At 44.1% G+C, this 72089-nt stretch overlaps 27 non-coding genes across 27 annotated transcripts; all 27 read left to right on the forward strand.

Moving 5' to 3' along the window:
- The first annotated feature begins 3660 nt into the window (after nt 1-3660).
- Nucleotides 3661-3733, forward strand: trnak-cuu (transfer RNA lysine (anticodon CUU)). The gene has a single exon. It is a non-coding gene; the product is annotated as a tRNA-Lys (tRNA).
- A 7778-nt stretch (nt 3734-11511) lies between these two features.
- Nucleotides 11512-11584, forward strand: trnak-cuu (transfer RNA lysine (anticodon CUU)). Its single transcript has one exon. It is a non-coding gene; the product is annotated as a tRNA-Lys (tRNA).
- An 18881-nt stretch (nt 11585-30465) lies between these two features.
- Nucleotides 30466-30538, forward strand: trnak-cuu (transfer RNA lysine (anticodon CUU)). Its single transcript has one exon. It is a non-coding gene; the product is annotated as a tRNA-Lys (tRNA).
- Nucleotides 30539-34729: 4191 nt separating this feature from the next.
- Nucleotides 34730-34802, forward strand: trnak-cuu (transfer RNA lysine (anticodon CUU)). The gene has a single exon. It is a non-coding gene; the product is annotated as a tRNA-Lys (tRNA).
- Nucleotides 34803-35742: 940 nt separating this feature from the next.
- On the forward strand, nt 35743-35815 carry trnak-cuu (transfer RNA lysine (anticodon CUU)). Its single transcript has one exon. It is a non-coding gene; the product is annotated as a tRNA-Lys (tRNA).
- Nucleotides 35816-48740: 12925 nt separating this feature from the next.
- trnak-cuu (transfer RNA lysine (anticodon CUU)) lies at nt 48741-48813 on the forward strand. Its single transcript has one exon. It is a non-coding gene; the product is annotated as a tRNA-Lys (tRNA).
- Nucleotides 48814-57180: 8367 nt separating this feature from the next.
- trnak-cuu (transfer RNA lysine (anticodon CUU)) lies at nt 57181-57253 on the forward strand. Its single transcript has one exon. It is a non-coding gene; the product is annotated as a tRNA-Lys (tRNA).
- Nucleotides 57254-59154: 1901 nt separating this feature from the next.
- trnak-cuu (transfer RNA lysine (anticodon CUU)) lies at nt 59155-59227 on the forward strand. The gene has a single exon. It is a non-coding gene; the product is annotated as a tRNA-Lys (tRNA).
- Nucleotides 59228-59645: 418 nt separating this feature from the next.
- trnak-cuu (transfer RNA lysine (anticodon CUU)) lies at nt 59646-59718 on the forward strand. The gene has a single exon. It is a non-coding gene; the product is annotated as a tRNA-Lys (tRNA).
- Nucleotides 59719-61126: 1408 nt separating this feature from the next.
- Nucleotides 61127-61199, forward strand: trnak-cuu (transfer RNA lysine (anticodon CUU)). The gene has a single exon. It is a non-coding gene; the product is annotated as a tRNA-Lys (tRNA).
- A 418-nt stretch (nt 61200-61617) lies between these two features.
- On the forward strand, nt 61618-61690 carry trnak-cuu (transfer RNA lysine (anticodon CUU)). Its single transcript has one exon. It is a non-coding gene; the product is annotated as a tRNA-Lys (tRNA).
- A 419-nt stretch (nt 61691-62109) lies between these two features.
- On the forward strand, nt 62110-62182 carry trnak-cuu (transfer RNA lysine (anticodon CUU)). Its single transcript has one exon. It is a non-coding gene; the product is annotated as a tRNA-Lys (tRNA).
- Nucleotides 62183-62607: 425 nt separating this feature from the next.
- Nucleotides 62608-62680, forward strand: trnak-cuu (transfer RNA lysine (anticodon CUU)). Its single transcript has one exon. It is a non-coding gene; the product is annotated as a tRNA-Lys (tRNA).
- Nucleotides 62681-64089: 1409 nt separating this feature from the next.
- trnak-cuu (transfer RNA lysine (anticodon CUU)) lies at nt 64090-64162 on the forward strand. The gene has a single exon. It is a non-coding gene; the product is annotated as a tRNA-Lys (tRNA).
- A 419-nt stretch (nt 64163-64581) lies between these two features.
- trnak-cuu (transfer RNA lysine (anticodon CUU)) lies at nt 64582-64654 on the forward strand. Its single transcript has one exon. It is a non-coding gene; the product is annotated as a tRNA-Lys (tRNA).
- Nucleotides 64655-65073: 419 nt separating this feature from the next.
- trnak-cuu (transfer RNA lysine (anticodon CUU)) lies at nt 65074-65146 on the forward strand. Its single transcript has one exon. It is a non-coding gene; the product is annotated as a tRNA-Lys (tRNA).
- A 1161-nt stretch (nt 65147-66307) lies between these two features.
- trnak-cuu (transfer RNA lysine (anticodon CUU)) lies at nt 66308-66380 on the forward strand. Its single transcript has one exon. It is a non-coding gene; the product is annotated as a tRNA-Lys (tRNA).
- Nucleotides 66381-66805: 425 nt separating this feature from the next.
- Nucleotides 66806-66878, forward strand: trnak-cuu (transfer RNA lysine (anticodon CUU)). Its single transcript has one exon. It is a non-coding gene; the product is annotated as a tRNA-Lys (tRNA).
- A 425-nt stretch (nt 66879-67303) lies between these two features.
- On the forward strand, nt 67304-67376 carry trnak-cuu (transfer RNA lysine (anticodon CUU)). Its single transcript has one exon. It is a non-coding gene; the product is annotated as a tRNA-Lys (tRNA).
- Nucleotides 67377-67795: 419 nt separating this feature from the next.
- On the forward strand, nt 67796-67868 carry trnak-cuu (transfer RNA lysine (anticodon CUU)). Its single transcript has one exon. It is a non-coding gene; the product is annotated as a tRNA-Lys (tRNA).
- A 425-nt stretch (nt 67869-68293) lies between these two features.
- trnak-cuu (transfer RNA lysine (anticodon CUU)) lies at nt 68294-68366 on the forward strand. Its single transcript has one exon. It is a non-coding gene; the product is annotated as a tRNA-Lys (tRNA).
- A 419-nt stretch (nt 68367-68785) lies between these two features.
- On the forward strand, nt 68786-68858 carry trnak-cuu (transfer RNA lysine (anticodon CUU)). The gene has a single exon. It is a non-coding gene; the product is annotated as a tRNA-Lys (tRNA).
- A 425-nt stretch (nt 68859-69283) lies between these two features.
- Nucleotides 69284-69356, forward strand: trnak-cuu (transfer RNA lysine (anticodon CUU)). Its single transcript has one exon. It is a non-coding gene; the product is annotated as a tRNA-Lys (tRNA).
- Nucleotides 69357-69775: 419 nt separating this feature from the next.
- On the forward strand, nt 69776-69848 carry trnak-cuu (transfer RNA lysine (anticodon CUU)). The gene has a single exon. It is a non-coding gene; the product is annotated as a tRNA-Lys (tRNA).
- Nucleotides 69849-70765: 917 nt separating this feature from the next.
- On the forward strand, nt 70766-70838 carry trnak-cuu (transfer RNA lysine (anticodon CUU)). Its single transcript has one exon. It is a non-coding gene; the product is annotated as a tRNA-Lys (tRNA).
- A 419-nt stretch (nt 70839-71257) lies between these two features.
- trnak-cuu (transfer RNA lysine (anticodon CUU)) lies at nt 71258-71330 on the forward strand. The gene has a single exon. It is a non-coding gene; the product is annotated as a tRNA-Lys (tRNA).
- A 425-nt stretch (nt 71331-71755) lies between these two features.
- trnak-cuu (transfer RNA lysine (anticodon CUU)) lies at nt 71756-71828 on the forward strand. Its single transcript has one exon. It is a non-coding gene; the product is annotated as a tRNA-Lys (tRNA).
- The last annotated feature ends 261 nt before the right edge of the window (nt 71829-72089 follow it).

The raw sequence follows: 72089 nt of genomic DNA on the forward strand, positions 1-72089 counted from the left end.
AGGATCCATCAACAACACTCTCACTGATCACCATATTTTGCAGAAACTGGGCTGTACGATATTCGAACCAACTCAAAATCACCATTGAGGTAACTGGCTAGCTCAGTCGGCAGAGCATGAGACTCTTAATCTCAGGGTCGTGGGTTCGAGCTCCACGTTAGGTGATTATTTTCTCTGCCGAAGCACCAACTCACTTCGCAAACATTCTGTAGCTTGGAATTACGAGCAGGCTTGCATAGCTGGTGATCCAGAAGGCTGTGAATTTGTATTCTATCTCTTCCTGCACTCTGACCTGTCATCTCAATGACATACCTATTACCAATGAATTGTACTCCTAAATGGATTGAATAAATTATCATTTTCCGGACAAGAAATAGACAGGCAGAGGCTTCAAGAAGAATACTTGCTCCTGGTGGGCCTTGAACTCATAACCTTCGCATCTAATTCAAATCAAATCAAATCAAATCAAATTTATTTATATATCCCTTCGTACATCAGCTGATATCTCAAAGTGCTGTACAGAAACCCAGCCTAAAACCCCAAACAGCAAGCAATGCAGGTGTAGAAGCACGGTGGCTAGGAAAAACTCCCTAGAAAGGCCAAAACCTAGGAAGAAACCTAGAGAGGAACCAGGCTATGTGGGGTGGCCAGTCCTCTTCTGGCTGTGCCGGGTGGAGATTATAACAAAACATGGTCAAGATGTTCAAATGTTCATAGATGACCAGCATGGTCGAATAATAATAAGGCAGAATAGTTGAAACTGGAGCAGCAGCACAGTCAGGTGGACTGGGGACAGCAAGGAGTCATCATGTCAGGTATTCCTGGGGCATGGTCCTAGGGCTCAGGTCAGTTGAAACTGGAGCAGCAGCACAGCCAAGTGGACTGGGGACAGCAAGGAGTCATCATGTCAGGTAGTCCTGGGGCATAGTCCTAGGGCTCAGGTCCTCCGAGAGAGAGAAAGAGAGAAGGAGAGAATTAGAGAACGCACACTTAGATTCACACAGGACACCGAATAGGACAGGAGAAGTACTCCAGATATAACAAACTGACCCTAGCCCCCCGACACATAAACTACTGCAGCATAAATACTGGAGGCTGAGACAGGAGGGGTCAGGAGACACTGTGGCCCACTCCGAGGACACCCCCGGACAGGGCCAAACAGGAAGGATATAATTGCTGTATACTGCTGTATAAGTACAACACGCTAACAGATTGCACCACAGGATCCATCAACAACACGCACTGATCACCATATTTTACAGAAACTGGGATGTACGATATTCGAACCAACTCAAAATCACCATTGAGGTACCTGGCTAGCTCAGTCGGTAGAGCATGAGACTCTTAATCTCAGGGTCGTGGGTTCGAGCCCCACGTTAGGTGATTATTTTCTCTGCCGAAACACCAACTCACTTCGCAAACAACCATACGCTTGGAATTTCGAGCAAGCTTGCCACACTGCATAGCTGGTGATACCGAAGGCTATGAATTTGTATTGTATCTCTGCCTGCACTCTGACCTGTCATCTCAATGACATACCTATTACCGATGAATTGTACTCCTAAATGGATTGAATAAATTATCATTTTCCGGACAAGAAATAGACAGGCAGAGGCTTCAAGAACAATACTTGCTCCTGGTGGGGCTTGAACTCATAACCTTATCATCTAATTGCTGTATACTGCTGTATAAGTACAACACGCTAACAGATTGCACCACACGATCCATCAACAACACTCTCACTGATCACCATATTTTGCAGAAACTGGGCTGTACGATATTCGTACCAAGTCAAAAATACTATTGCGGTACCTGGCTAGCTCAGTCGGTAGAGCATGAGACTCTTAATCTTAGGGTCGTGGGTTCGAGCTCCACATTAGGTGATTATTTTCTCTGCCGAAGCACCAACTCACTTCGCAAACAGCCATCCGCTTGGAATTTCGAGCAGTCTTGCAAGCCTGCATAGCTGGTGATACATAAGGCTATGAATTTGTATTCTATCCCTGCCTGCACTCTGACCTGTCATCTCAATGACATACCTATTACCGATGAATTGTACTCCTAAATGGATTGAATAAATTTTCATTTTCCGGGAAAGAAATAGACAAGCAGAGGCTTCCAGAACAATTCTTGCTCCTGGTGGGGCTTGAACTCATAACCTTATCATCTAATTGCTGTATACTGCTGTATAAGTACAACACGCTAACAGATTGCACCACAGGATCCATCAACAACACTCTCACTGATCACCATATTTTGCAGAAACTGGGCTGTACGATATTCGTACCAAGTCAAAAATACTAGTGAGGTACCTGGCTTGCTCAATCGGTAGAGCATGAGACTCTTAATCTCAGGTTCGTGGGTTCGAGCCCCACGTTAGGTGATTATTTTCTCTGCCGAAGCACCAACTCACTTCGCAAACAACCATCCGCTTGGAATTTCGAGCAAGCTTGCCACACTGCATAGCTGGTGATACAGAAGGCTATGAATTTGTATTCTATCTCTGCCTACACTCTGACCTGTCATCTCAATGACATACCTATTACAGGTGAATTGTACTCCTAAATGGATTGAATAAATTATCATTTTCCGGAAAAGAAATAGACAGGCAGAGGCTTCAAGAACAATACTTGCTCCTGGTGGAGCTTGAACTCATAACCTTATCATCTAATTGCTGTATACTGCTGTATAAGTACAACACGCTAACAGATTGCACCACAGGATCCATCAACAACACTCTCACTGATCACCATATTTTGCAGAAACTGGGCTGTACGATATTCGTACCAAGTCAAAAATACTATTGAGGTACCTGGCTAGCTCAGTCGGCAGAGCATGAGACTCTTAATCTCAGGGTCGTGGGTTCGAGCCCCACGTTAGGTGATTATTTTCTCTGCCGAAACACCAACTCACTTCGCAAACAACCATCCGCTTGGAATTTCGAGCAAGCTTGCCACACTGCATAGCTGGTGATACAGAAGGCTATGAATGTGTATTCTATCTCTGCCTGCACTCTGACCGTCATCTCAATGACATACCTATTACCGGTGAATTGTACTCCTAAATGGATTGAATAAATTATCCTTTTCCGGACAAGAAATAGACAGGCAGAAGCTTCAAGAACAATACTTGCTCCTGGTGGGGCTTGAACTCATAACCTTATCATCTAATTGCTGTATACTGCTGTATAAGTACAACACGCTAACAGATTGCACCACAGGATCCATCAACAACACTCTCACTGATCACCATATTTTGCAGAAACTGGGATGTAAGATATTCGAACCAACTCAAAATCACCATCGAGGTACCTGGCTAGCTCAGTCGGTAGAGCATGAGACTCTTAATCTCAGGGTCGTGGTTTCGAGCCCCACGTTGGACTTTCGAGCAAGCTTGCCACACTGCATAGCTGATTATACAGAAGGCTATGCATTTGTATTCTAACTCTGCCTGCACTCTGACCTGTCATCTGAATGACATACCTATTACCGATGAATTGTACTCCTAAATGGATTGAATAAATGATCATTTTCCGGACAAGAAATAGACAGGCAGAGGCTTCAAGAACAATACTTGCTCCTGGTGGGGCTTGAACTCATAACCTTATCATCGTACCAAGTCAAAACCTTATTCGTACCAAGTCAAAAATACTATTGAGGTACCTGGCTAGCTCAGTTGGTAGAGCATGAGACTCTTAATCTCAGGGTCGTGGGTTCGAGCCCCACGTTAGGTGATTATTTTCTCTGCCGAAGCACCAACTCACTTCGCAAACAGCCATCCGCTTGGAATTTCGAGCAGGCTTGCCACACTGCATAGCTGGTGATACAGAAGGCTATGAATTTGTATTCTATCTCTGCCTGCACTCCGACCTGTCATCTCAATGACATACCTATTACCGATGAATTGTACTCCTAAATGGATTGAATAAATTATCATTTTCCGGACAAGAAATAGACAGGCAGAGGCTTCAAGAAGCATACTTGCTCCTGGTGGGCCTTGAACTCATAACCTTCGCATCTAATTGCTGTATACTGCTGTATAAGTACAACACGCTAACAGATTGCACCGCAGGATCCATCAACAACACGCACTGATCACCATATTTTGCAGAAACTGGGCTGTACGATATTCGTACCAAGTCAAAAATACTATTCACGTACCTGGCTAGCTCAGTCGGTAGAGCATGAGACTCTTAATCTCAGGGTCGTGGGTTCGAGCCCCACGTTAGGTGATTATTTTCTCTGCCGAAGCACCAACTCACTTCGCAAACAACCATCCGCTTGGAATTTCGAGCAAGCTTGCCACACTGCATAGCTGGTGATACAGAAGGCTATGAATTTGTATTCTATCCCTGCCTGCACTCTGACCTGTCATCTCAATGACATACCTATTACCGATGAATTGTACTCCTAAATGGATTGAATAAATTATCATTTTCCGGACAAGAAATAGACAGGCAGAGGCTTCAAGAACAATACTTGCTCCTGGTGGAGCTTGAACTCATAACCTTATCATCTAATTGCTGTATACTGCTGTATAAGTACAACACGCTAACAGATTGCACCACAGGATCCATCAACAACACTCTCACTGATCACCATATTTTGCAGAAACTGGGCTGTACGATATTCGTACCAAGTCAAAAATACTATTGAGGTACCTGGCTAGCTCAGTCGGCAGAGCATGAGACTCTTAATCTCAGGGTCGTGGGTTCGAGCCCCACGTTAGGTGATTATTTTCTCTGCCGAAACACCAACTCACTTCGCAAACAACCATCCGCTTGGAATTTCGAGCAAGCTTGCCACACTGCATAGCTGGTGATACAGAAGGCTATGAATGTGTATTCTATCTCTGCCTGCACTCTGACCGTCATCTCAATGACATACCTATTACCGGTGAATTGTACTCCTAAATGGATTGAATAAATTATCCTTTTCCGGACAAGAAATAGACAGGCAGAAGCTTCAAGAACAATACTTGCTCCTGGTGGGGCTTGAACTCATAACCTTATCATCTAATTGCTGTATACTGCTGTATAAGTACAACACGCTAACAGATTGCACCACAGGATCCATCAACAACACTCTCACTGATCACCATATTTTGCAGAAACTGGGATGTAAGATATTCGAACCAACTCAAAATCACCATCGAGGTACCTGGCTAGCTCAGTCGGTAGAGCATGAGACTCTTAATCTCAGGGTCGTGGTTTCGAGCCCCACGTTGGACTTTCGAGCAAGCTTGCCACACTGCATAGCTGATGATACAGAAGGCTATGCATTTGTATTCTAACTCTGCCTGCACTCTGACCTGTCATCTGAATGACATACCTATTACCGATGAATTGTACTCCTAAATGGATTGAATAAATGATCATTTTCCGGACAAGAAATAGACAGGCAGAGGCTTCAAGAACAATACTTGCTCCTGGTGGGGCTTGAACTCATAACCTTATCATCGTACCAAGTCAAAACCTTATTCGTACCAAGTCAAAAATACTATTGAGGTACCTGGCTAGCTCAGTCGGTAGAGCATGAGACTCTTAATCTCAGGGTCGTGGGTTCGAGCCCCACGTTAGGTGACTATTTTCCCTGCCGAAGCACCAACTCACTTCACAAACAGCCATCCGCTTGGAATTTCGAGCAGGCTTGCCAGCCTGCATGGCTGGTGATACATAGAAGGCTATGAATTTGTATTCTATCTCTGCCTGCACTCTGACCTGTCATCACAATGACATACCTATTACCAATGAATTTTACTCCTAAATGGATTGAATAAATTATCATTTTCCGGACAAGAAATAGACAGGCAGAGGCTTCAAGAACAATACTTGCTCCTGGTGGGGCTTGAACTCATAACCTTATCATCTAATTGCTGTATACTGCTGTATAAGTACAACACACTAACAGATTGCACCACAGGATCCATCAACAACACGCACTGATCACCATATTTTGCTAAAACTGGGATGTAAGATATTCGAACCAACTCAAAATCACCATCGAGGTACCTGGCTAGCTCAGTCGGTAGAGCATGAGACTCTTAATCTCAGGGTCGTGGTTTCGAGCCCAACGTTGGACTTTCGAGCAAGCTTGCCACACTGCATAGCTGATGATACAGAAGGCTATGAATTTGTGTACTATCTCTGCCTGCACTCTGACCTGTCATCTCAATGACATACCTATTACCAATGAATTGTACTCCTAAATGGATTGAATAAATTATAATTTTCCGGACAAGAAATAGACAGGCAGAGGCTTCAAGAAGAATACTTGCTCCTGGTGGGCCTTGAACTCATAACCTTCGCATCTAATTGCTGTATACTGCTGTATAAGTACAACACGCTAACAGATTGCACCACAGGATCCATCAACAACACGCACTGATCACCATATTTTGCAGAAACTGGGATGTAAGATATTCGAACTAACTCAAAATCACCATCGAAGTACCTGGCTAGCTCAGTCGGTAGAGCATGAGACTCTTAATCTCAGGGTCGTGGGTTCGAGCCCCACGTTAGGTGATTATTTTCTCTGCCGGAGCACTTCGCAAACAACCATCCGCTTGGAATTTCGAGCAAGCTTGCCACACTGCATAGCTGGTGATACAGAAGGCTATGAATTTGTATTCTATCTCTGCCTGCACTCTGACCTGTCATCTCAATTACATACCTATTACAGATGAATTGTACTCCTAAATGGATTGAATAAATTATCATTTTCCGGACAAGAAATAGACAGGCAGAGGCTTCAAGAACAATACTTGCTCCTGGTGGGGCTTGAACTCATAACCTTGTCATCTAATTGCTGTATACTGCTGTATAAGTACAACACGCTAACAGATTGCACCACAGGATCCATCAACAACACTCTCACTGATCACCATATTTTGCAGAAACTGGGCTGTACGATATTCGTACCAAGTCAAAAATACTATTCACGTACCTGGCTAGCTCAGTCGGTAGAGCATGAGACTCTTAATCTCAGGGTCGTGGGTTCGAGCCCCACGTTAGGTGATTATTTTCTCTGCCGAAGCACCAACTCACTTCGCAAACAACCATCCGCTTGGAATTTCGAGCAAGCTTGCCACACTGCATAGCTGGTGATACAGAAGGCTATGAATTTGTATTCTATCCCTGCCTGCACTCTGACCTGTCATCTCAATGACATACCTATTACCGATGAATTGTACTCCTAAATGGATTGAATAAATTATCATTTTCCGGACAAGAAATAGACAGGCAGAGGCTTCAAGAACAATACTTGCTCCTGGTGGAGCTTGAACTCATAACCTTATCATCTAATTGCTGTATACTGCTGTATAAGTACAACACGCTAACAGATTGCACCACAGGATCCATCAACAACACTCTCACTGATCACCATATTTTGCAGAAACTGGGCTGTACGATATTCGTACCAAGTCAAAAATACTATTGAGGTACCTGGCTAGCTCAGTCGGCAGAGCATGAGACTCTTAATCTCAGGGTCGTGGGTTCGAGCCCCACGTTAGGTGATTATTTTCTCTGCCGAAGCACCAACTCACTTCGCAAACAGCCATCCGCTTGGAATTTCGAGCAGGCTTGCCACACTGCATAGCTGGTGATACAGAAGGCTATGAATTTGTATTCTATCTCTGCCTGCACTCCGACCTGTCATCTCAATGACATACCTATTACCGATGAATTGTACTCCTAAATGGATTGAATAAATTATCATTTTCCGGACAAGAAATAGACAGGCAGAGGCTTCAAGAACAATACTTGCTCCTGGTGGAGCTTGAACTCATAACCTTATCATCTAATTGCTGTATACTGCTGTATAAGTACAACACGCTAACAGATTGCACCACAGGATCCATCAACAACACTCTCACTGATCACCATATTTTGCAGAAACTGGGCTGTACGATATTCGAACCAACTCAAAATCACCATTGAGGTAACTGGCTAGCTCAGTCGGCAGAGCATGAGACTCTTAATCTCAGGGTCGTGGGTTCGAGCTCCACGTTAGGTGATTATTTTCTCTGCCGAAGCACCAACTCACTACGCAAACATTCTGTAGCTTGGAATTACGAGCAGGCTTGCATAGCTGGTGATCCAGAAGGCTGTGAATTTGTATTCTATCTCTTCCTGCACTCTGACCTGTCATCTCAATGACATACCTATTACCAATGAATTGTACTCCTAAATGGATTGAATAAATTATCATTTTCCGGACAAGAAATAGACAGGCAGAGGCTTCAAGAAGAATACTTGCTCCTGGTGGGCCTTGAACTCATAACCTTCGCATCTAATTCAAATCAAATCAAATCAAATCAAATTTATTTATATATCCCTTCGTACATCAGCTGATATCTCAAAGTGCTGTACAGAAACCCAGCCTAAAACCCCAAACAGCAAGCAATGCAGGTGTAGAAGCACGGTGGCTAGGAAAAACTCCCTAGAAAGGCCAAAACCTAGGAAGAAACCTAGAGAGGAACCAGGCTATGTGGGGTGGCCAGTCCTCTTCTGGCTGTGCCGGGTGGAGATTATAACAAAACATGGTCAAGATGTTCAAATGTTCATAGATGACCAGCATGGTCGAATAATAATAAGGCAGAATAGTTGAAACTGGAGCAGCAGCACAGTCAGGTGGACTGGGGACAGCAAGGAGTCATCATGTCAGGTATTCCTGGGGCATGGTCCTAGGGCTCAGGTCAGTTGAAACTGGAGCAGCAGCACAGCCAGGTGGACTGGGGACAGCAAGGAGTCATCATGTCAGGTAGTCCTGGGGCATAGTCCTAGGGCTCAGGTCCTCCGAGAGAGAGAAAGAGAGAAGGAGAGAATTAGAGAACGCACACTTAGATTCACACAGGACACCGAATAGGACAGGAGAAGTACTCCAGATATAACAAACTGACCCTAGCCCCCCGACACATAAACTACTGCAGCATAAATACTGGAGGCTGAGACAGGAGGGGTCAGGAGACACTGTGGCCCACTCCGAGGACACCCCCGGACAGGGCCAAACAGGAAGGATATAATTGCTGTATACTGCTGTATAAGTACAACACGCTAACAGATTGCACCACAGGATCCATCAACAACACGCACTGATCACCATATTTTACAGAAACTGGGATGTACGATATTCGAACCAACTCAAAATCACCATTGAGGTACCTGGCTAGCTCAGTCGGTAGAGCATGAGACTCTTAATCTCAGGGTCGTGGGTTCGAGCCCCACGTTAGGTGATTATTTTCTCTGCCGAAACACCAACTCACTTCGCAAACAACCATACGCTTGGAATTTCGAGCAAGCTTGCCACACTGCATAGCTGGTGATACCGAAGGCTATGAATTTGTATTGTATCTCTGCCTGCACTCTGACCTGTCATCTCAATGACATACCTATTACCGATGAATTGTACTCCTAAATGGATTGAATAAATTATCATTTTCCGGACAAGAAATAGACAGGCAGAGGCTTCAAGAACAATACTTGCTCCTGGTGGGGCTTGAACTCATAACCTTATCATCTAATTGCTGTATACTGCTGTATAAGTACAACACGCTAACAGATTGCACCACACGATCCATCAACAACACTCTCACTGATCACCATATTTTGCAGAAACTGGGCTGTACGATATTCGTACCAAGTCAAAAATACTATTGCGGTACCTGGCTAGCTCAGTCGGTAGAGCATGAGACTCTTAATCTTAGGGTCGTGGGTTCGAGCTCCACATTAGGTGATTATTTTCTCTGCCGAAGCACCAACTCACTTCGCAAACAGCCATCCGCTTGGAATTTCGAGCAGTCTTGCAAGCCTGCATAGCTGGTGATACATAAGGCTATGAATTTGTATTCTATCCCTGCCTGCACTCTGACCTGTCATCTCAATGACATACCTATTACCGATGAATTGTACTCCTAAATGGATTGAATAAATTTTCATTTTCCGGGAAAGAAATAGACAAGCAGAGGCTTCCAGAACAATTCTTGCTCCTGGTGGGGCTTGAACTCATAACCTTATCATCTAATTGCTGTATACTGCTGTATAAGTACAACACGCTAACAGATTGCACCACAGGATCCATCAACAACACTCTCACTGATCACCATATTTTGCAGAAACTGGGCTGTACGATATTCGTACCAAGTCAAAAATACTAGTGAGGTACCTGGCTTGCTCAATCGGTAGAGCATGAGACTCTTAATCTCAGGTTCGTGGGTTCGAGCCCCACGTTAGGTGATTATTTTCTCTGCCGAAGCACCAACTCACTTCGCAAACAACCATCCGCTTGGAATTTCGAGCAAGCTTGCCACACTGCATAGCTGGTGATACAGAAGGCTATGAATTTGTATTCTATCTCTGCCTACACTCTGACCTGTCATCTCAATGACATACCTATTACAGGTGAATTGTACTCCTAAATGGATTGAATAAATTATCATTTTCCGGAAAAGAAATAGACAGGCAGAGGCTTCAAGAACAATACTTGCTCCTGGTGGAGCTTGAACTCATAACCTTATCATCTAATTGCTGTATACTGCTGTATAAGTACAACACGCTAACAGATTGCACCACAGGATCCATCAACAACACTCTCACTGATCACCATATTTTGCAGAAACTGGGCTGTACGATATTCGTACCAAGTCAAAAATACTATTGAGGTACCTGGCTAGCTCAGTCGGCAGAGCATGAGACTCTTAATCTCAGGGTCGTGGGTTCGAGCCCCACGTTAGGTGATTATTTTCTCTGCCGAAACACCAACTCACTTCGCAAACAACCATCCGCTTGGAATTTCGAGCAAGCTTGCCACACTGCATAGCTGTTGATACAGAAGGCTATGAATGTGTATTCTATCTCTGCCTGCACTCTGACCGTCATCTCAATGACATACCTATTACCGGTGAATTGTACTCCTAAATGGATTGAATAAATTATCCTTTTCCGGACAAGAAATAGACAGGCAGAAGCTTCAAGAACAATACTTGCTCCTGGTGGGGCTTGAACTCATAACCTTATCATCTAATTGCTGTATACTGCTGTATAAGTACAACACGCTAACAGATTGCACCACAGGATCCATCAACAACACTCTCACTGATCACCATATTTTGCAGAAACTGGGATGTAAGATATTCGAACCAACTCAAAATCACCATCGAGGTACCTGGCTAGCTCAGTCGGTAGAGCATGAGACTCTTAATCTCAGGGTCGTGGTTTCGAGCCCCACGTTGGACTTTCGAGCAAGCTTGCCACACTGCATAGCTGATGATACAGAAGGCTATGCATTTGTATTCTAACTCTGCCTGCACTCTGACCTGTCATCTGAATGACATACCTATTACCGATGAATTGTACTCCTAAATGGATTGAATAAATGATCATTTTCCGGACAAGAAATAGACAGGCAGAGGCTTCAAGAACAATACTTGCTCCTGGTGGGGCTTGAACTCATAACCTTATCATCGTACCAAGTCAAAACCTTATTCGTACCAAGTCAAAAATACTATTGAGGTACCTGGCTAGCTCAGTTGGTAGAGCATGAGACTCTTAATCTCAGGGTCGTGGGTTCGAGCCCCACGTTAGGTGATTATTTTCTCTGCCGAAGCACCAACTCACTTCGCAAACAGCCATCCGCTTGGAATTTCGAGCAGGCTTGCCACACTGCATAGCTGGTGATACAGAAGGCTATGAATTTGTATTCTATCTCTGCCTGCACTCCGACCTGTCATCTCAATGACATACCTATTACCGATGAATTGTACTCCTAAATGGATTGAATAAATTATCATTTTCCGGACAAGAAATAGACAGGCAGAGGCTTCAAGAAGCATACTTGCTCCTGGTGGGCCTTGAACTCATAACCTTCGCATCTAATTGCTGTATACTGCTGTATAAGTACAACACGCTAACAGATTGCACCGCAGGATCCATCAACAACACGCACTGATCACCATATTTTGCAGAAACTGGGCTGTACGATATTCGTACCAAGTCAAAAATACTATTCACGTACCTGGCTAGCTCAGTCGGTAGAGCATGAGACTCTTAATCTCAGGGTCGTGGGTTCGAGCCCCACGTTAGGTGATTATTTTCTCTGCCGAAGCACCAACTCACTTCGCAAACAACCATCCGCTTGGAATTTCGAGCAAGCTTGCCACACTGCATAGCTGGTGATACAGAAGGCTATGAATTTGTATTCTATCCCTGCCTGCACTCTGACCTGTCATCTCAATGACATACCTATTACCGATGAATTGTACTCCTAAATGGATTGAATAAATTATCATTTTCCGGACAAGAAATAGACAGGCAGAGGCTTCAAGAACAATACTTGCTCCTGGTGGAGCTTGAACTCATAACCTTATCATCTAATTGCTGTATACTGCTGTATAAGTACAACACGCTAACAGATTGCACCACAGGATCCATCAACAACACTCTCACTGATCACCATATTTTGCAGAAACTGGGCTGTACGATATTCGTACCAAGTCAAAAATACTATTGAGGTACCTGGCTAGCTCAGTCGGCAGAGCATGAGACTCTTAATCTCAGGGTTGTGGGTTCGAGCCCCACGTTAGGTGATTATTTTCTCTGCCGAAACACCAACTCACTTCGCAAACAACCATCCGCTTGGAATTTCGAGCAAGCTTGCCACACTGCATAGCTGGTGATACAGAAGGCTATGAATGTGTATTCTATCTCTGCCTGCACTCTGACCGTCATCTCAATGACATACCTATTACCGGTGAATTGTACTCCTAAATGGATTGAATAAATTATCCTTTTCCGGACAAGAAATAGACAGGCAGAAGCTTCAAGAACAATACTTGCTCCTGGTGGGGCTTGAACTCATAACCTTATCATCTAATTGCTGTATACTGCTGTATAAGTACAACACGCTAACAGATTGCACCACAGGATCCATCAACAACACTCTCACTGATCACCATATTTTGCAGAAACTGGGATGTAAGATATTCGAACCAACTCAAAATCACCATCGAGGTACCTGGCTAGCTCAGTCGGTAGAGCATGAGACTCTTAATCTCAGGGTCGTGGTTTCGAGCCCCACGTTGGACTTTCGAGCAAGCTTGCCACACTGCATAGCTGATGATACAGAAGGCTATGCATTTGTATTCTAACTCTGCCTGCACTCTGACCTGTCATCTGAATGACATACCTATTACCGATGAATTGTACTCCTAAATGGATTGAATAAATGATCATTTTCCGGACAAGAAATAGACAGGCAAAGGCTTCAAGAACAATACTTGCTCCTGGTGGGGCTTGAACTCATAACCTTATCATCGTACCAAGTCAAAACCTTATTCGTACCAAGTCAAAAATACTATTGAGGTACCTGGCTAGCTCAGTCGGTAGAGCATGAGACTCTTAATCTCAGGGTCGTGGGTTCGAGCCCCACGTTAGGTGACTATTTTCCCTGCCGAAGCACCAACTCACTTCACAAACAGCCATCCGCTTGGAATTTCGAGCAGGCTTGCCAGCCTGCATGGCTGGTGATACATAGAAGGCTATGAATTTGTATTCTATCTCTGCCTGCACTCTGACCTGTCATCACAATGACATACCTATTACCAATGAATTTTACTCCTAAATGGATTGAATAAATTATCATTTTCCGGACAAGAAATAGACAGGCAGAGGCTTCAAGAACAATACTTGCTCCTGGTGGGGCTTGAACTCATAACCTTATCATCTAATTGCTGTATACTGCTGTATAAGTACAACACACTAACAGATTGCACCACAGGATCCATCAACAACACCTACTGATCACCATATTTTGCTAAAACTGGGATGTAAGATATTCGAACCAACTCAAAATCACCATCGAGGTACCTGGCTAGCTCAGTCGGTAGAGCATGAGACTCTTAATCTCAGGGTCGTGGTTTCGAGCCCAACGTTGGACTTTCGAGCAAGCTTGCCACACTGCATAGCTGATGATACAGAAGGCTATGAATTTGTGTACTATCTCTGCCTGCACTCTGACCTGTCATCTCAATGACATACCTATTACCAATGAATTGTACTCCTAAATGGATTGAATAAATTATAATTTTCCGGACAAGAAATAGACAGGCAGAGGCTTCAAGAAGAATACTTGCTCCTGGTGGGCCTTGAACTCATAACCTTCGCATCTAATTGCTGTATACTGCTGTATAAGTACAACACGCTAACAGATTGCACCACAGGATCCATCAACAACACGCACTGATCACCATATTTTGCAGAAACTGGGATGTAAGATATTCGAACTAACTCAAAATCACCATCGAAGTACCTGGCTAGCTCAGTCGGTAGAGCATGAGACTCTTAATCTCAGGGTCGTGGGTTCGAGCCCCACGTTAGGTGATTATTTTCTCTGCCGGAGCACTTCGCAAACAACCATCCGCTTGGAATTTCGAGCAAGCTTGCCACACTGCATAGCTGGTGATACAGAAGGCTATGAATTTGTATTCTATCTCTGCCTGCACTCTGACCTGTCATCTCAATTACATACCTATTACAGATGAATTGTACTCCTAAATGGATTGAATAAATTATCATTTTCCGGACAAGAAATAGACAGGCAGAGGCTTCAAGAACAATACTTGCTCCTGGTGGGGCTTGAACTCATAACCTTGTCATCTAATTGCTGTATACTGCTGTATAAGTACAACACGCTAACAGATTGCACCACAGGATCCATCAACAACACTCTCACTGATCACCATATTTTGCAGAAACTGGGCTGTACGATATTCGTACCAAGTCAAAAATACTATTCACGTACCTGGCTAGCTCAGTCGGTAGAGCATGAGACTCTTAATCTCAGGGTCGTGGGTTCGAGCCCCACGTTAGGTGATTATTTTCTCTGCCGAAGCACCAACTCACTTCGCAAACAACCATCCGCTTGGAATTTCGAGCAAGCTTGCCACACTGCATAGCTGGTGATACAGAAGGCTATGAATTTGTATTCTATCCCTGCCTGCACTCTGACCTGTCATCTCAATGACATACCTATTACCGATGAATTGTACTCCTAAATGGATTGAATAAATTATCATTTTCCGGACAAGAAATAGACAGGCAGAGGCTTCAAGAACAATACTTGCTCCTGGTGGAGCTTGAACTCATAACCTTATCATCTAATTGCTGTATACTGCTGTATAAGTACAACACGCTAACAGATTGCACCACAGGATCCATCAACAACACTCTCACTGATCACCATATTTTGCAGAAACTGGGCTGTACGATATTCGTACCAAGTCAAAAATACTATTGAGGTACCTGGCTAGCTCAGTCGGCAGAGCATGAGACTCTTAATCTCAGGGTCGTGGGTTCGAGCCCCACGTTAGGTGATTATTTTCTCTGCCGAAGCACCAACTCACTTCGCAAACAGCCATCCGCTTGGAATTTCGAGCAGGCTTGCCACACTGCATAGCTGGTGATACAGAAGGCTATGAATTTGTATTCTATCTCTGCCTGCACTCCGACCTGTCATCTCAATGACATACCTATTACCGATGAATTGTACTCCTAAATGGATTGAATAAATTATCATTTTCCGGACAAGAAATAGACAGGCAGAGGCTTCAAGAAGCATACTTGCTCCTGGTGGGCCTTGAACTCATAACCTTCGCATCTAATTGCTGTATACTGCTGTATAAGTACAACACGCTAACAGATTGCACCGCAGGATCCATCAACAACACGCACTGATCACCATATTTTGCAGAAACTGGGCTGTACGATATTCGTACCAAGTCAAAAATACTATTCACGTACCTGGCTAGCTCAGTCGGTAGAGCATGAGACTCTTAATCTCAGGGTCGTGGGTTCGAGCCCCACGTTAGGTGATTATTTTCTCTGCCGAAGCACCAACTCACTTCGCAAACAACCATCCGCTTGGAATTTCGAGCAAGCTTGCCACACTGCATAGCTGGTGATACAGAAGGCTATGAATTTGTATTCTATCCCTGCCTGCACTCTGACCTGTCATCTCAATGACATACCTATTACCGATGAATTGTACTCCTAAATGGATTGAATAAATTATCATTTTCCGGACAAGAAATAGACAGGCAGAGGCTTCAAGAACAATACTTGCTCCTGGTGGAGCTTGAACTCATAACCTTATCATCTAATTGCTGTATACTGCTGTATAAGTACAACACGCTAACAGATTGCACCACAGGATCCATCAACAACACTCTCACTGATCACCATATTTTGCAGAAACTGGGCTGTACGATATTCGTACCAAGTCAAAAATACTATTGAGGTACCTGGCTAGCTCAGTCGGCAGAGCATGAGACTCTTAATCTCAGGGTCGTGGGTTCGAGCCCCACGTTAGGTGATTATTTTCTCTGCCGAAACACCAACTCACTTCGCAAACAACCATCCGCTTGGAATTTCGAGCAAGCTTGCCACACTGCATAGCTGGTGATACAGAAGGCTATGAATGTGTATTCTATCTCTGCCTGCACTCTGACCGTCATCTCAATGACATACCTATTACCGGTGAATTGTACTCCTAAATGGATTGAATAAATTATCCTTTTCCGGACAAGAAATAGACAGGCAGAAGCTTCAAGAACAATACTTGCTCCTGGTGGGGCTTGAACTCATAACCTTATCATCTAATTGCTGTATACTGCTGTATAAGTACAACACGCTAACAGATTGCACCACAGGATCCATCAACAACACTCTCACTGATCACCATATTTTGCAGAAACTGGGATGTAAGATATTCGAACCAACTCAAAATCACCATCGAGGTACCTGGCTAGCTCAGTCGGTAGAGCATGAGACTCTTAATCTCAGGGTCGTGGTTTCGAGCCCCACGTTGGACTTTCGAGCAAGCTTGCCACACTGCATAGCTGATGATACAGAAGGCTATGCATTTGTATTCTAACTCTGCCTGCACTCTGACCTGTCATCTGAATGACATACCTATTACCGATGAATTGTACTCCTAAATGGATTGAATAAATGATCATTTTCCGGACAAGAAATAGACAGGCAGAGGCTTCAAGAACAATACTTGCTCCTGGTGGGGCTTGAACTCATAACCTTATCATCGTACCAAGTCAAAACCTTATTCGTACCAAGTCAAAAATACTATTGATGTACCTGGCTAGCTCAGTCGGTAGAGCATGAGACTCTTAATCTCAGGGTCGTGGGTTCGAGCCCCACGTTAGGTGACTATTTTCCCTGCCGAAGCACCAACTCACTTCACAAACAGCCATCCGCTTGGAATTTCGAGCAGGCTTGCCAGCCTGCATGGCTGGTGATACATAGAAGGCTATGAATTTGTATTCTATCTCTGCCTGCACTCTGACCTGTCATCACAATGACATACCTATTACCAATGAATTTTACTCCTAAATGGATTGAATAAATTATCATTTTCCGGACAAGAAATAGACAGGCAGAGGCTTCAAGAACAATACTTGCTCCTGGTGGGGCTTGAACTCATAACCTTATCATCTAATTGCTGTATACTGCTGTATAAGTACAACACGCTAACAGATTGCACCACAGGATCCATCAACAACACGCACTGATCACCATATTTTGCTAAAACTGGGATGTAAGATATTCGAACCAACTCAAAATCACCATCGAGGTACCTGGCTAGCTCAGTCGGTAGAGCATGAGACTCTTAATCTCAGGGTCGTGGTTTCGAGCCCCACGTTGGACTTTCGAGCAAGCTTGCCACACTGCATAGCTGATGATACAGAAGGCTATGAATTTGTGTTCTATCTCTGCCTGCACTCTGACCTGTCATCTCAATGACATACCTATTACCAATGAATTGTACTCCTAAATGGATTGAATAAATTATAATTTTCCGGACAAGAAATAGACAGGCAGAGGCTTCAAGAAGAATACTTGCTCCTGGTGGGCCTTGAACTCATAACCTTCGCATCTAATTGCTGTATACTGCTGTATAAGTACAACACGCTAACAGATTGCACCACAGGATCCATCAACAACACGCACTGATCACCATATTTTGCAGAAACTGGGATGTAAGATATTCGAACTAACTCAAAATCACCATCGAAGTACCTGGCTAGCTCAGTCGGTAGAGCATGAGACTCTTAATCTCAGGGTCGTGGGTTCGAGCCCCACGTTAGGTGATTATTTTCTCTGCCGGAGCACTTCGCAAACAACCATCCGCTTGGAATTTCGAGCAAGCTTGCCACACTGCATAGCTGGTGATACAGAAGGCTATGAATTTGTATTCTATCTCTGCCTGCACTCTGACCTGTCATCTCAATTACATACCTATTACAGATGAATTGTACTCCTAAATGGATTGAATAAATTATCATTTTCCGGACAAGAAATAGACAGGCAGAGGCTTCAAGAACAATACTTGCTCCTGGTGGGGCTTGAACTCATAACCTTGTCATCTAATTGCTGTATACTGCTGTATAAGTACAACACGCTAACAGATTGCACCGCAGGATCCATCAACAACACGCACTGATCACCATATTTTGCAGAAACTGGGCTGTACGATATTCGTACCAAGTCAAAAATACTATTCACGTACCTGGCTAGCTCAGTCGGTAGAGCATGAGACTCTTAATCTCAGGGTCGTGGGTTCGAGCCCCACGTTAGGTGATTATTTTCTCTGCCGAAGCACCAACTCACTTCGCAAACAGCCATCCGCTTGGAATTTCGAGCAGGCTTGCCACACTGCATAGCTGGTGATACAGAAGGCTATGAATTTGTATTCTATCTCTGCCTGCACTCCGACCTGTCATCTCAATGACATACCTATTACCGATGAATTGTACTCCTAAATGGATTGAATAAATTATCATTTTCCGGACAAGAAATAGACAGGCAGAGGCTTCAAGAAGCATACTTGCTCCTGGTGGGCCTTGAACTCATAACCTTCGCATCTAATTGCTGTATACTGCTGTATAAGTACAACACGCTAACAGATTGCACCGCAGGATCCATCAACAACACGCACTGATCACCATATTTTGCAGAAACTGGGCTGTACGATATTCGTACCAAGTCAAAAATACTATTCACGTACCTGGCTAGCTCAGTCGGTAGAGCATGAGACTCTTAATCTCAGGGTCGTGGGTTCGAGCCCCACGTTAGGTGACTATTTTCCCTGCCGAAGCACCAACTCACTTCACAAACAGCCATCCGCTTGGAATTTCGAGCAGGCTTGCCAGCCTGCATGGCTGGTGATACATAGAAGGCTATGAATTTGTATTCTATCTCTGCCTGCACTCTGACCTGTCATCACAATGACATACCTATTACCAATGAATTTTACTCCTAAATGGATTGAATAAATTATCATTTTCCGGACAAGAAATAGACAGGCAGAGGCTTCAAGAACAATACTTGCTCCTGGTGGGGCTTGAACTCATAACCTTATCATCTAATTGCTGTATACTGCTGTATAAGTACAACACGCTAACAGATTGCACCACAGGATCCATCAACAACACGCACTGATCACCATATTTTGCTAAAACTGGGATGTAAGATATTCGAACCAACTCAAAATCACCATCGAGGTACCTGGCTAGCTCAGTCGGTAGAGCATGAGACTCTTAAACTCAGGGTCGTGGTTTCGAGCCCCACGTTGGACTTTCGAGCAAGCTTGCCACACTGCATAGCTGATGATACAGAAGGCTATGAATTTGTGTTCTATCTCTGCCTGCACTCTGACCTGTCATCTCAATGACATACCTATTACCAATGAATTGTACTCCTAAATGGATTGAATAAATTATAATTTTCCGGACAAGAAATAGACAGGCAGAGGCTTCAAGAAGAATACTTGCTCCTGGTGGGCCTTGAACTCATAACCTTCGCATCTAATTGCTGTATACTGCTGTATAAGTACAACACGCTAACAGATTGCACCACAGGATCCATCAACAACACGCACTGATCACCATATTTTGCAGAAACTGGGATGTAAGATATTCGAACTAACTCAAAATCACCATCGAAGTACCTGGCTAGCTCAGTCGGTAGAGCATGAGACTCTTAATCTCAGGGTCGTGGGTTCGAGCCCCACGTTAGGTGATTATTTTCTCTGCCGGAGCACTTCGCAAACAACCATCCGCTTGGAATTTCGAGCAAGCTTGCCACACTGCATAGCTGGTGATACAGAAGGCTATGAATTTGTATTCTATCTCTGCCTGCACTCTGACCTGTCATCTCAATTACATACCTATTACAGATGAATTGTACTCCTAAATGGATTGAATAAATTATGATTTTCCGGACAAGAAATAGACAGGCAGAGGCTTCAAGAACAATACTTGCTCCTGGTGGGGCTTGAACTCATAACCTTGTCATCTAATTGCTGTATACTGCTGTATAAGTACAACACGCTAACAGATTGCACCACAGGATCCATCAACAACACTCTCACTGATCACCATATTTTGCAGAAACTGGGCTGTACGATATTCGTACCAAGTCAAAAATACTACTGAGGTACCTGGCTAGCTCAGTCGGTAGAGCATGAGACTCTTAATCTCAGGGTCGTGGGTTCGAGCCCCACGTTAGGTGATTATTTTCTCTGCCGAAGCACCAACTCACTTCGCAAACAGCCATCCGCTTGGAATTTCGAGCAGGCTTGCCACACTGCATAGCTGGTGATACAGAAGGCTATGAATTTGTATTCTATCTCTGCCTGCACTCCGACCTGTCATCTCAATGACATACCTATTACCGATGAATTGTACTCCTAAATGGATTGAATAAATTATCATTTTCCGGACAAGAAATAGACAGGCAGAGGCTTCAAGAAGCATACTTGCTCCTGGTGGGCCTTGAACTCATAACCTTCGCATCTAATTGCTGTATACTGCTGTATAAGTACAACACGCTAACAGATTGCACCGCAGGATCCATCAACAACACGCACTGATCACCATATTTTGCAGAAACTGGGCTGTACGATATTCGTACCAAGTCAAAAATACTATTCACGTACCTGGCTAGCTCAGTCGGTAGAGCATGAGACTCTTAATCTCAGGGTCGTGGGTTCGAGCCCCACGTTAGGTGATTATTTTCTCTGCCGAAGCACCAACTCACTTCGCAAACAACCATCCGCTTGGAATTTCGAGCAAGCTTGCCACACTGCATAGCTGGTGATACAGAAGACTATGAATTTGTATTCTATCTCTGCCTACACTCTGACCTGTCATCTCAATGACATACCTATTACCGGTGAATTGTACTCCTAAATGGATTGAATAAATTATCATTTTCCGGACAAGAAATAGACAGGCAGAGGCTTCAAGAACAATACTTGCTCCTGGTGGAGCTTGAACTCATAACCTTATCATCTAATTGCTGTATACTGCTGTATAAGTACAACACGCTAACAGATTGCACCACAGGATCCATCAACAACACTCTCACTGATCACCATATTTTGCAGAAACTGGGCTGTACGATATTCGAACCAACTCAAAATCACCATTGAGGTAACTGGCTAGCTCAGTCGGCAGAGCATGAGACTCTTAATCTCAGGGTCGTGGGTTCGAGCTCCACGTTAGGTGATTATTTTCTCTGCCGAAGCACCAACTCACTTCGCAAACATTCTGTAGCTTGGAATTACGAGCAGGCTTGCATAGCTGGTGATCCAGAAGGCTGTGAATTTGTATTCTATCTCTTCCTGCACTCTGACCTGTCATCTCAATGACATACCTATTACCAATGAATTGTACTCCTAAATGGATTGAATAAATTATCATTTTCCGGACAAGAAATAGACAGGCAGAGGCTTCAAGAAGAATACTTGCTCCTGGTGGGCCTTGAACTCATAACCTTCGCATCTAATTCAAATCAAATCAAATCAAATCAAATTTATTTATATATCCCTTCGTACATCAGCTGATATCTCAAAGTGCTGTACAGAAACCCAGCCTAAAACCCCAAACAGCAAGCAATGCAGGTGTAGAAGCACGGTGGCTAGGAAAAACTCCCTAGAAAGGCCAAAACCTAGGAAGAAACCTAGAGAGGAACCAGGCTATGTGGGGTGGCCAGTCCTCTTCTGGCTGTGCCGGGTGGAGATTATAACAAAACATGGTCAAGATGTTCAAATGTTCATAGATGACCAGCATGGTCGAATAATAATAAGGCAGAATAGTTGAAACTGGAGCAGCAGCACAGTCAGGTGGACTGGGGACAGCAAGGAGTCATCATGTCAGGTATTCCTGGGGCATGGTCCTAGGGCTCAGGTCAGTTGAAACTGGAGCAGCAGCACAGCCAGGTGGACTGGGGACAGCAAGGAGTCATCATGTCAGGTAGTCCTGGGGCATAGTCCTAGGGCTCAGGTCCTCCGAGAGAGAGAAAGAGAGAAGGAGAGAATTAGAGAACGCACACTTAGATTCACACAGGACACCGAATAGGACAGGAGAAGTACTCCAGATATAACAAACTGACCCTAGCCCCCCGACACATAAACTACTGCAGCATAAATACTGGAGGCTGAGACAGGAGGGGTCAGGAGACACTGTGGCCCACTCCGAGGACACCCCCGGACAGGGCCAAACAGGAAGGATATAATTGCTGTATACTGCTGTATAAGTACAACACGCTAACAGATTGCACCACAGGATCCATCAACAACACGCACTGATCACCATATTTTACAGAAACTGGGATGTACGATATTCGAACCAACTCAAAATCACCATTGAGGTACCTGGCTAGCTCAGTCGGTAGAGCATGAGACTCTTAATCTCAGGGTCGTGGGTTCGAGCCCCACGTTAGGTGATTATTTTCTCTGCCGAAACACCAACTCACTTCGCAAACAACCATACGCTTGGAATTTCGAGCAAGCTTGCCACACTGCATAGCTGGTGATACCGAAGGCTATGAATTTGTATTGTATCTCAGCCTGCACTCTGACCTGTCATCTCAATGACATACCTATTACCGATGAATTGTACTCCTAAATGGATTGAATAAATTAGCATTTTCCGGACAAGAAATAGACAGGCAGAGGCTTCAAGAACAATACTTGCTCCTGGTGGGGCTTGAACTCATAACCTTATCATCTAATTGCTGTATACTGCTGTATAAGTACAACACGCTAACAGATTGCACCACACGATCCATCAACAACACTCTCACTGATCACCATATTTTGCAGAAACTGGGCTGTACGATATTCGTACCAAGTCAAAAATACTATTGCGGTACCTGGCTAGCTCAGTCGGTAGAGCATGAGACTCTTAATCTTAGGGTCGTGGGTTCGAGCTCCACATTAGGTGATTATTTTCTCTGCCGAAGCACCAACTGACTTCGCAAACAGCCATCCGCTTGGAATTTCGAGCAGTCTTGCAAGCCTGCATAGCTGGTGATACAGAAGGCTATGAATTTGTATTCTATCCCTGCCTGCACTCTGACCTGTCATCTCAATGACATACCTATTACCGATGAATTGTACTCCTAAATGGATTGAATAAATTATCATTTTCCGGGAAAGAAATAGACAAGCAGAGGCTTCCAGAACAATACTTGCTCCTGGTGGGGCTTGAACTCATAACCTTATCATCTAATTGCTGTATACTGCTGTATAAGTACAACACGCTAACAGATTGCACCACAGGATCCATCAACAACACTCTCACTGATCACCATATTTTGCAGAAACTGGGATGTAAGATATTCGAACCAACTCAAAATCACCATCGAGGTACCTGGCTAGCTCAGTCGGTAGAGCATGAGACTCTTAATCTCAGGGTCGTGGTTTCGAGCCCCACGTTGGACTTTCGAGCAAGCTTGCCACACTGCATAGCTGATGATACAGAAGGCTATGCATTTGTATTCTAACTCTGCCTGCACTCTGACCTGTCATCTGAATGACATACCTATTACCGATGAATTGTACTCCTCAATGGATTGAATAAATGATCATTTTCCGGACAAGAAATAGACAGGCAGAGGCTTCAAGAACAATACTTGCTCCTGGTGGGGCTTGAACTCATAACCTTATCATCGTACCAAGTCAAAACCTTATTCGTACCAAGTCAAAAATACTATTGAGGTACCTGGCTAGCTCAGTCGGTAGAGCATGAGACTCTTAATCTCAGGGTCGTGGGTTCGAGCCCCACGTTAGGTGACTATTTTCCCTGCCGAAGCACCAACTCACTTCACAAACAGCCATCCGCTTGGAATTTCGAGCAGGCTTGCCAGCCTGCATGGCTGGTGATACATAGAAGGCTATGAATTTGTATTCTATCTCTGCCTGCACTCTGACCTGTCATCACAATGACATACCTATTACCAATGAATTTTACTCCTAAATGGATTGAATAAATTATCATTTTCCGGACAAGAAATAGACAGGCAGAGGCTTCAAGAACAATACTTGCTCCTGGTGGGGCTTGAACTCATAACCTTATCATCTAATTGCTGTATACTGCTGTATAAGTACAACACGCTAACAGATTGCACCACAGGATCCATCAACAACACGCACTGATCACCATATTTTGCTAAAACTGGGATGTAAGATATTCGAACCAACTCAAAATCACCATCGAGGTACCTGGCTAGCTCAGTCGGTAGAGCATGAGACTCTTAATCTCAGGGTCGTGGTTTCGAGCCCCACGTTGGACTTTCGAGCAAGCTTGCCACACTGCATAGCTGATGATACAGAAGGCTATGAATTTGTGTTCTATCTCTGCCTGCACTCTGACCTGTCATCTCAATGACATACCTATTACCAATGAATTGTACTCCTAAATGGATTGAATAAATTATAATTTTCCGGACAAGAAATAGACAGGCAGAGGCTTCAAGAAGAATACTTGCTCCTGGTGGGCCTTGAACTCATAACCTTCGCATCTAATTGCTGTATACTGCTGTATAAGTACAACACGCTAACAGATTGCACCACAGGATCCATCAACAACACGCACTGATCACCATATTTTGCAGAAACTGGGATGTAAGATATTCGAACTAACTCAAAATCACCATCGAAGTACCTGGCTAGCTCAGTCGGTAGAGCATGAGACTCTTAATCTCAGGGTCGTGGGTTCGAGCCCCACGTTAGGTGATTATTTTCTCTGCCGGAGCACTTCGCAAACAACCATCCGCTTGGAATTTCGAGCAAGCTTGCCACACTGCATATCTGGTGATACAGAAGGCTATGAATTTGTATTCTATCTCTGCCTGCACTCTGACCTGTCATCTCAATGGATTGAATAAATTATCATTTTCCGGACAAGAAATAGACAGGCAGAGGCTTCAAGAAGAATACTTGCTCCTGGTGGGCCTTGAACTCATAACCTTCGCATTTAATTGCTGTATACTGCTGTATAAGTACAACACGCTAACAGATTGCACCACAGGATCCATCAACAACACGCACTGATCACCATATTTTGCAGAAACTGGGATGTACGATATTCGAACCAACTCAAAATCACCATTGAGGCACCTGGCTAGCTCAGTCGGTAGAGCATGAGACTCTTAATCTCAGGGTCGTGGGTTCGAGCCCCACGTTAGGTGATTTTTTTCTCTGCCAAAGCACCAACTCACTTCGCAAACAACCATCCGCTTGGAATTTCGAGCAAGCTTGCCACACTGCATAGCTGGTGATACAGAAGGCTATGAATTTGTATTCTATCTCTGCCTGCACTCTGACCTGTCATCTCAATGACATACCTATTACAGATGAATTGTACTCCTAAATGGATTGAATAAATTATCATTTTCCGGACAAGAAATAGACAGGCAGAGGCTTCAAGAACAATACTTGCTCCTGGTGGGGCTTGAACTCATAACCTTATCATCTAATTGCTGTTTACTGCTGTATAAGTACAACACGCTAACAGATTGCACCACAGGATCCATCAACAACACTCTCACTGATCACCATATTTTGCAGAAACTGGGCTGTACGATATTCGTACCAAGTCAAAACTACTTTTGAGGTACCTGGCTAGCTCAGTCGTTAGAGCATGAGACTCTTAATCTCATGGTCGTGGGTTCGAGCCCCACGTTAGGTGACTTTTTTCCCTGCCGAAGCACCAACTCACTTCACAAACAGCCATCCGCTTGGAATTTCGAGCAGGCTTGCCAGCCTGCATGGCTGGTGATACATAGAAGGCTATGAATTTGTATTCTATCTCTGCCTGCACTCTGACCTGTCATCACAATGACATACCTATTACCAATGAATTTTACTCCTAAATGGATTGAATAAATTATCATTTTCCGGACAAGAAATAGACAGGCAGAGGCTTCAAGAACAATACTTGCTCCTGGTGGGGCTTGAACTCATAACCTTATCATCTAATTGCTGTATACTGCTGTATAAGTACAACACGCTAACAGATTGCACCACAGGATCCATCAACAACACGCACTGATCACCATATTTTGCTAAAACTGGGATGTAAGATATTCGAACCAACTCAAAATCACCATCGAGGTACCTGGCTAGCTCAGTCGGTAGAGCATGAGACTCTTAATCTCAGGGTCGTGGTTTCGAGCCCCACGTTGGACTTTCGAGCAAGCTTGCCACACTGCATAGCTGATGATACAGAAGGCTATGAATTTGTGTTCTATCTCTGCCTGCACTCTGACCTGTCATCTCAATGACATACCTATTACCAATGAATTGTACTCCTAAATGGATTGAATAAATTATAATTTTCCGGACAAGAAATAGACAGGCAGAGGCTTCAAGAAGAATACTTGCTCCTGGTGGGCCTTGAACTCATAACCTTCGCATCTAATTGCTGTATACTGCTGTATAAGTACAACACGCTAACAGATTGCACCACAGGATCCATCAACAACACGCACTGATCACCATATTTTGCAGAAACTGGGATGTAAGATATTCGAACTAACTCAAAATCACCATCGAAGTACCTGGCTAGCTCAGTCGGTAGAGCATGAGACTCTTAATCTCAGGGTCGTGGGTTCGAGCCCCACGTTAGGTGATTATTTTCTCTGCCGGAGCACTTCGCAAACAACCATCCGCTTGGAATTTCGAGCAAGCTTGCCACACTGCATATCTGGTGATACAGAAGGCTATGAATTTGTATTCTATCTCTGCCTGCACTCTGACCTGTCATCTCAATGGATTGAATAAATTATCATTTTCCGGACAAGAAATAGACAGGCAGAGGCTTCAAGAAGAATACTTGCTCCTGGTGGGCCTTGAACTCATAACCTTCGCATTTAATTGCTGTATACTGCTGTATAAGTACAACACGCTAACAGATTGCACCACAGGATCCATCAACAACACGCACTGATCACCATATTTTGCAGAAACTGGGATGTACGATATTCGAACCAACTCAAAATCACCATTGAGGCACCTGGCTAGCTCAGTCGGTAGAGCATGAGACTCTTAATCTCAGGGTCGTGGGTTCGAGCCCCACGTTAGGTGATTTTTTTCTCTGCCAAAGCACCAACTCACTTCGCAAACAACCATCCGCTTGGAATTTCGAGCAAGCTTGCCACACTGCATAGCTGGTGATACAGAAGGCTATGAATTTGTATTCTATCTCTGCCTGCACTCTGACCTGTCATCTCAATGACATACCTATTACAGATGAATTGTACTCCTAAATGGATTGAATAAATTATCATTTTCCGGACAAGAAATAGACAGGCAGAGGCTTCAAGAACAATACTTGCTCCTGGTGGGGCTTGAACTCATAACCTTATCATCTAATTGCTGTTTACTGCTGTATAAGTACAACACGCTAACAGATTGCACCACAGGATCCATCAACAACACTCTCACTGATCACCATATTTTGCAGAAACTGGGCTGTACGATATTCGTACCAAGTCAAAACTACTTTTGAGGTACCTGGCTAGCTCAGTCGTTAGAGCATGAGACTCTTAATCTCATGGTCGTGGGTTCGAGCCCCACGTTAGGTGACTATTTTCTCTGCCGAAGCACCAACTCACTTCGCAAACAGCCATCCGCTTGGAATTTCGAGCAGGCTTACCAGCCTGCATAGCTGGTGATACATAGAAGATACATAGAAGGCTATGAATTTGTATTCTATCTCTGCCTGCACTCTGACCTGTCATCACAATGACATACCTATTACCAATGAATTGTACTCCTAAATGGATTGAATAAATTATCATTTTCCGGACAAGAAATAGACAGGCAGAGGCTTCAAGAAGAATACTTGCTCCTGGTGGGCCTTGAACTCATAACCTTCGCATCTAATTGCTGTATACTGCTGTATAAGTACAACACGCTAACAGATTGCACCACAGGATCCATCAACAACACGCACTGATCACCATATTTTGCAGAAACTGGGATGTAAGATATTCGAACCAACTCAAAATCACCATCGAGGTACCTGGCTAGCTCAGTCGGTAGAGCATGAGACTCTTAATCTCAGGGTCGTGGTTTCGAGCCCCACGTTGGAATTTCGAGCAAGCTTGCCACACTGCATAGCTGGTGATACAGAAGGCTATGAATTTGTATTCTATCTCTGCCTGCACTCTGACCTGTCATCTCAATGACATACCTATTACCAATGAATTGTACTCCTAAATGGATTGAATAAATTATAATTTTCCGGACAAGAAATAGACAGGCAGAGGCTTCAAGAAGAATACTTGCTCCTGGTGGGCCTTGAACTCATAACCTTCGCAAATAATTGCTGGATACTGCTGTATAAGTACGCCATATTTTGCAGAAACTGGGATGTAAGATATTCGAACCAACTCAAAATCACCATCGAGGTACCTGGCTAGCTCAGTCGGTAGAGCATGAGACTCTTAATCTCAGGGTCGTGGTTTCGAGCCCCACGTTGGAATTTCGAGCAAGCTTGCCACACTGCATAGCTGGTGATACAGAAGCCTATGAATTTGTATTCTATCTCTGCCTGCACTCTGACCTGTCATCTCAATGACATACCTATTACCAATGAATTGTACTCCTAAATGGATTGAATAAATTATCATTTTCCGGACAAGAAATAGACAGGCAGAGGCTTCAAGATTAAGAGCATGAGACACTTAATCTCAGGGTCGTGGGTTCGAGCCCCACGTTAGGTGAGTATTTTCTCTGCCGAAGTACCATCACTTCGCAAACAGCCATCCGCTTGGAATTTCGAGCAGGCTTCCCAGCCTGTATAGCTGGTGATACAGAAGGCTATGAATTTGTGTTCTATCTCTGCCTGCACTCTGACCTGTCATCTCAATGACATACCTATTACCAATGAATTGTACTCCTAAATGGATTGAATAAATTATCATTTTCCGGACAAGAAATAGACAGGCAGAGGCTTCAAGAAGAATACTTGCTCCTGGTGGGCCTTGAACTCATAACCTTCGCAAATAATTGCTGGATACTGCTGTATAAGTACAACACGCTAACAGATTGCACCTCAGGATCCATCAACAACACTCTCACTGATCACCATATTTTGCAGAAACTGGGCTGTACGATATTCGTACCAAGTCAAAAATACTACTGAGGTACCTGGTAGCTCAGTCGGTAGAGCATGAGACTCTTAATCTCAGGGTCGTGGGTTCGAGCCCCACGTTAGGTGACTATTTTCTCTGCCGAAGCACCATCACTTCTCAAACAGCCATCCGCTTGGAATTTCGAGCAGGCTTCCCAGCCTGCATAGCTGGTGATACAGAAGGCTATGAATTTGTGTTCTATCTCTGCCTGCACTCTGACCTGTCATCTCAATGACATACCTATTACCAATGAATTGTACTCCTAAATGGATTGAATAAATTATCATTTTCCGGACAAGAAATAGACAGGCAGAGGCTTCAAGAAGAATACTTGCTCCTGGTGGGCCTTGAACTCATAACCTTCGCATTTAATTGCTGTATACTGCTGTATAAGTACAACACGCTAACAGATTGCACCACAGGATCCATCAACAACACGCACTGATCACCATATTTTGCAGAAACTGGGATGTACGATATTCGTACCAGGTCAAAAATACTATTGAGGTACCTGGCTAGCTCAGTTGGTAGAGCATGAGACTCTTAATCTCAGGGTCGTGGTTCGAGCCCCACGTTAGGTGACTATTTTCTCTGCCGAAGCACCAACTCACTTCGCAAACAGCCATCCGCTTGGAATTTCGAGCAAGCTTGCCACACTGCATATCTGGTGATACAGAAGGCTATGAATTTGTATTCTATCTCTGCCTGCACTCTGACCTGTCATCTCAATGGATTGAATAAATTATCATTTTCCGGACAAGAAATAGACAGGCAGAGGCTTCAAGAAGAATACTTGCTCCTGGTGGGCCTTGAACTCATAACCTTCGCATTTAATTGCTGTATACTCCTGTATAAGTACAACACGCTAACAGATTGCACCACAGGATCCATCAACAACACGCACTGATCACCATATTTTGCAGAAACTGGGATGTACGATATTCGAACCAACTCAAAATCACCATTGAGGTACCTGGCTAGCTCAGTCGGTAGAGCATGAGACTCTTAATCTCAGGGTCGTGGGTTCGAACCCCACGTTAGGTGACTTTTTTCTCTGCCAAAGCACCAACTCACTTCGCAAACAACCATCCGCTTGGAATTTCGAGCAAGCTTGCCACACTGCATAGCTGGTGATACAGAAGGCTATGAATTTGTATTCTATCTCTGCCTGCACTCTGACCTGTCATCTCAATGACATACCTATTACAGATGAATTGTACTCCTAAATGGATTGAATAAATTATCATTTTCCGGACAAGAAATAGACAGGCAGAGGCTTCAAGAACAATACTTGCTCCTGGTGGGGCTTGAACTCATAACCTTATCATCTAATTTCTGTTTACTGCTGTATAAGTACAACACGCTAACAGATTGCACCACAGGATCCATCAACAACACTCTCACTGATCACCATATTTTGCAGAAACTGGGCTGTACGATATTCGTACCAAGTCAAAACTACTTTTGAGGTACCTGGCTAGCTCAGTCGTTAGACCATGAGACTCTTAATCTCATGGTTGTGGGTTCGAGCCCCACGTTAGGTGACTATTTTCTCTGCCGAAGCACCAACTCACTTCGCAAACAGCCATCCGCTTGGAATTTCGAGCAGGCTTCCCAGCCTGCATAGCTGGTGAAGGCTATGAATTTGTGTTCTATCTCTGCCTGCACTCTGACCTGTCATCTCAATGACATACCTATTACCAATGAATTGTACTCCTAAATGGATTGAATAAATTATCATTTTCCGGACAAGAAATAGACAGGCAGAGGCTTCAAGAAGAATACTTGCTCCTGGTGGGCCTTGAACTCATAACCTTCGCAAATAATTGCTGGATACTGCTGTATAAGTACAACACGCTAACAGATTGCACCACAGGATCCATCAACAACACGCACTGATCACCATATTTTGCAGAAACTGGGATGTAAGATATTCGAACCAACTCAAAATCACCATCGAGGTACCTGGCTAGCTCAGTCGGTAGAGCATGAGACTCTTAATCTCAGGGTCGTGGTTTCGAGCCCCACGTTGGAATTTCGAGCAAGCTTGCCACACTGCATAGCTCGTGATACAGAAGGCTATGAATTTGTATTCTATCTCTGCCTGCACTCTGACCTGTCATCTCAATGACATACCTATTACCAATGAATTGTACTCCTAAATGGATTGAATAAATTATCATTTTCCGGACAAGAAATAGACAGGCAGAGGCTTCAAGAAGAATACTTGCTCCTGGTGGGCCTTGAACTCATAACCTTCGCAAATAATTGCTGGATACTGCTGTATAAGTACAACACGCTAACAGATTGCACCTCAGGATCCATCAACAACACTCTCACTGATCACCATATTTTGCAGAAACTGGGCTGTACGATATTCGTACCAAGTCAAAAATACTACTGAGGTACCTGGCTAGCTCAGTCGGTAGAGCATGAGACTCTTAATCTCAGGGTCGTGGGTTCGAGCCCCACGTTAGGTGACTATTTTCTCTGCCGAAGCACCATCACTTCGCAAACAGCCATCCGCTTGGAATTTCGAGCAGGCTTCCCAGCCTGTATAGCTGGTGATACAGAAGGCTATGAATTTGTGTTCTATCTCTGCCTGCACTCTGACCTGTCATCTCAATGACATACCTATTACCAATGAATTGTACTCCTAAATGGATTGAATAAATTATCATTTTCCGGACAAGAAATAGACAGGCAGAGGCTTCAAGAAGAATACTTGCTCCTGGTGGGCCTTGAACTCATAACCTTCGCAAATAATTGCTGGATACTGCTGTATAAGTACGCCATATTTTGCAGAAACTGGGATGTAAGATATTCGAACCAACTCAAAATCACCATCGAGGTACCTGGCTAGCTCAGTCGGTAGAGCATGAGACTCTTAATCTCAGGGTCGTGGTTTCGAGCCCCACGTTGGAATTTCGAGCAAGCTTGCCACACTGCATAGCTGGTGATACAGAAGCCTATGAATTTGTATTCTATCTCTGCCTGCACTCTGACCTGTCATCTCAATGACATACCTATTACCAATGAATTGTACTCCTAAATGGATTGAATAAATTATCATTTTCCGGACAAGAAATAGACAGGCAGAGGCTTCAAGATTAAGAGCATGAGACTCTTAATCTCAGGGTCGTGGGTTCGAGCCCCACGTTAGGTGAGTATTTTCTCTGCCGAAGTACCATCACTTCGCAAACAGCCATCCGCTTGGAATTTCGAGCAGGCTTCCCAGCCTGTATAGCTGGTGATACAGAAGGCTATGAATTTGTGTTCTATCTCTGCCTGCACTCTGACCTGTCATCTCAATGACATACCTATTACCAATGAATTGTACTCCTAAATGGATTGAATAAATTATCATTTTCCGGACAAGAAATAGACAGGCAGAGGCTTCAAGAAGAATACTTGCTCCTGGTGGGCCTTGAACTCATAACCTTCGCAAATAATTGCTGGATACTGCTGTATAAGTACGCCATATTTTGCAGAAACTGGGATGTAAGATATTCGAACCAACTCAAAATCACCATCGAGGTACCTGGCTAGCTCAGTCGGTAGAGCATGAGACTCTTAATCTCAGGGTCGTGGTTTCGAGCCCCACGTTGGAATTTCGAGCAAGCTTGCCACACTGCATAGCTGGTGATACAGAAGCCTATGAATTTGTATTCTATCTCTGCCTGCACTCTGACCTGTCATCTCAATGACATACCTATTACCAATGAATTGTACTCCTAAATGGATTGAATAAATTATCATTTTCCGGACAAGAAATAGACAGGCAGAGGCTTCAAGATTAAGAGCATGAGACTCTTAATCTCAGGGTCGTCGGTTCGAGCCCCACGTTAGGTGAGTATTTTCTCTGCCGAAGTACCATCACTTCGCAAACAGCCATCCGCTTGGAATTTCGAGCAGGCTTCCCAGCCTGTATAGCTGGTGATACAGAAGGCTATGAATTTGTGTTCTATCTCTGCCTGCACTCTGACCTGTCATCTCAATGACATACCTATTACCAATGAATTGTACTCCTAAATGGATTGAATAAATTATCATTTTCCGGACAAGAAATAGACAGGCAGAGGCTTCAAGAAGAATACTTGCTCCTGGTGGGCCTTGAACTCATAACCTTCGCAAATAATTGCTGGATACTGCTGTATAAGTACAACACGCTAACAGATTGCACCTCAGGATCCATCAACAACACTCTCACTGATCACCATATTTTGCAGAAACTGGGCTGTACGATATTCGTACCAAGTCAAAAATACTACTGAGGTACCTGGCTAGCTCAGTCGGTAGAGCATGAGACTCTTAATCTCAGGGTCGTGGGTTCGAGCCCCACGTTAGGTGACTATTTTCTCTGCCGAAGCACCATCACTTCTCAAACAGCCATCCGCTTGGAATTTCGAGCAGGCTTCCCAGCCTGCATAGCTGGTGATACAGAAGGCTATGAATTTGTGTTCTATCTCTGCCTGCACTCTGACCTGTCATCTCAATGACATACCTATTACCAATGAATTGTACTCCTAAATGGATTGAATAAATTATCATTTTCCGGACAAGAAATAGACAGGCAGAGGCTTCAAGAAGAATACTTGCTCCTGGTGGGCCTTGAACTCATAACCTTCGCATTTAATTGCTGTATACTGCTGTATAAGTACAACACGCTAACAGATTGCACCACAGGATCCATCAACAACACGCACTGATCACCATATTTTGCAGAAACTGGGATGTACGATATTCGTACCAGGTCAAAAATACTATTGAGGTACCTGGCTAGCTCAGTTGGTAGAGCATGAGACTCTTAATCTCAGGGTCGTGGTTCGAGCCCCACGTTAGGTGACTATTTTCTCTGCCGAAGCACCAACTCACTTCGCAAACAGCCATCCGCTTGGAATTTCGAGCAAGCTTGCCACACTGCATATCTGGTGATACAGAAGGCTATGAATTTGTATTCTATCTCTGCCTGCACTCTGACCTGTCATCTCAATGGATTGAATAAATTATCATTTTCCGGACAAGAAATAGACAGGCAGAGGCTTCAAGAAGAATACTTGCTCCTGGTGGGCCTTGAACTCATAACCTTCGCATTTAATTGCTGTATACTCCTGTATAAGTACAACACGCTAACAGATTGCACCACAGGATCCATCAACAACACGCACTGATCACCATATTTTGCAGAAACTGGGATGTACGATATTCGAACCAACTCAAAATCACCATTGAGGTACCTGGCTAGCTCAGTCGGTAGAGCATGAGACTCTTAATCTCAGGGTCGTGGGTTCGAACCCCACGTTAGGTGACTTTTTTCTCTGCCAAAGCACCAACTCACTTCGCAAACAACCATCCGCTTGGAATTTCGAGCAAGCTTGCCACACTGCATAGCTGGTGATACAGAAGGCTATGAATTTGTATTCTATCTCTGCCTGCACTCTGACCTGTCATCTCAATGACATACCTATTACAGATGAATTGTACTCCTAAATGGATTGAATAAATTATCATTTTCCGGACAAGAAATAGACAGGCAGAGGCTTCAAGAACAATACTTGCTCCTGGTGGGGCTTGAACTCATAACCTTATCATCTAATTTCTGTTTACTGCTGTATAAGTACAACACGCTAACAGATTGCACCACAGGATCCATCAACAACACTCTCACTGATCACCATATTTTGCAGAAACTGGGCTGTACGATATTCGTACCAAGTCAAAACTACTTTTGAGGTACCTGGCTAGCTCAGTCGTTAGACCATGAGACTCTTAATCTCATGGTTGTGGGTTCGAGCCCCACGTTAGGTGACTATTTTCTCTGCCGAAGCACCAACCCACTTCGCAAACAGCCATCCGCTTGGAATTTCGAGCAGGCTTACCAGCCTGCATAGCTGGTGATACATAGAAGATACATAGAAGGCTATGAATTTGTATTCTATCTCTGCCTGTACTCTGACCTGTCATCACAATGACATACCTATTACCAATGAATTGTACTCCTAAATGGCTTGAATAAATTATCATTTTCCGGACAAGAAATAGACAGGCAGAGGCTTCAAGAAGAATACTTGCTCCTGGTGGGCCTTGAACTCATAACCTTCGCAAATAATTGCTGGATACTGCTGTATAAGTACAACACGCTAACAGATTGCACCACAGGATCCATCAACAACACTCTCACTGATCACCATATTTTGCAGAAACTGGGCTGTACGATATTCGTACAAAGTCAAAAATACTATTGAGGTACCTGGCTAGCTCAGTCGGTAGAGCATGAGACTCTTAATCTCATGGTCGTGGGTTCGAGCCCCACGTTAGGTGACTATTTTCTCTGCCGAAGCACCAACTCACTTCGCAAACAGCCATCCGCTTGGAATTTCGAGCAGGCTTACCAGCCTGCATAGCTGGTGATACATAGAAGATACATAGAAGGCTATGAATTTGTATTCTATCTCTGCCTGCACTCTGACCTGTCATCACAATGACATACCTATTACCAATGAATTGTACTCCTAAATGGCTTGAATAAATTATCATTTTCCGGACAAGAAATAGACAGGCAGAGGCTTCAAGAAGAATACTTGCTCCTGGTGGGCCTTGAACTCATAACATTCGCATCTAATTGCTGTATACTGCTGTATAAGTACAACACGCTAACAGATTGCACCACAGGATCCATCAACAACACGCACTGATCACCATATTTTGCAGAAACTGGGATGTAAGATATTCGAACCAACTCAAAATCACCATCGAGGTACCTGGCTAGCTCAGTCGGTAGAGCATGAGACTCTTAATCTCAGGGTCGTGGTTTCGAGCCCCACGTTGGAATTTCGAGCAAGCTTGCCACACTGCATAGCTGGTGATACAGAAGGCTATGAATTTGTATTCTATCTCTGCCTGCACTCTGACCTGTCATCTCAATGACATACCTATTACCAATGAATTGTACTCCTAAATGGATTGAATAAATTATAATTTTCCGGACAAGAAATAGACAGGCAGAGGCTTCAAGAAGAATACTTGCTCCTGGTGGGCCTTGAACTCATAACCTTCGCAAATAATTGCTGGATACTGCTGTATAAGTACAACACGCTAACAGATTGCACCTCAGGATCCATCAACAACACTCTCACTGATCACCATATTTTGCAGAAACTGGGCTGTACGATATTCGTACCAAGTCAAAAATACTACTGAGGTACCTGGCTAGCTCAGTCGGTAGAGCATGAGACTCTTAATCTCAGGGTCGTGGGTTCGAGCCCCACGTTAGGTGACTATTTTCTCTGCCGAAGCACCATCACTTCGCAAACAGCCATCCGCTTGGAATTTCGAGCAGGCTTCCCAGCCTGCATAGCTGGTGATACAGAAGGCTATGAATTTGTGTTCTATCTCTGCCTGCACTCTGACCTGTCATCTCAATGACATACCTATTACCAATGAATTGTACTCTTAAATGGATTGAATAAATTATCATTTTCCGGACAAGAAATAGACAGGCAGAGGCTTCAAGAAGAATACTTGCTCCTGGTGGGCCTTGAACTCATAACCTTCGCAAATAATTGCTGGATACTGCTGTATAAGTACAACACGCTAACAGATTGCACCACAGGATCCATCAACAACACTCTCACTGATCACCATATTTTGCAGAAACTGGGCTGTACGATATTCGTACAAAGTCAAAAATACTATTGAGGTACCTGGCTAGCTCAGTCGGTAGAGCATGAGACTCTTTTCGAGCAAGCTTGCCACACTGCATAGCTGGTGATACAGAAGGCTATGAATTTGTATTCTATCTCTGCCTGCACTCTGACCTGTCATCTCAATGACATACCTATTACAGATGAATTGTACTCCTAAATGGATTGAATAAATTATTTTCCGGACAAGAAATAGACAGACAGAGGCTTCAAGAACAATACTTGCTCCTGGTGGGGCTTGAACTCATAACCTTATCATCTAATTGCTGTATACTGCTGTATAAGTACAACACGCTAACAGATTGCACCACAGGATCCATCAACAACACTCTCACTGATCACCATATTATGAGACTCTTAATCTCAGGGTTGTGGGTTCGAGCCCCACGTTAGGTGACTATTTTCCCTGCCGAAGCACCAACTCACTTCACAAACAGCCATCCGCTTGGAATTTAGCGAAATGCTTGTGCTTCTAGTTCCGACAATGCAGTAATAACAAGTAATCTAACTAACAATTCCAAAACTACTGTCTTGTACACAGTGTAAGGGGATAAAGAATATGTACATAAGGATATATGAATGAGTGATGGTACAGAGCAGCATAGGCAAGATACAGTAGATGGTATCGAGTACAGTATGTACAAATGAGATGAGTATGTAAACAAAGTGGCATAGTTTAAAGTGGCTAGTGATACATGTATTACATAAGGATACAGTCGATGATATAGAGTACAGTATATACGTATGCATATGAGATGAATAATGTAGGGTAAGTAACATTATATAAGGTAGCATTGTTTAAAGTGGCTAGGGATATATTTACATCATTTCCCATCAATTCCCATTATTAAAGTGGCTGGAGTTGAGTCAGTGTCAGTGTGTTGGCAGCAGCCACTCAGTGTTAGTGGTGGCTGTTTAACAGTCTGATGGCCTTGAGATAGAAGCTGTTTTTCAGTCTCTCGGTCCCAGCTTTGATGCACCTGTACTGACCTCGCCTTCTGGATGATAGCGGGGTGAACAGGCAGTGGCTCGGGTGGTTGATGTCCTTGATGATCTTTATGGCCTTCCTGTGACATCGGGTGGTGTAGGTGTCCTGGAGGGCAGGTAGTTTGCCCCCGGTGATGCGTTGTGCAGACCTCACTACCCTCTGGAGAGCCTTACGGTTGAGGGCGGTGCAGTTGCCATACCAGGCGGTGATACAGCCCGCCAGGATGCTCTCGATTGTGCATCTGTAGAAGTTTGTGAGTGCTTTTGGTGACAAGCCGAATTTCTTCAGCCTCCTGAGGTTGAAGAGGCGCTGCTGCGCCTTCTTCACGATGCTGTCTGTGTGAGTGGACCAATTCAGTTTGTCTGTGATGTGTATGCCGAGGAACTTAAAACTTGCTACCCTCTCCACTACTGTTCCATCGATGTGGATAGGGGGGTGTTCCCTCTGCTGTTTCCTGAAGTCCACAATCATCTCCTTAGTTTTGTTGACGTTGAGTGTGAGGTTATTTTCCTGACACCACACTCCGAGGGCCCTCACCTCCTCCCTGTAGGCCGTCTCGTCGTTGTTGGTAATCAAGCCTACCACTGTTGTGTCGTCCGCAAACTTGATGATTGAGATGGAGGCATGCGTGGCCACGCAGTCGTGGGTGAACAGGGAGTACAGGAGAGGGCTCAGAACGCACCCTTGTGGGGCCCCAGTGTTGAGGATCAGCGGGGAGGAGATGTTGTTGCCTACCCTCACCACCTGGGGGCGGCCCGTCAGGAAGTCCAGTACCCAGTTGCACAGGGCGGGGTCGAGACCCAGGGTCTCGAGCTTGATGACGAGCTTGGAGGGTACTATGGTGTTGAATGCCGAGCTGTAGTCGATGAACAGCATTCTCACATAGGTATTCCTCTTGTCCAGATGGGTTAGGGCAGTGTGCAGTGTGGTTGAGATTGCATCGTCTGTGGACCTATTTGGGCGGTAAGCAAATTGGAGTGGGTCTAGGGTGTCAGGTAGGGTGGAGGTGATATGGTCCTTGACTAGTCTCTCAAAGCACTTCATGATGACGGATGTGAGTGCTACGGGGCGGTAGTCGTTTAGCTCAGTTACCTTAGCTTTCTTGGGAACAGGAACAATGGTGGCCCTCTTGAAGCATGTGGGAACAGCAGACTGGTATAGGGATTGATTGAATATGTCCGTAAACACACCGGCCAGCTGGTCTGCGCATGCTCTGAGGGCGCGGCTGGGGATGCCGTACCTATTACCAATGAATTGTACTCCTAAATGGATTGAATAAATTATCCTTTTCCGGACAAGAACTAGACAGGCAGAGGCTTCAAGAAGAATACTTGCACCTGGTGGGCCTTGAACTCATAACCTTCGCATCTAATTGCTGTATACTGCTGTATAAGTACAACACGCTAACAGATTGCACCACAGGATCCATTAACAACACGCACTGATCACCATATTTTGCAGAAACTGGGATGTAAGATATTCGAACCAACTCAAAATCACCATTGAGCTACCTGGCTAGCTCAGTCGGTAGAGCATGAGACTCTTAATCTCAGGGTCGTGTGTTCGAGCCCCACGTTAGGTGATTATTTTCTCTGCCGAAGCACCAACTCACTTCGCAAACAACCATCCGCTTGGAATTTCGAGCAGGCTTGCCACCCTGCATAGTTGGTGATACAGAAGGCTATGAATTTGTATTCTAGCTCTGCCTGCACTCTGACCTGTCGTCTGAATGACATACCTATTACCAATGAATTGTACTCCTAAATGGCTTGAATAAACTATCATTTTCCGGACAAGAAATAGACAGGCAGAGGCTTCAAGAAGAATACTTTCTCCTGGTTGGGCTTTAACTCATAACCTTGTCATCTAATTGCTGTATACTGCTGTATAAGTACAACACGCTAACAGATTGCACCACAGGATCCATCAACAACACTCACTATTCACCATATTTTGCAGAAACTGGGATGTACGATATTCAAACCAAGTCAAGATCACCATTGAGGCACCTGGCTAGCTCAGTCGGTAGAGCATGAGACTCTTAATCTCAGGGTCGTGTGTTCGAGCCCCACGTTAGGTGATTATTTTCTCTGCCGAAGCACCAACTCACTTCGCAAACAACCATCCGTTTGGAATTTCGAGCAGGCTTGTCACCCTGCATAGTTGGTGATACAGAAGGCTATGAATTTATACCTCTGCCTGCACTCTGACCTGTCATCTGAATGACTTACCAATGAATTGTACTCCTAAATGGCATGAATAAATGCCCCTTTTCTGCACAAGAAATAGACAGGCAGAGGCTTCAAGAAGAATACTTGCTCCTGGTGGGCCTTGAACTCATAACCTTCGCATCTAATTGCTGTATACTGCTGTATAAGTACAACACGCTAGCAGATTGCACCACAGGATCCATCAACAACACTCACTGATCACCATATTTTGCAGAAACTGGGATGTACGATATTCAAACCAAGTCAAAATTTACCATTGAGGCACCTGGCTAGCTCAGTCGGTAGAGCATGAGACTCTTAATCTCAGGGTCAGGGTCGTGGGTTCGAGCCCCAAGTTAGGTGATTATTTTCTCTGCCGAAGCACCAACTCACTTCGCAAACAACAATCCGCTTGGAATTTCGAGCAGGCTTGTCACCCTGCATAGTTGGTGATACAGAAGTCTATGAATTTGTATTCTAGCTCTGCCTGCACTCTGACCTGTCATCTGAATGACATACCTATTACCAATGAATTGTACTCCTAAATGGCTTGAATAAATGCTCCTTTTCTGCACAAGAAATAGACAGGCAGAGGCTTCAAGAAGAATACTTGCACCTGGTGGGGCTTGAACTCATAACCTTCGCATCTAATTGCTGTATACTGCTGTATAAGTACAACACGCTAGCAGATTGCACCACAGGATCCATCAACAACACTCACTGATCACCATATTTTGCAGAAACTGGGATGTAAGATATTCGAACCAAGTCAAAATTTACCATTGAGGCACCTGGCTAGCTCAGTCGGTAGAGCATGAGACTCTTAATCTCAGGGTCGTGGGTTCGAGCCCCAAGAAGAATACTTGCTCCTGGTGGGGCTTGAACTCATAACCTTGTTATCTAATTGCTGTATACTGCTGTACAAGTACAACACTCTAACAGATTGCACCACAGGATCCATCAACAACAATCACTGATCACCATATTTTGCAGAAACTGGGATGTACGATATTCAAACCAAGTCAAAATCACTATTGAGGCACCTGGCTAGCTCAGTCGGTAGAGCATTAGACTCTTAATCTCAGGGTCGTGGGTTCGTGCCCCACGTTAGTTGATTATTTTCTCTGCCGAAGCACCAACTCACTTCGCAAACAACCATCCGCTTGGAATTTCGAGCAGGCTTGCCACCCTGCATAGTTGGTGATACAGAAGGCTATGAATTTGTATTCTAGCTCTGCCTGCACTCTGACCTGTCGTCTGAATGACATACCTATTACCAATGAATTGTACTCCTAAATGGCTTGAATAAATTATCATTTTCCGGACAAGAAATAGACAGGCAGAGGCTTCAAGAACAATACTTGCTCCTGGTGGGGCTTGAACTCATAACCTTATCATCTAATTGCTGTTTACTGCTGTATAAGTACAACACGCTAACAGATTGCACCACAGGATCCATCAACAACACTCTCACTGATCACCATATTTTGCAGAAACTGGGCTGTACGATATTCGTACCAAGTCAAAACTACTTTTGAGGTACCTGGCTAGCTCATTCGTTAGAGCATGAGACTCTTAATCTCATGGTCGTGGGTTCGAGCCCCACGTTAGGTGACTATTTTCTCTGCCGAAGCACCAACTCACTTCGCAAACAGCCATCCGCTTGGAATTTCGAGCAGGCTTACCAGCCTGCATAGCTGGTGATACATAGAAGATACATAGAAGGCTATGAATTTGTATTCTATCTCTGCCTGCACTCTGACCTGTCATCACAATGACATACCTATTACCAATGAATTGTACTCCTAAATGGATTGAATAAATTATCATTTTCCGGACAAGAAATAGACAGGCAGAGGCTTCAAGAAGAATACTTGCTCCTGGTGGGCCTTGAACTCATAACATTCGCATCTAATTGCTGTATACTGCTGTATAAGTACAACACGCTAACAGATTGCACCACAGGATCCATCAACAACACGCACTGATCACCATATTTTGCAGAAACTGGGATGTAAGATATTCGAACCAACTCAAAATCACCATCGAGGTACCTGGCTAGCTCAGTCGGTAGAGCATGAGACTCTTAATCTCAGGGTCGTGGTTTCGAGCCCCACGTTGGAATTTCGAGCAAGCTTGCCACACTGCATAGCTGGTGATACAGAAGGCTATGAATTTGTATTCTATCTCTGCCTGCACTCTGACCTGTCATCTCAATGACATACCTATTACCAATGAATTGTACTCCTAAATGGATTGAATAAATTATAATTTTCCGGACAAGAAATAGACAGGCAGAGGCTTCAAGAAGAATACTTGCTCCTGGTGGGCCTTGAACTCATAACCTTCGCAAATAATTGCTGGATACTGCTGTATAAGTACAACACGCTAACAGATTGCACCTCAGGATCCATCAACAACACTCTCACTGATCACCATATTTTGCAGAAACTGGGCTGTACGATATTCGTACCAAGTCAAAAATACTACTGAGGTACCTGGCTAGCTCAGTCGGTAGAGCATGAGACTCTTAATCTCAGGGTCGTGGGTTCGAGCCCCACGTTAGGTGACTATTTTCTCTGCCGAAGCACCATCACTTCGCAAACAGCCATCCGCTTGGAATTTCGAGCAGGCTTCCCAGCCTGCATAGCTGGTGATACAGAAGGCTATGAATTTGTGTTCTATCTCTGCCTGCACTCTGACCTGTCATCTCAATGACATACCTATTACCAATGAATTGTACTCTTAAATGGATTGAATAAATTATCATTTTCCGGACAAGAAATAGACAGGCAGAGGCTTCAAGAAGAATACTTGCTCCTGGTGGGCCTTGAACTCATAACCTTCGCAAATAATTGCTGGATACTGCTGTATAAGTACAACACGCTAACAGATTGCACCACAGGATCCATCAACAACACTCTCACTGATCACCATATTTTGCAGAAACTGGGCTGTACGATATTCGTACAAAGTCAAAAATACTATTGAGGTACCTGGCTAGCTCAGTCGGTAGAGCATGAGACTCTTTTCGAGCAAGCTTGCCACACTGCATAGCTGGTGATACAGAAGGCTATGAATTTGTATTCTATCTCTGCCTGCACTCTGACCTGTCATCTCAATGACATACCTATTACAGATGAATTGTACTCCTAAATGGATTGAATAAATTATTTTCCGGACAAGAAATAGACAGACAGAGGCTTCAAGAACAATACTTGCTCCTGGTGGGGCTTGAACTCATAACCTTATCATCTAATTGCTGTATACTGCTGTATAAGTACAACACGCTAACAGATTGCACCACAGGATCCATCAACAACACTCTCACTGATCACCATATTATGAGACTCTTAATCTCAGGGTTGTGGGTTCGAGCCCCACGTTAGGTGACTATTTTCCCTGCCGAAGCACCAACTCACTTCACAAACAGCCATCCGCTTGGAATTTAGCGAAATGCTTGTGCTTCTAGTTCCGACAATGCAGTAATAACAAGTAATCTAACTAACAATTCCAAAACTACTGTCTTGTACACAGTGTAAGGGGATAAAGAATATGTACATAAGGATATATGAATGAGTGATGGTACAGAGCAGCATAGGCAAGATACAGTAGATGGTATCGAGTACAGTATGTACAAATGAGATGAGTATGTAAACAAAGTGGCATAGTTTAAAGTGGCTAGTGATACATGTATTACATAAGGATACAGTCGATGATATAGAGTACAGTATATACGTATGCATATGAGATTAATAATGTAGGGTAAGTAACATTATATAAGGTAGCATTGTTTAAAGTGGCTAGGGATATATTTACATCATTTCCCATCAATTCCCATTATTAAAGTGGCTGGAGTTGAGTCAGTGTCAGTGTGTTGGCAGCAGCCACTCAGTGTTAGTGGTGGCTGTTTAACAGTCTGATGGCCTTGAGATAGAAGCTGTTTTTCAGTCTCTCGGTCCCAGCTTTGATGCACCTGTACTGACCTCGCCTTCTGGATGATAGCGGGGTGAACAGGCAGTGGCTCGGGTGGTTGATGTCCTTGATGATCTTTATGGCCTTCCTGTGACATCGGGTGGTGTAGGTGTCCTGGAGGGCAGGTAGTTTGCCCCCGGTGATGCGTTGTGCAGACCTCACTACCCTCTGGAGAGCCTTACAGTTGAGGGCGGTGCAGTTGCCATACCAGGCGGTGATACAGCCCGCCAGGATGCTCTCGATTGTGCATCTGTAGAAGTTTGTGAGTGCTTTTGGTGACAAGCCGAATTTCTTCAGCCTCCTGAGGTTGAAGAGGCGCTGCTGCGCCTTCTTCACGATGCTGTCTGTGTGAGTGGACCAATTCAGTTTGTCTGTGATGTGTATGCCGAGGAACTTAAAACTTGCTACCCTCTCCACTACTGTTCCATCGATGTGGATAGGGGGCTGTTCCCTCTGCTGTTTCCTGAAGTCCACAATCATCTCCTTAGTTTTGTTGACGTTGAGTGTGAGGTTATTTTCCTGACACCACACTCCGAGGGCCCTCACCTCCTCCCTGTAGGCCGTCTCGTCGTTGTTGGTAATCAAGCCTACCACTGTTGTGTCGTCCGCAAACTTGATGATTGAGATGGAGGCATGCGTGGCCACGCAGTCGTGGGTGAACAGGGAGTACAGGAGAGGGCTCAGAACGCACCCTTGTGGGGCCCCAGTGTTGAGGATCAGCGGGGAGGAGATGTTGTTGCCTACCCTCACCACCTGGGGGCGGCCCGTCAGGAAGTCCAGTACCCAGTTGCACAGGGCGGGGTCGAGACCCAGGGTCTCGAGCTTGATGACGAGCTTGGAGGGTACTATGGTGTTGAATGCCGAGCTGTAGTCGATGAACAGCATTCTCACATAGGTATTCCTCTTGTCCAGATGGGTTAGGGCAGTGTGCAGTGTGGTTGAGATTGCATCGTCTGTGGACCTATTTGGGCGGTAAGCAAATTGGAGTGGGTCTAGGGTGTCAGGTAGGGTGGAGGTGATATGGTCCTTGACTAGTCTCTCAAAGCACTTCATGATGACGGATGTGAGTGCTACGGGGCGGTAGTCGTTTAGCTCAGTTACCTTAGCTTTCTTGGGAACAGGAACAATGGTGGCCCTCTTGAAGCATGTGGGAACAGCAGACTGGTATAGGGATTGATTGAATATGTCCGTAAACACACCGGCCAGCTGGTCTGCGCATGCTCTGAGGGCGCGGCTGGGGATGCCGTACCTATTACCAATGAATTGTACTCCTAAATGGATTGAATAAATTATCCTTTTCCGGACAAGAACTAGACAGGCAGAGGCTTCAAGAAGAATACTTGCACCTGGTGGGCCTTGAACTCATAACCTTCGCATCTAATTGCTGTATACTGCTGTATAAGTACAACACGCTAACAGATTGCACCACAGGATCCATTAACAACACGCACTGATCACCATATTTTGCAGAAACTGGGATGTAAGATATTCGAACCAACTCAAAATCACCATTGAGCTACCTGGCTAGCTCAGTCGGTAGAGCATGAGACTCTTAATCTCAGGGTCGTGTGTTCGAGCCCCACGTTAGGTGATTATTTTCTCTGCCGAAGCACCAACTCACTTCGCAAACAACCATCCGCTTGGAATTTCGAGCAGGCTTGCCACCCTGCATAGTTGGTGATACAGAAGGCTATGAATTTGTATTCTAGCTCTGCCTGCACTCTGACCTGTCGTCTGAATGACATACCTATTACCAATGAATTGTACTCCTAAATGGCTTGAATAAACTATCATTTTCCGGACAAGAAATAGACAGGCAGAGGCTTCAAGAAGAATACTTTCTCCTGGTTGGGCTTTAACTCATAACCTTGTCATCTAATTGCTGTATACTGCTGTATAAGTACAACACGCTAACAGATTGCACCACAGGATCCATCAACAACACTCACTATTCACCATATTTTGCAGAAACTGGGATGTACGATATTCAAACCAAGTCAAGATCACCATTGAGGCACCTGGCTAGCTCAGTCGGTAGAGCATGAGACTCTTAATCTCAGGGTCGTGGGTTCGAGCCCCACGTTAGGTGATTATTTTCTCTGCCGAAGCACCAACTCACTTCGCAAACAACCATCCGTTTGGAATTTCGAGCAGGCTTGTCACCCTGCATAGTTGGTGATACAGAAGGCTATGAATTTATACCTCTGCCTGCACTCTGACCTGTCATCTGAATGACTTACCAATGAATTGTACTCCTAAATGGCATGAATAAATGCCCCTTTTCTGCACAAGAAATAGACAGGCAGAGGCTTCAAGAAGAATACTTGCTCCTGGTGGGCCTTGAACTCATAACCTTCGCATCTAATTGCTGTATACTGCTGTATAAGTACAACACGCTAGCAGATTGCACCACAGGATCCATCAACAACACTCACTGATCACCATATTTTGCAGAAACTGGGATGTACGATATTCAAACCAAGTCAAAATTTACCATTGAGGCACCTGGCTAGCTCAGTCGGTAGAGCATGAGACTCTTAATCTCAGGGTCAGGGTCGTGGGTTCGAGCCCCAAGTTAGGTGATTATTTTCTCTGCCGAAGCACCAACTCACTTCGCAAACAACAATCCGCTTGGAATTTCGAGCAGGCTTGTCACCCTGCATAGTTGGTGATACAGAAGTCTATGAATTTGTATTCTAGCTCTGCCTGCACTCTGACCTGTCATCTGAATGACATACCTATTACCAATGAATTGTACTCCTAAATGGCTTGAATAAATGCTCCTTTTCTGCACAAGAAATAGACAGGCAGAGGCTTCAAGAAGAATACTTGCACCTGGTGGGGCTTGAACTCATAACCTTCGCATCTAATTGCTGTATACTGCTGTATAAGTACAACACGCTAGCAGATTGCACCACAGGATCCATCAACAACACTCACTGATCACCATATTTTGCAGAAACTGGGATGTAAGATATTCGAACCAAGTCAAAATTTACCATTGAGGCACCTGGCTAGCTCAGTCGGTAGAGCATGAGACTCTTAATCTCAGGGTCGTGGGTTCGAGCCCCAAGAAGAATACTTGCTCCTGGTGGGGCTTGAACTCATAACCTTGTTATCTAATTGCTGTATACTGCTGTACAAGTACAACACTCTAACAGATTGCACCACAGGATCCATCAACAACAATCACTGATCACCATATTTTGCAGAAACTGGGATGTACGATATTCAAACCAAGTCAAAATCACTATTGAGGCACCTGGCTAGCTCAGTCGGTAGAGCATTAGACTCTTAATCTCAGGGTCGTGGGTTCGTGCCCCACGTTAGTTGATTATTTTCTCTGCCGAAGCACCAACTCACTTCGCAAACAACCATCCGCTTGGAATTTCGAGCAGGCTTGCCACCCTGCATAGTTGGTGATACAGAAGGCTATGAATTTGTATTCTAGCTCTGCCTGCACTCTGACCTGTCGTCTGAATGACATACCTATTACCAATGAATTGTACTCCTAAATGGCTTGAATAAATTATCATTTTCCGGACAAGAAATAGACAGGCAGAGGCTTCAAGAAGAATACTTGCTCCTGGTGGGGCTTGAACTCATAACCTTGTCATCTAAATGCTGTATAATGCTGTACAAGTACAACACGCTAACAGATTGCACCACAGGATCCATCAACAACAATCACTGATCACCATATTTTGCAGAAACTGGGATGTACGATATTCAAACCAAGTCAAAATCACCATTGAGGCACCTGGCTAGCTCAGTCGGTAGAGCATGAGACTCTTAATCTCAGGGTCGTGGGTTCGAGCCCCACGTTAGATGATTATTTTCTCTGCCGAAGCACCAACTCACTTCGCAAACAACCATCCGCTTGGAATTTCGAGCAGGCTTGCCACCCTGCATAGTTGGTGATACAGAAGGCTATGAATTTGTATTCTAGCTCTGCCTGCACTCTGACCTGTCGTCTGAATGACATACCTATTACCAATGAATTGTACTCGTAAATGGCTTGAATAAACTATCATTTTCCGGACAAGAAATAGACAGGCAGAGGCTTCAAGAAGAATACTTTCTCCTGGTTGGGCTTTAACTCATAACCTTGTCATCTAATTGCTGTATACTGCTGTATAAGTACAACACGCTAACAGATTGCACCACAGGATCCATCAACAGAAGAATACTTACACCTGGTGGGGCTTGAACTCATAACCTTGTCATCTAATTGCTGTATACTGCTGTATAAGTACAACACGCTAACAGATTGCACCACAGGATCCATCAACAACACTCTCACTGATCACCAAATTTTGCAGAAACTGGGCTGTACGATATTCGTACCATGTCAAAAATACTATTGAGGTACCTGGCTAGCTCAGTCGGTAGAGCATGAGACTCTTAATCTCAAGGTCGTGGGTTCGAGCCCCACGTTAGGTGAATATTTTCTCTGCCGAAGCACCAACTCACTTTGCAAACAGCCATCCGCATGGAATTTCGAGCAGGCTTGCCAGCCTGCATAGCTGGTGATACAGAAGGCTATGAATTTGTATTCTATCTCTGCCTGCACTCTGACCTATTATCTCAATGACATACCTATTACCGATGAATTGTACTACTAAATGGATTGAATAAATTATCATTTTCCGGACAAGAAATAGACAGGCAGAGGCTTCAAGAAGAATACTTGCTCCTGGTGGGCCTTGAACTCATAACCTTCGCATCTAATTGCTGTATACTGCTGTATAGGTACAACACGCTAACAGATTGCACCACAGGATCCATCAACAACACGCACTGATCACCATATTTTGCAGAAACTGTGATGTACGATACTCGAACCAACTCAAAATCACCATTGAGGTACCTGGCTAGCTCAGTCGGTAGAGCATGAGACTCTTAATCTCAGGGTCGTGGGTTCGAGCCCCATGTTAGGTGATTATTTTCTCTGCCGAAGCACCAACTCACTTCGCAAACAACCATCTGCTTGGAATTTCGAGCAAGCTTACCACACTGCATAGTTGGTGATACAGAAGGCTATGAATTTGTATTCTATCTCTGCCTGCACTCTGACCTGTCATCTCAATGACATACCTATTACCGATGAATTGTACTCCTAAATGGATTGAATAAATTATAATTTTCCGGACAAGAAATAGACAGGCAGAGGCTTGAAGAATAATACTTGCTCCTGGTGGGCCTTGAACTCATAACCTAATCATCTAATTGCTGTATACTGCTGTATAAGTACAACACGCTAACAGATTGCACCACAGGATCCATCAACAACACTCACTGATCACCAAATTTTGCAGAAACTGGGCTGTACGATATTCGTACCAAGTCAAAAATACCATTGAGGTACCTGGCTAGCTCAGTCGGTAGAGCATGAGACTCTTAATCTCAGGGTCGTGGGTTCGAGCCCCACGTTAGGTGATTATTTTCTCTGCCGAAGCACCAACTCACTTCGCAAACAGCTTGGAATTTCGAGCAGGCTTGCCAGCCTGCATAGCTGGTGATACAGAAGGCTATGAATTTGTATTCTATCTCTGCCTGCACTCTGACCTGTCATCTCAATGACATACCTATTACCGATGAATTGTACTCCTAAATGGATTGAATAAATTATCATTTTCCGGACAAGAAATAGACAGGCAGAGGCTTCAAGAAGAATACTTGCTCCTGGTGGGCCTTGAACTCATAACCTTCGCAATCTAATTGCTGTATACTGCTGTATAAGTACAACACGCTAACAGATTGCACCACAGGATCCATCAACAACACGCACTGATCACCATATTTTGCAGAAACTGGGATGTACGATATTCGAACCAACTCAAAATCACCATTGAGGTACCTGGCTAGCTCAGTCGGTAGAGCATGAGACTCTTAATCTCAGGGTCGTGGGTTCGAGCCCCACGTTAGGTGATTATTTTCTCTGCCGAAGCACCAACTCACTTCGCAAACAACCATCTGCTTGGAATTTCGAGCAAGCTTGCCACACTGCATAGCTGGTGATACAGAAGGCTATGAATTTGTATTCTATCTCTGCCTGCACTCTGACCTGTCATCTCAATGACAGACCTATTACCGATGAATTGTACTCCTAAATGGATTGAATAAATTATCATTTTCCGGACAAGAAATAGACAGGCAGAGGCTTCAAGAACAATACTTGCTCCTGGTGGGCCTTGAACTCATAACCTTCGCATCTTATTGCTGTATACTGCTGTATAAGTACAACACGCTAACAGATTGCACCACAGGATCCATCAACAACACTCTCACTGATCACCAAATTTTGCAGAAACTGGGCTGTACGATATTCGTACCAAGTCAAAAATACTATTGAGGTACCTGGCTACCTCAGTCGGTAGAGCTTGAGACTCTTAATCTCAGGGTCGTGGGTTCGAGCCCCACGTTAGGTGATTATTTTCTCTGCCGAAGCACCAACTCACTTCGCAAACAACCATCCGCTTGGAATTTCGAGCAAGCTTGCCACACTGCATAGCTGGTGATACAGAAGGCTATGAATGTGTATTCTAGCTCTGCCTGCACTCTGACCTGTCATCTCAATGACATACCTATTACCGATGAATTGTACTCTTAAATGGATTGAATAAATTATCATTTTCCGGACAAGAAATAGACAGGCAGAGGCTTCAAGAACAATACTTGCTCCTGGTGGGGCTTGAACTCATAACCTTATCATCTAATTTCTGTATACTGCTGTATAAGTACAACACACTAACAGATTGCACCACAGGATCCATCAACAACACTCTCACTTATCACCATATTTTGCAGAAACTGGGCTGTACGATATTCGTACCAAGTCAAAAATACTATTGAGGTACCTGGCTAGCTCAGTCGGTAGAGCATGAGACTCTTAATCTCAAGGTCGTGGGTTCGAGCACCACGTTAGGTGATTATTTTCTCTGCCGAAGCACCAACTCACTTCGCAAACAGCCATCCGCTTGGAATTTTGAGCAGGCTTGCCAGCCTGCATAGCTGGTGATACAGAAGGCTATGAATTTGTATTCTATCTCTGCCTGCACTCTGACCTATTATCTCAATGACATACCTATTTCCGATGAATTGTACTCCTAAATGGATTGAATAAATTATCATTTTCCGGACAAGAAATAGACAGGCAGAGGCTTGAAGAATAATACTTGCTCCTGGTGGGCCTTGAACTCATAACCTTCTCATCTAATTGCTGTATACTGCTGTATAGGTACAACACGCTAACAGATTGCACCACAGGATCCATCAACAACACGCACTGATCACCATATTTTGCAGAAACTGGGCTGTACGATATTCGTACCATGTCAAAAATACTATTGAGGTACCTGGCTAGCTCAGTCGGTAGAGCATGAGACTCTTAATCTCAGGGTCGTGGGTTCGAGCCCCACGTTAGGTGATTATTTTCTCTGCCGAAGCACCAACTCACTTCGCAAACAGCTTGGAATTTCGAGCAGGCTTGCCAGCCTGCATAGCTGGTGATACAGAAGGCTATGAATTTGTATTCTATCTCTGCCTGCACTCTGACCTGTCATCTCAATGACATACCTATTACCGATGAATTGTACTCCTAAATGGATTGAATAAATTATCATTTTCCGGACAAGAAATAGACAGGCAGAGGCTTCAAGAAGAATACTTGCTCCTGGTGGGCCTTGAACTCATAACCTTCGCAATCTAATTGCTGTATACTGCTGTATAAGTACAACACGCTAACAGATTGCACCACAGGATCCATCAACAACACGCACTGATCACCATATTTTGCAGAAACTGGGATGTACGATATTCGAACCAACTCAAAATCACCATTGAGGTACCTGGCTAGCTCAGTCGGTAGAGCATGAGACTCTTAATCTCAGGGTCGTGGGTTCGAGCCCCACGTTAGGTGATTATTTTCTCTGCCGAAGCACCAACTCACTTCGCAAACAGCCATCCGCTTGGAATTTCGAGCAAGCTTGCCACACTGCATAGCTGGTGATACAGAAGGCTATGAATTTGTATTCTATCTCTGCCTGCACTCTGACCTGTCATCTCAATGACATACCTATTACCGATGAATTGTACTCCTAAATGGATTGAATAAATTATAATTTTCCGGACAAGAAATAGACAGGCAGAGGCTTCAAGAAGAATACTTGCTCCTGGTGGGCCTTGAACTCATAACCTTCGCATCTAATTGCTGTATACTGCTGAATAAGTACAACACGCTAACAGATTGCACCACAGGATCCATCAACAACACTCTCACTGATCACCAAATTTTGCAGAAACTGGGCTGTACGATATTCGTACCAAGTCAAAAATACTATTGAGGTACCTGGCTACCTCAGTCGGTAGAGCTTGAGACTCTTAATCTCAGGGTCGTGGGTTCGAGCCCCACGTTAGGTGATTATTTTCTCTGCCGAAGCACCAACTCACTTCGCAAACAACCATCCGCTTGGAATTTCGAGTAAGCTTGCCACACTGCATAGCTGGTGATACAGAAGGCTATGAATGTGTATTCTAGCTCTGCCTGCACTCTGACCTGTCATCTCAATGACATACCTATTACCGATGAATTGTACTCTTAAATGGATTGAATAAATTATCATTTTCCAGACAAGAAATAGACAGGCAGAGGCTTCAAGAACAATACTTGCTCCTGGTGGGGCTTGAACTCATAACCTTATCATCTAATTTCTGTATACTGCTGTATAAGTACAACACACTAACAGATTGCACCACAGGATCCATCAACAACACTCTCACTTATCACCATATTTTGCAGAAACTGGGCTGTACGATATTTGTACCAAGTCAAAAATACTATTGAGGTACCTGGCTAGCTCAGTCGGTAGAGCATGAGACTCTTAATCTCAAGGTCGTGGGTTCGAGCACCACGTTAGGTGAGTATTTTCTCTGCCGAAGCACCAACTCACTTCGCAAACAGCCATCCGCTTGGAATTTTGAGCAGGCTTGCCAGCCTGCATAGCTGGTGATACAGAAGGCTATGAATTTGTATTCTATCTCTGCCTGCACTCTGACCTATTATCTCAATGACATACCTATTTCCGATGAATTGTACTCCTAAATGGATTGAATAAATTATCATTTTCCGGACAAGAAATAGACAGGCAGAGGCTTCAAGAAGAATACTTGCTCCTGGTGGGCCTTGAACTCATAACCTTCGCAATCTAATTGCTGTATACTGCTGTATAAGTACAACACGCTAACAGATTGCACCACAGGATCCATCAACATCACGCACTGATCACCATATTTTGCAGAAACTGGGATGTACGATATTCGAACCAACTCAAAATCACCATTGAGGTACCTGGCTAGCTCAGTCGGTAGAGCATGAGACTCTTAATCTCAGGGTCGTGGGTTCGAGCCCCACGTTAGGTGATTATTTTCTCTGCCGAAGCACCAACTCACTTCGCAAACAACCTTCCGCTTGGAATTTCGAGCAAGCTTGCCACACTGCATAGCTGGTGATACAGAAGGCTATGAATTTGTATTCTATCTCTGCCTGCACTCTGACCTGTCATCTCAATGACATACCTATTACCGATGAATTGTACTCCTAAATGGATTGAATAAATTATCATTTTCCGGACAAGAAATAGACAGGCAGAGGCTTCAAGAAGAATACTTGCTCCTGGTGGGCCTTGAACTCATAACCTTCGCATCTAATTGCTGTATACTGCTGTATAGGTACAACACGCTAACAAATTACACCACAGGATCCATCAACAACACGAACTGATCACCATATTTTGCAGAAACTGTGATGTACGATATTCGAACCAACTCAAAATCAACATTGAGGTACCTGGCTAGCTCAGTCGGTAGAGCATGAGACTCTTAATCTCAGGGTCGTGTGTTCGAGCCCCACGTTAGGTGATTATTTTCTCTGCCGAAGCACCAACTCACTTCGCAAACAGCTTGGAATTTCGAGCAGGCTTGCCAGCCTGCATAGCTGGTGATACAGAAGGCTATGAATTTGTATTCTATCTCTGCCTGCACTCTGACCTGTCATCTCAATGACATACCTATTATCGATGAATTGTACTTCTAAATGGATTGAATAAATTATCATTTTCCGGACAAGAAATAGACAGGCAGAGGCTTCAAGAAGAATACTTGCTCCTGGTGGGCCTTGAACTCATAACCTTCGCAATCTAATTGCTGTATACTGCTGTATAAGTACAACACGCTAACAGATTGCACCACAGGATCCATCAACAACACGCACTGATCACCATATTTTGCAGAAACTGGGATGTACGATATTCGAACCAACTCAAAATCACCATTGAGGTACCTGGCTAGCTCAGTCGGTAGAGCATGAGACTCTTAATCTCAGGGTTGTGGGTTCGAGCCCCACGTTGGGTGATTATTTTCTCTGCCGAAGCACCAACTCACTTTGCAAACAGCCATCCGCATGGAATTTCGAGCAGGCTTGCCAGCCTGCATAGCTGGTGATACAGAAGGCTATGAATTTGTATTCTATCTCTGCCTGCACTCTGACCTGTCATCTCAATGACATACCTATTATCGATGAATTGTACTTCTAAATGGATTGAATAAATTATCATTTTCCGGACAAGAAATAGACAGGCAGAGGCTTCAAGAAGAATACTTGCTCCTGGTGGGCCTTGAACTCATAACCTTCGCAATCTAATTGCTGTATACTGCTGTATAAGTACAACACGCTAACAAATTACACCACAGGATCCATCAACAACACGCACTGATCACCATATTTTGCAGAAACTGTGATGTACGATATTCGAACCAACTCAAAATCAACATTGAGGTACCTGGCTAGCTCAGTCGGTAGAGCATGAGACTCTTAATCTCAGGGTCGTGGGTTCGAGCCCCACGTTAGGTGATTATTTTCTCTGCCGAAGCACCAACTCACTTCGCAAACAGCTTGGAATTTCGAGCAGGCTTGCCAGCCTGCATAGCTGGTGATACAGAAGGCTATGAATTTGTATTCTATCTCTGCCTGCACTCTGACCTGTCATCTCAATGACATACCTATTATCGATGAATTGTACTTCTAAATGGATTGAATAAATTATCATTTTCCGGACAAGAAATAGACAGGCAGAGGCTTCAAGAAGAATACTTGCTCCTGGTGGGCCTTGAACTCATAACCTTCGCAATCTAATTGCTGTATACTGCTGTATAAGTACAACACGCTAACAGATTGCACCACAGGATCCATCAACAACACGCACTGATCACCATATTTTGCAGAAACTTTGATGTACGATATTCGAACCAACTCAAAATCACCATTGAGGTACCTGGCTAGCTCAGTCGGTAGAGCATGAGACTCTTAACCTCAAGGTCGTGGGTTCGAGCCCCACGTTAGGTGAATATTTTCTCTGCCGAAGCACCAACTCACTTCGCAAACAGCCATCCGCATGGAATTTCGAGCAGGCTTGCCAGCCTGCATAGCTGGTGATACAGAAGGCTATGAATTTGTATTCTATCTCTGCCTGCACTCTGACCTATTATCTCAATGACATACCTATTACCGATGAATTGTACTACTAAATGGATTGAATAAATTATCATTTTCCGGACAAGAAATAGACAGGCAGAGGCTTCAAGAAGAATACTTGCTCCTGGTGGGCCTTGAACTCATAACCTTCGCATCTAATTGCTGTATACTGCTGTATAAGTACAACACGCTAACAGATTGCACCACAGGATCCATCAACAACACGCACTGATCACCATATTTTGCAGAAACTGTGATGTACGATATTCGAACCAACTCAAAATCACCATTGAGGTACCTGGCTAGCTCAGTCGGTAGAGCATGAGACTCTTAATCTCAGGGTCGTGGGTTCGAGCCCCACGTTAGGTGGTTATTTTCTCTGCCGAAGCACCAACTCACTTCGCAAACAGCTTGGAATTTCGAGCAGGCTTGCCAGCCTGCATAGCTGGTGATACAGAAGGCTATGAATTTGTATTCTATCTCTGCCTGCACTCTGACCTGTCATCTCAATGACATACCTATTACCGATGAATTGTACTCCTAAATGGATTGAATAAATTATCATTTTCCGGACAAGAAATAGACAGGCAGAGGCTTCAAGAAGAATACTTGCTCCTGGTGGGCCTTGAACTCATAACCTTCGCAATCTAATTGCTGTATACTGCTGTATAAGTACAACACGCTAACAGATTGCACCACAGGATCCATCAACAACACGCACTGACCACCATATTTTGCAGAAACTGGGATGTACGATATTCGAACCAACTCAAAATCACCATTGAGGTACCTGGCTAGCTCAGTCGGTGGAGCATGAGACTCTTAATCTCAGGGTCGTGGGTTCGAGCCCCACGTTAGGTGATTATTTTCTCTGCCGAAGCACCAACTCACTTCGCAAACAGCTTGGAATTTCGAGCAGGCTTGCCAGCCTGCATAGCTGGTGATACAGAAGGCTATGAATTTGTATTCTATCTCTGCCTGCACTCTGACCTGTCATCTCAATGACATACCTATTACCGATGAATTGTACTCCTAAATGGATTGAATAAATTATCATTTTCCGGACAAGAAATAGACAGGCAGAGGCTTCAAGAAGAATACTTGCTCCTGGTGGGCCTTGAACTCATAACCTTCACAATCTAATTGCTGTATACTGCTGTATAGGTACAACACGCTAACAGATTGCACCACAGGATCCATCAACAACACGCACTGATCACCATATTTTGCAGAAACTGTGATGTACGATATTCGAACCAACTCAAAATCACCATTGAGGTACCTGGCTAGCTCAGTCGGTAGAGCATGAGACTCTTAATCTCATGGTCGTGGGTTCGAGCCCCACGTTAGGTGATTATTTTCTCTGCCGAAGCACCAACTCACTTCGCAAACAGCTTGGAATTTCGAGCAGGCTTGCCAGCCTGCATAGCTGGTGATACAGAAGGCTATGAATTTGTATTCTATCTCTGCCTGCACTCTGACCTGTCATCTCAATGACATACCTATTACCGATGAATTGTACTCCTAAATGGATTGAATAAATTATCATTTTCCGGACAAGAAATAGACAGGCAGAGGCTTCAAGAAGAATACTTGCTCCTGGTGGGCCTTGAACTCATAACCTTCGCAATCTAATTGCTGTATACTGCTGTATAAGTACAACACGCTAACAGATTGCACCACAGGATCCATCAACAACACGCACTGATCACCATATTTTGCAGAAACTGGGATGTACGATATTCGAACCAACTCAAAATCACCATTGAGGTACCTGGCTAGCTCAGTCGGTAGAGCATGAGATTCTTAATCTCAGGGTTGTGGTTTCGAGCCCCACGTTGGGTGATTATTTTCTCTGCCGAAGCACCAACTCACTTCGCAAACAACCATCCGCTTGGAATTTCGAGCAAGCTTGCCACACTGCATAGCTGGTGATACAGAAGGCTATGAATTTGTATTCTATCTCTGCCTGCACTCTGACCTGTCATCTCAATGACATACCTATTACCAATGAATTGTACTCCTAAATGGATTGAATAAATTATCATTTTCCGGACAAGAAATAGACAGGCAGAGGCTTCAAGAAGAATACTTGCTCCTGGTGGGCCTTGAACTCATAACCTTCGCATCTAATTGCTGTATACTGCTGTATAGGTACAACACGCTAACAAATTACACCACAGGATCCATCAACAACACGCACTGATCACCATATTTTGCAGAAACTGTTATGTACGATATTCGAACCAACTCAAAATCAACATTGAGGTACCTGGCTAGCTCAGTCGGTAGAGCATGAGACTCTTAATCTCAGGGTCGTGGGTTCGAGCCCCACGTTAGGTGATTATTTTCTCTGCCGAAGCACCAACTCACTTCGCAAACAGCTTGGAATTTCGAGCAGGCTTGCCAGCCTGCATAGCTGGTGATACAGAAGGCTATGAATTTGTATTCTATCTCTGCCTGCACTCTGACCTGTCATCTCAATGACATACCTATTACCGATGAATTGTACTCCTAAATGGATTGAATAAATTATCATTTTCCGGACAAGAAATAGACAGGCAGAGGCTTCAAGAAGAATACTTGCTCCTGGTGGGCCTTGAACTCATAACCTTCGCAATCTAATTGCTGTATACTGCTGTATAAGTACAACACGCTAACAGATTGCACCACAGGATCCATCAACAACACGCACTGACCACCATATTTTGCAGAAACTGGGATGTACGATATTCGAACCAACTCAAAATCACCATTGAGGTACCTGGCTAGCTCAGTCGGTAGAGCATGAGACTCTTAATCTCAGGGTCGTGGGTTCGAGCCCCACGTTAGGTGATTATTTTCTCTGCCGAAGCACCAACTCACTTCGCAAACAGCTTGGAATTTCGAGCAGGCTTGCCAGCCTGCATAGCTGGTGATACAGAAGGCTATGAATTTGTATTCTATCTCTGCCTGCACTCTGACCTGTCATCTCAATGACATACCTATTACCAATGAATTGTACTCCTAAATGGATTGAATAAATTATCATTTTCCGGACAAGAAATAGACAGGCAGAGGCTTCAAGAAGAATACTTGCTCCTGGTGGGCCTTGAACTCATAACCTTCGCAATCTAATTGCTGTATACTGCTGTATAAGTACAACACGCTAACAGATTGCACCACAGGATCCATCAACAACACGCACTGATCACCATATTTTGCAGAAACTGGGATGTACGATATTCGAACCAACTCAAAATCACCATTGAGGTACCTGGCTAGCTCAGTCGGTAGAGCATGAGACTCTTAATCTCAGGGTCGTGGGTTCGAGCCCCACGTTAGGTGATTATTTTCTCTGCCGAAGCACCAACTCACTTCGCAAACAGCTTGGAATTTCGAGCAGGCTTGCCAGCCTGCATAGCTGGTGATACAGAAGGCTATGAATTTGTATTCTATCTCTGCCTGCACTCTGACCTGTCATCTCAATGACATACCTATTACCGATGAATTGTACTCCTAAATGGATTGAATAAATTATCATTTTCCGGACAAGAAATAGACAGGCAGAGGCTTCAAGAAGAATACTTGCTCCTGGTGGGCCTTGAACTCATAACCTTCGCATCTAATTGCTGTATACTGCTGTATAGGTACAACACGCTAACAAAATACACCACAGGATCCATCAACAACACGCACTGATCACCATATTTTGCAGAAACTGTGATGTACGATATTCGAACCAACTCAAAATCAACATTGAGGTACCTGGCTAGCTCAGTCGGTAGAGCATGAGACTCTTAATCTCAGGGTCGTGGGTTCGAGCCCCACGTTAGGTGATTATTTTCTCTGCCGAAGCACCAACTCACTTCGCAAACAGCTTGGAATTTCGAGCAGGCTTGCCAGCCTGCATAGCTGGTGATACAGAAGGCTATGAATTTGTATTCTATCTCTGCCTGCACTCTGACCTGTCATCTCAATGACATACCTATTACCGATGAATTGTACTCCTAAATGGATTGAATAAATTATCATTTTCCGGACAAGAAATAGACAGGCAGAGGCTTCAAGAAGAATACTTGCTCCTGGTGGGCCTTGAACTCATAACCTTCGCAATCTAATTGCTGTATACTGCTGTATAAGTACAACACGCTAACAGATTGCACCACAGGATCCATCAACAACACGCACTGACCACCATATTTTGCAGAAACTGGGATGTACGATATTCGAACCAACTCAAAATCACCATTGAGGTACCTGGCTAGCTCAGTCGGTAGAGCATGAGACTCTTAATTTCAGGCTTGTGGGTTTGAGCCCCACGTTAGGTGATTATTTTCTCTGCCGAAGCACCAACTCACTTCGCAAACAGCTTGGAATTTCGAGCAGGCTTGCCAGCCTGCATAGCTGGTGATACAGAAGGCTATGAATTTGTATTCTATCTCTGCCTGCACTCTGACCTGTCATCTCAATGACATACCTATTACCGATGAATTGTACTCCTAAATGGATTGAATAAATTATCATTTTCCGGACAAGAAATAGACAGGCAGAGGCTTCAAGAAGAATACTTGCTCCTGGTGGGCCTTGAACTCATAACCTTCGCAATCTAATTGCTGTATACTGCTGTATAAGTACAACACGCTAACAGATTGCACCACAGGATCCATCAACAACACGCACTGATCACCATATTTTGCAGAAACTGGGATGTACGATATTCGAACCAACTCAAAATCACCATTGAGGTACCTGGCTAGCTCAGTCGGTAGAGCATGAGATTCTTAATCTCAGGGTTGTGGTTTCGAGCCTACGTTGGGTGATTATTTTCTCTGCCGAAGCACCAACTCACTTCGCAAACAACCATCCGCTTGGAATTTCGAGCAAGCTTGCCACACTGCATAGCTGGTGATACAGAAGGCTATGAATTTGTATTCTATCTCTGCCTGCACTCTGACCTGTCATCTCAATGACATACCTATTACCAATGAATTGTACTCCTAAATGGATTGAATAAATTATCATTTTCCGGACAAGAAATAGACAGGCAGAGGCTTCAAGAAGAATACTTGCTCCTGGTGGGCCTTGAACTCATAACCTTCGCATCTAATTGCTGTATACTGCTGTATAGGTACAACACGCTAACAAATTACACCACAGGATCCATCAACAACACGCACTGATCACCATATTTTGCAGAAACTGTGATGTACGATATTCGAACCAACTCAAAATCACCATTGAGGTACCTGGCTAGCTCAGTCGGTAGAGCATGAGACTCTTAATCTCATGGTCGTGGGTTCGAGCCCCACGTTAGGTGATTATTTTCTCTGCCGAAGCACCAACTCACTTCGCAAACAGCTTGGAATTTCGAGCAGGCTTGCCAGCCTGCATAGCTGGTGATACAGAAGGCTATGAATTTGTATTCTATCTCTGCCTGCACTCTGACCTATTATCTCAATGACATACCTATTACCGATGAATTGTACTACTAAATGGATTGAATAAATTATCATTTTCCGGACAAGAAATAGACAGGCAGAGGCTTCAAGAAGAATACTTGCTCCTGGTGGGCCTTGAACTCATAACCTTCGCATCTAATTGCTGTATACTGCTGTATAAGTACAACACGCTAACAGATTGCACCACAGGATCCATCAACAACACGCACTGATCACCATATTTTGCAGAAACTGGGATGTACGATATTCGAACCAACTCAAAATCACCATTGAGGTACCTGGCTAGCTCAGTCGGTAGAGCATGAGACTCTTAATCTCAGGGTCGTGGGTTCGAGCCCCACGTCAGGTGATTATTTTCTCTGCCGAAGCACCAACTCACTTCGCAAACAGCTTGGAATTTCGAGCAGGCTTGCCAGCCTGCATAGCTGGTGATACAGAAGGCTATGAATTTGTATTCTATCTCTGCCTGCACTCTGACCTGTCATCTCAATGACATACCTATTACCGATGAATTGTACTCCTAAATGGATTGAATAAATTATCATTTTCCGGACAAGAAATAGACAGGCAGAGGCTTCAAGAAGAATACTTGCTCCTGGTGGGCCTTGAACTCATAACCTTCGCAATCTAATTGCTGTATACTGCTGTATAAGTACAACACGCTAACAGATTGCACCACAGGATCCATCAACAACACGCACTGATCACCATATTTTGCAGAAACTTTGATGTACGATATTCGAACCAACTCAAAATCACCATTGAGGTACCTGGCTAGCTCAGTCGGTAGAGCATGAGACTCTTAATCTCAAGGTCGTGGGTTCGAGCCCCACGTTAGGTGATTATTTTCTCTGCCGAAGCACCAACTCACTTCGCAAACAGCCATCCGCATGGAATTTCGAGCAGGCTTGCCAGCCTGCATAGCTGGTGATACAGAAGGCTATGAATTTGTATTCTATCTCTGCCTGCACTCTGACCTATTATCTCAATGACATACCTATTACCAATGAATTGTACTCCTAAATGGATTGAATAAATTATCATTTTCCGGACAAGAAATAGACAGGCAGAGGCTTCAAGAAGAATACTTGCTCCTGGTGGGCCTTGAACTCATAACCTTCGCATCTAATTGCTGTATACTGCTGTATAGGTACAACACGCTAACAGATTGCACCACAGGATCCATCAACAACACGCACTGATCACCATATTTTGCAGAAACTGTGATGTACGATATTCGAACCAACTCAAAATCACCATTGAGGTACCTGGCTAGCTCAGTCGGTAGAGCATGAGACTCTTAATCTCATGGTCGTGGGTTCGAGCCCCACGTTAGGTGATTATTTTCTCTGCCGAAGCACCAACTCACTTCGCAAACAGCTTGGAATTTCGAGCAGGCTTGCCAGCCTGCATAGCTGGTGATACAGAAGGCTATGAATTTGTATTCTATCTCTGCCTGCACTCTGACCTGTCATCTCAATGACATACCTATTACCGATGAATTGTACTCCTAAATGGATTGAATAAATTATCATTTTCCGGACAAGAAATAGACAGGCAGAGGCTTCAAGAAGAATACTTGCTCCTGGTGGGCCTTGAACTCATAACCTTCGCAATCTAATTGCTGTATACTGCTGTATAAGTACAACACGCTAACAGATTGCACCACAGGATCCATCAACAACACGCACTGACCACCATATTTTGCAGAAACTGGGATGTACGATATTCGAACCAACTCAAAATCACCATTGAGGTACCTGGCTTGCTCAGTCGGTAGAGCATGAGACTCTTAATCTCAGGGTCGTGGGTTCGAGCCCCACGTTAGGTGATTATTTTCTCTGCCGAAGCACCAACTCACTTCGCAAACAGCTTGGAATTTCGAGCAGGCTTGCCAGCCTGCATAGCTGGTGATACAGAAGGCTATGAATTTGTATTCTATCTCTGCCTGCACTCTGACCTGTCATCTCAATGACATACCTATTACCGATGAATTGTACTCCTAAATGGATTGAATAAATTATCATTTTCCGGACAAGAAATAGACAGGCAGAGGCTTCAAGAAGAATACTTGCTCCTGGTGGGCCTTGAACTCATAACCTTCGCAATCTAATTGCTGTATACTGCTTTTTAAGTACAACACGCTAACAGATTGCACCACAGGATCCATCAACAACACGCACTGACCACCATATTTTGCAGAAACTGGGATGTACGATATTCGAACCAACTCAAAATCACCATTGAGGTACCTGGCTTGCTCAGTCGGTAGAGCATGAGACTCTTAATCTCAAGGTCGTGGGTTCGAGCCCCACGTTAGGTGAATATTTTCTCTGCCGAAGCACCAACTCACTTCGCAAACAGCCATCCGCATGGAATTTCGAGCAGGCTTGCCAGCCTGCATAGCTGGTGATACAGAAGGCTATGAATTTGTATTCTATCTCTGCCTGCACTCTGACCTATTATCTCAATGACATACCTATTACCGATGAATTGTACTACTAAATGGATTGAATAAATTATCATTTTCCGGACAAGAAATAGACAGGCAGAGGCTTCAAGAAGAATACTTGCTCCTGGTGGGCCTTGAACTCATAACCTTCGCATCTAATTGCTGTATACTGCTGTATAAGTACAACACGCTAACAGATTGCACCACAGGATCCATCAACAACACGCACTGATCACCATATTTTGCAGAAACTGTGATGTACGATATTCGAACCAACTCAAAATCACCATTGAGGTACCTGGCTAGCTCAGTCGGTAGAGCATGAGACTCTTAATCTCAGGGTCGTGGGTTCGAGCCCCACGTTAGGTGATTATTTTCTCTGCCGAAGCACCAACTCACTTCGCAAACAGCTTGGAATTTCGAGCAGGCTTGCCAGCCTGCATAGCTGGTGATACAGAAGGCTATGAATTTGTATTCTATCTCTGCCTGCACTCTGACCTGTCATCTCAATGACATACCTATTACCGATGAATTGTACTCCTAAATGGATTGAATAAATTATCATTTTCCGGACAAGAAATAGACAGGCAGAGGCTTCAAGAAGAATACTTGCTCCTGGTGGGCCTTGAACTCATAACCTTCGCAATCTAATTGCTGTATACTGCTGTATAAGTACAACACGCTAACAAATTACACCACAGGATCCATCAACAACACGCACTGATCACCATATTTTGCAGAAACTGTGATGTACGATATTCGAACCAACTCAAAATCAACATTGAGGTACCTGGCTAGCTCAGTCGGTAGAGCATGAGACTCTTAATCTCAGGGTCGTGGGTTCGAGCCCCACGTTAGGTGATTATTTTCTCTGCCGAAGCACCAACTCACTTCGCAAACAGCTTGGAATTTCGAGCAGGCTTGCCAGCCTGCATAGCTGGTGATACAGAAGGCTATGAATTTGTATTCTATCTCTGCCTGCACTCTGACCTGTCATCTCAATGACATACCTATTATCGATGAATTGTACTTCTAAATGGATTGAATAAATTATCATTTTCCGGACAAGAAATAGACAGGCAGAGGCTTCAAGAAGAATACTTGCTCCTGGTGGGCCTTGAACTCATAACCTTCGCAATCTAATTGCTGTATACTGCTGTATAAGTACAACACGCTAACAGATTGCACCACAGGATCCATCAACAACACGCACTGATCACCATATTTTGCAGAAACTTTGATGTACGATATTCGAACCAACTCAAAATCACCATTGAGGTACCTGGCTAGCTCAGTCGGTAGAGCATGAGACTCTTAATCTCAAGGTCGTGGGTTCGAGCCCCACGTTAGGTGATTATTTTCTCTGCCGAAGCACCAACTCACTTCGCAAACAGCCATCCGCATGGAATTTCGAGCAGGCTTGCCAGCCTGCATAGCTGGTGATACAGAAGGCTATGAATTTGTATTCTATCTCTGCCTGCACTCTGACCTGTCATCTCAATGACATACCTATTACCGATGAATTGTACTCCTAAATGGATTGAATAAATTATCATTTTCCGGACAAGAAATAGACAGGCAGAGGCTTCAAGAAGAATACTTGCTCCTGGTGGGCCTTGAACTCATAACCTTCGCAATCTAATTGCTGTATACTGCTGTATAAGTACAACACGCTAACAGATTGCACCACAGGATCCATCAACAACACGCACTGACCACCATATTTTGCAGAAACTGGGATGTACGATATTCGAACCAACTCAAAATCACCATTGAGGTACCTGGCTTGCTCAGTCGGTGGAGCATGAGACTCTTAATCTCAGGGTCGTGGGTTCGAGCCCCACGTTAGGTGATTATTTTCTCTGCCGAAGCACCAACTCACTTCGCAAACAGCCATCCGCATGGAATTTCGAGCAGGCTTGCCAGCCTGCATAGCTGGTGATACAGAAGGCTATGAATTTGTATTCTATCTCTGCCTGCACTCTGACCTGTCAGCTCAATGACATACCTATTATCGATGAATTGTACTTCTAAATGGATTGAATAAATTATCATCTTAATCTCATGGTCGTGGGTTCGAGCCCCACGTTAGGTGATTATTTTCTCTGCCGAAGCACCAACTCACTTCGCAAACAGCTTGGAATTTCGAGCAGGCTTGCCAGCCTGCATAGCTGGTGATACAGAAGGCTATGAATTTGTATTCTATCTCTGCCTGCACTCTGACCTGTCATCTCAATGACATACCTATTATCGATGAATTGTACTTCTAAATGGATTGAATAAATTATCATTTTCCGGACAAGAAATAGACAGGCAGAGGCTTCAAGAAGAATACTTGCTCCTGGTGGGCCTTGAACTCATAACCTTCGCAATCTAATTGCTGTATACTGCTTTTTAAGTACAACACGCTAACAGATTGCACCACAGGATCCATCAACAACACGCACTGATCACCATATTTTGCAGAAACTTTGATGTACGATATTCGAACCAACTCAAAATCACCATTGAGGTACCTGGCTAGCTCAGTCGGTAGAGCATGAGACTCTTAATCTCAAGGTCGTGGGTTCGAGCCCCACGTTAGGTGAATATTTTCTCTGCCGAAGCACCAACTCACTTCGCAAACAGCCATCCGCATGGAATTTCGAGCAGGCTTGCCAGCCTGCATAGCTGGTGATACAGAAGGCTATGAATTTGTATTCTATCTCTGCCTGCACTCTGACCTATTATCTCAATGACATACCTATTACCGATGAATTGTACTACTAAATGGATTGAATAAATTATCATTTTCCGGACAAGAAATAGACAGGCAGAGGCTTCAAGAAGAATACTTGCTCCTGGTGGGCCTTGAACTCATAAACTTCGCATCTAATTGCTGTATACTGCTGTATAAGTACAACACGCTAACAGATTGCACCACAGGATCCATCAACAACACGCACTGATCACCATATTTTGCAGAAACTGTGATGTACGATATTCGAACCAACTCAAAATCACCATTGAGGTACCTGGCTAGCTCAGTCGGTAGAGCATGAGACTCTTAATCTCAGGGTCGTGGGTTCGAGCCCCACGTTAGGTGATTATTTTCTCTGCCGAAGCACCAACTCACTTCGCAAACAGCATCCGCTTGGAATTTCGAGCAGGCTTGCCAGCCTGCATAGCTGGTGATACAGAAGGCTATGAATTTGTATTCTATCTCTGCCTGCACTCTGACCTGTCATCTCAATGACATACCTATTACCGATGAATTGTACTTCTAAATGGATTGAATAAATTATCATTTTCCGGACAAGAAATAGACAGGCAGAGGCTTCAAGAAGAATACTTGCTCCTGGTGGGCCTTGAACTCATAACCTTCGCAATCTAATTGCTGTATACTGCTGTATAAGTACAACACGCTAACAAATTACACCACAGGATCCATCAACAACACGCACTGATCACCATATTTTGCAGAAACTGTGATGTACGATATTCGAACCAACTCAAAATCGACCTTGAGGTACCTGGCTAGCTCAGTCGGTAGAGCATGAGACTCTTAATCTCAGGGTCGTGGGTTCGAGCCCCACGTTAGGTGATTATTTTCTCTGCCGAAGCACCAACTCACTTCGCAAACAGCTTGGAATTTCGAGCAGGCTTGCCAGCCTGCATAGCTGGTGATACAGAAGGCTATGAATTTGTATTCTATCTCTGCCTGCACTCTGACCTGTCATCTCAATGACATACCTATTATCGATGAATTGTACTTCTAAATGGATTGAATAAATTATCATTTTCCGGACAAGAAATAGACAGGCAGAGGCTTCAAGAAGAATACTTGCTCCTGGTGGGCCTTGAACTCATAACCTTCGCAATCTAATTGCTGTATACTGCTGTATAAGTACAACACGCTAACAGATTGCACCACAGGATCCATCAACAACACGCACTGATCACCATATTTTGCAGAAACTTTGATGTACGATATTCGAACCAACTCAAAATCACCATTGAGGTACCTGGCTAGCTCAGTCGGTAGAGCATGAGACTCTTAATCTCAAGGTCGTGGGTTCGAGCCCCACGTTAGGTGAATATTTTCTCTGCCGAAGCACCAACTCACTTCGCAAACAGCCATCCGCATGGAATTTCGAGCAGGCTTGCCAGCCTGCATAGCTGGTGATACAGAAGGCTATGAATTTGTATTCTATCTCTGCCTGCACTCTGACCTATTATCTCAATGACATACCTATTACCGATGAATTGTACTACTAAATGGATTGAATAAATTATCATTTTCCGGACAAGAAATAGACAGGCAGAGGCTTCAAGAAGAATACTTGCTCCTGGTGGGCCTTGAACTCATAACCTTCGCATCTAATTGCTGTATACTGCTGTATAGGTACAACACGCTAACAGATTGCACCACAGGATCCATCAACAACACGCACTGATCACCATATTTTGCAGAAACTGTGATGTACGATATTCGAACCAACTCAAAATCACCATTGAGGTACCTGGCTAGCTCAGTCGGTAGAGCATGAGACTCTTAATCTCAGGGTCGTGGGTTCGAGCCCCACGTTAGGTGATTATTTTCTCTGCCGAAGCACCAACTCACTTCGCAAACAGCTTGGAATTTCGAGCAGGCTTGCCAGCCTGCATAGCTGGTGATACAGAAGGCTATGAATTTGTATTCTATCTCTGCCTGCACTCTGACCTGTCATCTCAATGACATACCTATTATCGATGAATTGTACTTCTAAATGGATTGAATAAATTATCATTTTCCGGACAAGAAATAGACAGGCAGAGGCTTCAAGAAGAATACTTGCTCCTGGTGGGCCTTGAACTCATAACCTTCGCAATCTAATTGCTGTATACTGCTGTATAAGTACAACACGCTAACAGATTGCACCACAGGATCCATCAACAACACGCACTGATCACCATATTTTGCAGAAACTTTGATGTACGATATTCGAACCAACTCAAAATCACCATTGAGGTACCTGGCTAGCTCAGTCGGTAGAGCATGAGACTCTTAATCTCAAGGTCGTGGGTTCGAGCCCCACGTTAGGTGAATATTTTCTCTGCCGAAGCACCAACTCACTTCGCAAACAGCCATCCGCATGGAATTTCGAGCAGGCTTGCCAGCCTGCATAGCTGGTGATACAGAAGGCTATGAATTTGTATTCTATCTCTGCCTGCACTCTGACCTATTATCTCAATGACATACCTATTACCGATGAATTGTACTACTAAATGGATTGAATAAATTATCATTTTCCGGACAAGAAATAGACAGGCAGAGGCTTCAAGAAGAATACTTGCTCCTGGTGGGCCTTGAACTCATAACCTTCGCATCTAATTGCTGTATACTGCTGTATAAGTACAACACGCTAACAGATTGCACCACAGGATCCATCAACAACACGCACTGATCACCATATTTTGCAGAAACTGTGATGTACGATATTCGAACCAACTCAAAATCACCATTGAGGTACCTGGCTAGCTCAGTCGGTAGAGCATGAGACTCTTAATCTCAGGGTCGTGGGTTCGAGCCCCACGTTAGGTGATTATTTTCTCTGCCGAAGCACCAACTCACTTCGCAAACAGCTTGGAATTTCGAGCAGGCTTGCCAGCCTGCATAGCTGGTGATACAGAAGGCTATGAATTTGTATTCTATCTCTGCCTGCACTCTGACCTGTCATCTCAATGACATACCTATTACCGATGAATTGTACTCCTAAATGGATTGAATAAATTATCATTTTCCGGACAAGAAATAGACAGGCAGAGGCTTCAAGAAGAATACTTGCTCCTGGTGGGCCTTGAACTCATAACCTTCGCAATCTAATTGCTGTATACTGCTGTATAAGTACAACACGCTAACAGATTGCACCACAGGATCCATCAACAACACGCACTGACCACCATATTTTGCAGAAACTGGGATGTACGATATTCGAACCAACTCAAAATCACCATTGAGGTACCTGGCTAGCTCAGTCGGTAGAGCATGAGACTCTTAATCTCAGGGTCGTGGGTTCGAGCCCCACGTTAGGTGATTATTTTCTCTGCCGAAGCACCAACTCACTTCGCAAACAGCTTGGAATTTCGAGCAGGCTTGCCAGCCTGCATAGCTGGTGATACAGAAGGCTATGAATTTGTATTCTATCTCTGCCTGCACTCTGACCTGTCATCTCAATGACATACCTATTACCGATGAATTGTACTCCTAAATGGATTGAATAAATTATCATTTTCCGGACAAGAAATAGACAGGCAGAGGCTTCAAGAAGAATACTTGCTCCTGGTGGGCCTTGAACTCATAACCTTCGCAATCTAATTGCTGTATACTGCTGTATAAGTACAACACGCTAACAGATTGCACCACAGGATCCATCAACAACACGCACTGATCACCATATTTTGCAGAAACTGGGATGTACGATATTCGAACCAACTCAAAATCACTATTGAGGTACCTGGCTAGCTCAGTCGGTAGAGCATGAGACTCTTAATCTCAGGGTCGTGGGTTCGAGCCCCACGTTGGGTGATTATTTTCTCTGCCGAAGCACCAACTCACTTCGCAAACAACCATCCGCTTGGAATTTCGAGCAAGCTTGCCACACTGCATAGCTGGTGATACAGAAGGCTATGAATTTGTATTCTATCTCTGCCTGCACTCTGACCTGTCATCTCAATGACATACCTATTACCAATGAATTGTACTCCTAAATGGATTGAATAAATTATCATTTTCCGGACAAGAAATAGACAGGCAGAGGCTTCAAGAAGAATACTTGCTCCTGGTGGGCCTTGAACTCATAACCTTCGCATCTAATTGCTGTATACTGCTGTATAGGTACAACACGCTAACAAAATACACCACAGGATCCATCAACAACACGCACTGATCACCATATTTTGCAGAAACTGTGATGTACGATATTCGAACCAACTCAAAATCAACATTGAGGTACCTGGCTAGCTCAGTCGGTAGAGCATGAGACTCTTAATCTCAGGGTCGTGGGTTCGAGCCCCACGTTAGGTGATTATTTTCTCTGCCGAAGCACCAACTCACTTCGCAAACAGCTTGGAATTTTGAGCAGGCTTGCCAGCCTGCATAGCTGGTGATACAGAAGGCTATGAATTTGTATTCTATCTCTGCCTGCACTCTGACCTGTCATCTCAATGACATACCTATTATCGATGAATTGTACTTCTAAATGGATTGAATAAATTATCATTTTCCGGACAAGAAATAGACAGGCAGAGGCTTCAAGAAGAATACTTGCTCCTGGTGGGCCTTGAACTCATAACCTTCGCAATCTAATTGCTGTATACTGCTGTATAAGTACAACACGCTAACAGATTGCACCACAGGATCCATCAACAACACGCACTGATCACCATATTTTGCAGAAACTTTGATGTACGATATTCGAACCAACTCAAAATCACCATTGAGGTACCTGGCTAGCTCAGTCGGTAGAGCATGAGACTCTTAATCTCAAGGTCGTGGGTTCGAGCCCCACGTTAGGTGAATATTTTCTCTGCCGAAGCACCAACTCACTTCGCAAACAGCCATCCGCATGGAATTTCGAGCAGGCTTGCCAGCCTGCATAGCTGGTGATACAGAAGGCTATGAATTTGTATTCTATCTCTGCCTGCACTCTGACCTATTATCTCAATGACATACCTATTACCGATGAATTGTACTACTAAATGGATTGAATAAATTATCATTTTCCGGACAAGAAATAGACAGGCAGAGGCTTCAAGAAGAATACTTGCTCCTGGTGGGCCTTGAACTCATAACCTTCGCATCTAATTGCTGTATACTGCTGTATAGGTACAACACGCTAACAGATTGCACCACAGGATCCATCAACAACACGCACTGATCACCATATTTTGCAGAAACTGTGATGTACGATATTCGAACCAACTCAAAATCACCATTGAGGTACCTGGCTAGCTCAGTCGGTAGAGCATGAGACTCTTAATCTCAGGGTCGTGGGTTCGAGCCCCACGTTAGGTGATTATTTTCTCTGCCGAAGCACCAACTCACTTCGCAAACAGCTTGGAATTTCGAGCAGGCTTGCCAGCCTGCATAGCTGGTGATACAGAAGGCTATGAATTTGTATTCTATCTCTGCCTGCACTCTGACCTGTCATCTCAATGACATACCTATTACCGATGAATTGTACTCCTAAATGGATTGAATAAATTATCATTTTCCGGACAAGAAATAGACAGGCAGAGGCTTCAAGAAGAATACTTGCTCCTGGTGGGCCTTGAA

This window comes from Oncorhynchus clarkii, unplaced genomic scaffold, assembly GCF_045791955.1.
Source record: "Oncorhynchus clarkii lewisi isolate Uvic-CL-2024 unplaced genomic scaffold, UVic_Ocla_1.0 unplaced_contig_9804_pilon_pilon, whole genome shotgun sequence".
NCBI lineage: Eukaryota > Metazoa > Chordata > Actinopteri > Salmoniformes > Salmonidae > Oncorhynchus > Oncorhynchus clarkii.